Here is a 61,017-nt window from a genome sequence, read left to right on the forward strand (position 1 = left end):
ATGCTAGAGCCCTGTGAAAGTAAGAGGGGTGGGGACAGGCGTCCCAGCCAGGAGGTGTGGACTCTGCCTAGGGGTCCCCAGACTGGTTTAGCCTGTTCCTCCCATCGTTCAATCAAGAGCTAAATAGGTTTCATTAGGAGCCTTTTGTTATGTTAAAGTGCTCAGATGAGAGCTGAAATCGCTTGTGGTGGGTGTCACGGGGTCCCTGGGCGATGCTCTGGAACTGCTCCCCACGAAGCCAGTCAGGACTCTGGGGAAGTCTCCTCTCTGGGAGCAGCCTGTCTGCAGGGCACACAGCTCACCCGGCTCCCACCTTCCTGCGTCTGACCTCGGAGCATTCAGCCTCCTCTGCCCCTCCCTGCGCTTCCCACAGCGAGTCCACCCAGGCGGGGTCCTGGGGAAGCCAGAGGGTCCTGCCCCCCAACTCTGCAGTCAGACGGGACTCTCAGCCAGCCGGGGAAACAGGAGGTTTATTAGACAACAGGAACATGGTCTAACACAGAGCTTGTAGGTGCAGAGAACCGGACCCCTCAGCTGGGTCCATTTTCGGGGGCAGTGAGCCAGACAACCGTGGCTGGCTGGGTGACCAGGAGAGAGGAGCCGTGGCTGGCTGGGGACTAGCAGAGAGGCAACGTGGCTGGCCGGGGGCTAGCAGAGAGGAGCCGTGGCTGGCTGGGGACTAGCAGAGAGGAGCCGTGGCTGGCCGGGGACTAGCAGAGAGGCACCGTGGCTGGCCGGGGGCTAGTAGAGAGGAGCCGTGGCTGGCTGGGGACTAGCAGAGAGGCACCGTGGCTGGCCGGGGGCTAGCAGAGAGGAGCCGTGGCTGGCTGGGGGCTAGCAGAGAGGAGCCGTGGCTGGCCGGGGACTAGCAGAGAGGCACCGTGGCTGGCCGGGGACTAGCAGAGAGGAGCCGTGGCTGGCCGGGGGCTAGCAGAGAGGAGCCGTGGCTGGCTGGGGACTAGCAGAGAGGAGCCGTGGCTGGCTGGGGACTAGCAGAGAGGCACCGTGACTGGCGGGGTGACTAGCAGAGAGGCACCGTGGCTGGCCGGGGGCTAGCAGAGAAGAGCCGTGGCTGGCGGGGTGACTAGCAGAGAGGCACCGTGGCTGGCCGGGGGCTAGCAGAGAGGCACCGTGGCTGGCGGGGTGACTAGCAGAGAGGAGCCGTGGCTGGCTGGGGACTAGCAGAGAGGCACCGTAGCTGGCCAGGGGCCACCAGAGCGGAATGAGCAGCTGGGGGTGGGGGGCAGCCAAAGCAAGTTCTCAGAGGGGGGAACAAGCCAGGTGCCTTCTCCCCCGGGCGGGAGGGGAGCTCACACAGACGCGTCTCTGAGCCCTGGGTCCTCACTGACCAGGGACCCCCCCTGTGAGTGGGGTGGGGTGGAGGGAGACTGGGGGGCACAGACAGGGAACTGGTGGCTGTAGGTCTCAGGAACAGGAGGCGGATGTTCTGCCCCCCACATCCTGGTGTGGGCGTCCCACTCACCGTGTTACGCGTATGAATCCGGCTTGTGGCATTTTCCCTAATTAACGCCGGGCGACGTCCCTCCTCTCGTTAAGAGTCTCTTTTCTACACTCAGACTCTGTGCGTGTGAGGGGGGGAAGTTTTACCTCTCAGCGGCGCCCGGGGTGGGCGGTAATTGTCCCAGGTCACTGGGTGGGGGCTGGAGCCGGTTCTGGGTTGTGTCGGTGCAGAGGAACCCCTAGATATTGAACCCGGCCCGGGTGGCTGCCAGCTCCACCTGGCAGGAGGGTTACAAGTTCAGCCCCTCGTTGCGTGGCCAGCTGGACTGAAGGTAAAGGTTATTTACTGATCTTTGTGCAGGGAGAAATCTCAGCTGCAAAGGACACGGCCAGCAGCTCCGACAGGATCAGGCAGGACCCAGCCTGCGCCTTCAGCCAGGAAGCCCTGAGGCAGCACCCCCCCGAATCCCACCTGCTCCCCCCGGCTAGGTCCCCCAGAAACCAGCCTGCTCCCCCCGGCTAGGAATCCCCCAAGGGGTCCCTATCCCTGAGCAGGGCTCCCCACCCCGCCCCTTGAAGCAGGTGCCATGGCAGCGCCAAAGACCTACTCTAGGGTCTTGCAAGAATCCCAGGACGTCTTCCACCGCTTCCCCCTCCAGCTGGTCCACGGGATCCCGCTCATGGAGCCCATCGCCCAGCAGTGGGGCCCCATCGAGGACTTCCAGGCCTGGCCTGACGACCTCCTCATCTCCACCTACCCCAAGGCAGGTAAGAGACCAGACCCGGCCTCCCCCAGCAAGGGGTGCCATAGGGAGTGGGGCAGAAGCACTTACAGCGTGGGGAGCTGCCATCTACTCCAGCCCGGCCTCTCCCATCAGGGGGCGCCGTGGGGAGGGGGTGGGGCGCTGGCTGTGGGGGGAGCTCCTGGCTACTCCAGCCCCGGCCTCTCCCATCAGGGGGCGCTGTGGGGAGGGGGAGGGGCTCTGGCTGTGGGGGGAGCTTCTGGCTACTCCCGCCATGGCCTGTAGGAAGGGGGAGAGGCGCTGGTTGGGGGGCGGCTCCTGGCTACTCTAGACCTGGCCTGTCCCAGCAGAGGGCGCTGTGGGGAGGGAGAGGGGTGCTGTGGGGGTGCTATAGAGAGGGGGAGGGGCGCTGCTCTGCCAGGAGGGGGCGCTGTGGGGAGGGAGCGGGGTGCTGTGGGGAGGGGAGGGGTGCTGCAGGGGGCGCTGTGGGGTGGCGGAGGGGCGCCACTCTCCCAGCAGGGGGCGCTGTGGGGAGGGAGCGGGGTGCTGTGGGGAGGGGAGGGGTGCTGCGGGGGGCGCTGTGGGGTGGCGGAGGGGCGCCGCTCTCCCAGCAGGGGGCGCTGTGGGGAGGGAGCGGGGTGCTGTGGGGAGGGGAGGGGTGCTGCGGGGGGCGCTGTGGGGTGGCGGCGGGGCACTGCTCTCCCAGCAGGGGGCGCTGTAGCATCCTGTCCTACGACTGCCCCTTGCCAGGGGTTCTGGATCAAGCTGCCTGGGCGTGAGCAGGGATGGTGGGGTCTCTGTCTGTGACTGTCTCGCTGCAGGGACCACGTGGATGCAGGAGATCGTGGACCTGATCCTGGTCCGAGGGGACGTGGAAAAAGCCTGCCGAGCCCCGACCCACGTCCGGATCCCCTTCCTGGAGATCTGCTCCCCTCCCTCAGTGCTCTCAGGTGGGTGCTTCCACTCTGCCTGCCCAGGGGCAGGGCAAGGCTGCAACCCCACCACCGCCTTGCTGGGCTCCCCCCGCAGGGCTGACACCCCCTCTGGTCCCATCTCTCGCAGGTGTGCAGCAGCTGGCGAATGTTCCTCCCCCCCGAGTCATCAAGACCCACCTGCCCTTCCAGCTGGTTCCCAAGTCCTTCTGGGAGAACAGATGCAAGGCAAGAGACACTCTCCCCCCCGTCCCCCAACAGCCCTGCCAGTACCCCTAAATCCCAACCCACAGTCACGTTGTTCTCTCTTCCCCAGGTGATCTACGTGGCCCGAAATGCCAAGGATAACTTGGTCTCGTATTACTTCTTTGACCAGATGAACAAGACACAGCCCGAGCCGGGGCCCTGGGAGCTCTATCTGCAGAAGTTCATGGATGGGAAACGTTAGTACTGGGCGAGAGGGTTCAGAGGCCCCATGGCAGCCCCACCTCCCTCCCCACCCCTTCCTAGGCTGTGGGGGCCCTAAGGGATTGTGGGCGTGAGGAAGCTCCCTTGGTTCCAGACCTGAGGTTTCCCCCGTCGGGGTATACGGACCGGTCCTCACCTGCTGGGGGAGGCTAGCAAGGAATTCTGGCAGGAGTCCGTATGGTGATCACATCCTATGACCTCTGCCGAAGGGATTAGGGTCATGTCAGCTTGGCCTCTCTCCCCACAGTGGCCTGGGGCTCGTGGTATGACCACGTCTGTGGATACTGGGCTGAACGGGCCAATCACCGCATCCTCTACGTCTTCTATGAGGACATGAAAGAGGTGAGTGTGGAAGGAGGGGACGGGGGGCAAGGGGCAAGTCACGCTGCCCAGGGGTCTTAGCATGACAGAGTCGTGTCTGGCCCCGCCATGGGTCAGTTCTCTGAAACCACCAGCCTCTGGCACTACAACCTCTGCCGCCCCAGCCTCCGTGGGGCTCACTCTGTCCAGGTTAGCGAGCGGCCGGCGCACACCCTGGCCCCTTGGAGCCCCTCTCTGGAGTTACCAGCCCCGATCCCCTGCACACTCCCAGCACTTCCAGACCCCAGAGTCAGAACCCACCGGCTGGTAAAATCCCCCTCCGGATCCCCGCTCCCCTTTGCGCCGCGCTTCGACGCAGTGACAGCGAGAACCACGAGAAGTTTAGCGTCAAAGAAGAGGGCGTCAAGCCATAGAATGAGTATACTGGAAATAGTTACATAACCTGCTTTCGAGTGCCTCAGTTGGCTCACAAGGCGTTCCCCTGGCTGTCTCCTGCAAGATCCTTAATTCCAAGTCCTTCTCCCAGCATTTTCAATCAGTTTGGCTGAAATCACATCTCAAAAGATCAAGCTCGCTGGTAGCTTCTCCTCACAGACCGAGGGAATAACTTAGGGGTGGCCAGACGTACCCAGCCGCACACAACGATCGTCACATGTTGAAGAGCTCGGGCGTGTGTGCCAGGGCTTCAGCCCTGTGGGGCTCACCTGCCGAGACTTGGGGCTTCAGCCCTGTGGGGCTCACCTGCCGAGACTTGGGGCTTCAGCTCTGCGGGGACAGGGAGTCTCAGGGCTTCAACCCTGCTCCTGTGGAAGCCCCGAGCCCCGACAGGCATGCCCTGTGGGGGGTGAAGCCCCGAGACCCTTCTCCCCAGTGGGCAGAAGCCAGAGGAGATGCGTGGAGGGGCATGTGGGCTCACCTCCCCCGCCCAGTGAGAAGCCATCAGGCCCAGACGGCATCACCCAAGAGTTCTGAGGAAACTCAAATATGAAATTGGAGAACTGCTAAATGTGGCATGTTACTTATCACTCACATCAGCCTCTGGACGAGAGGACGGGAGGGCAGCTAATGTGACTCCGATTTTTAAGAGAGGCTCCAGCGGCGATTCTGGCAATCACTGGCTGGGAAGCCTGACTTCAGTTTCGGGCAAGCTGGTTGAAACTCTAGTGAAGAACAGAATTTATCAGACATTGAGATGCACATGATCTACTTGGGAAGAGTCAACTCTGTGTTTGTAAAAGGAAATCGTGCCTCACCAATCTACTAGAGTTCTTTGTGGGGGTCAGGAAACACGTGGACAAGGGGAATCCAGTGGATCTAGTGTACCTGGACTTTCCGGGTAGTTCTACACTGCCATAAAACGCCCCTGGGTGGCTCGTGTCACTGACTGAGGCTGATCATGGGGCTTGGGTTCCTTAGAATCTAAAATCTAAAGGTTTATTCATAAAAGGAAAAAGATAGAGACGAGAGCTAGAATGGGTTCAATGGAATCAATTCCATCCAGTCATGGCCAAGTTCTCGGCTCAGGCTTGCAGCAGTGACGGAATAAACGGCAGGTTCAAATCCCGTCTCTGGAGAACATCCCCAGCTGGGATGGGTCCTTCAGTCCTTGGTTCAAAGCTTCAGGGTAGCAAAGTCCCTCCAGAGGCCAGACGCAGGATTGAAGACAAGATGGAGGAGCAGCAGCTGCCTTTTATAGTCTCTTGCCATGTGGTCTCTGCTTTCTGTGTCCCAAGGACAAGCTGCCCATCCCATGGCCTGGGAACACCTCAGAGCTCTGTCCCTAGGCAGGGCCCTGCACACCTGGCTGAGTCCCAAGGTGTGTCTGCCGTCTCTCAGTGGGTCAGTTGTGTCGCTGATGGTCCTTAATGGGCCACCCAGCAGGCTAGGCAGAGCTGACCCCAACTTGCCTGGGGTGTCAGCCGGAAGCATAGCATAAGTTTGGACTACAGACAGTATAGAGCCAATACTTAAAACTTTAAATACAAAAATGATACATGCAAACAGATCGCATAATCCTAACCAGCCAACCATAACCTTGTCTTAGACACCTTATTTGACCCCCTTTATACAAGATTTGGTGCTAATACAGGACCTTGGTTGCAACAATGTTCTATACGGTCCCAGTTCAAGTCAATATCGTCACAGAGCCCGAGTCAGCTGACGCAGGCCAGCTGCAGGTATTTTACCGCAGGGGAGACGCTCACTCAGAAAGCCTTTCACAAGCCCCTCACCAAAGGCTCTTAAGCCAAGTGAGCTGTCCTGGGATAAGAGGGAAGCGCCTCTCATGGATCAGTAACTGATTAAAAGGCAGGGAACAAAGGGCAGGAATAAATGGTCAGTTTTCACAGTGGAGAGGGATAAATAATGGGGTCCCCCAGGGGAATGTCCTGGGCCCAGCCCTGCTCAACATATTAATACATTATCTGGAAAAAGGGGTAACCAGTGAGGTGGCAGAGTTCAGTGTCTATACATAACTCGTTACCTAGTGCCATATGGCCATGTCCAGTGCAACACAGGCTTTCATTAAAGACCTCACACCACGTCCCTTGGCGAACTTCTGTGTAGCTACCAGACCCAAGGGATCCTTGTAACCCTTATGCACCCCTGGGCCCTCAGCCAGTTGCCATCAAGAGGCCGTTGGATCAGCATCCTTCTCCCTCACCAGGACCCGGCCCGGGAGATCCGCAGGGTCATGGACTTCTTGGAGGTGGAGCTGCCTCCAGAGGTGCTGGAGAAAATCGTCCAGCAAACGTCCTTCCAGATCATGAAGGAGAACCCCATGGCCAACTATAGCAGTATCCCCAGAGTCATCCTCGACCAGACCATCAGCCCCTTCATGCGCAAGGGTGAGCGGAGGGGGAGGGGGACCTGGGGATTGTGGGGACCCCTTACCCCACTGGCTTTGTCTGGAAAGTTCCCTATACACTGCTCCGTAGCCCTCCGGAACGGGGCCTCGGGGACTTGCGCAAGGTACTCTGGGTAATGCCTGCTTGGTCTGAAGCCTCGCCTTATTACCCATAGTCCCTTGTGGGGGGCCGTGCTCCCTTGGCATTAGCGCCCCATAAGGTCACAGGTGGGGGGGCGGGGTCGTGTCCTTTCGGCTCTTCCCAGGGATTCTGGGTAACTCCTGTTGGGCTGGGTCCCCACGGCATTCTTCCCGGCGGTCCTGTCCTGTGACCCAGCCGGCTGCGGGGCACGGTATGGAGGGGGGCGCTCCCTGGAGCCGGGGTCCCCTGGCTGGGGGTGGAAGGCACTTCCTGGGGAAGGGGCGGCTGCTGCTGGTGAGGGGTCTCCCCGCTGATACCCCCTCTCCTCCCCAGGCGAGGTTGGCGACTGGAAGAACCATTTCACCGTGGCGCAGAGCGAGGCATTCGACGCCCATTACCAGCGCCGCATGGAGGGGACCGGCCTGCACTTCCGGACCCAGATCTAGGGCCCGCCCCGCAGGTGCTGACAGCCCCCCCGCCCCCGGGAACAGCGCTGCAATAAAAGTTTATCTCCTGACCCTGGACATTGTGATACCTGGGAGGGCGTGTCCCAGAGGTGGGAGTGGGGCCTGGTGCCTCAGGAAACTTCCCCTTCAGCCCGAGACAGGATGTGCCCAGGATGGCCCCCCCGCCCCCCCTCCCCGAGTGTCCTCCCGTCGCCTGGGGCACAGGTGCTGCTTGGAGGGTGAGTCGCACCACAGAGAGCTCACCTGTCAGGAAGTCGCAGATCGATGTCAAGCGGGAGGGGTGGGGGGCGGGCGGCTGCATTTCCTCCATGGGGCTGTGTAAATAGCAATGAACTCAGGGTTGTTCTCTGTGAGCCAGGGAAAGGGAAAAGGGACTTGGCTGGGAGGCCCTGCCAGCACCACAGGAAAAGCTGGCAACTCGGGGGGGACAGATTCCATGGGGCTGGGGGGTCTCTGCATTCCCCTGGTCCTCAGAGCCGCTAGCAAGGGCAGGAGTGTAACCCTTTGACCTGAGCAGCTAGCCAAAAATCCAGCAGCTTGTTCCTGTGAGGAGGAGAAATCGGTGGCCGTCGGGGATTTCTTTGATGCAGTTTTGTTTATTTACAAACTGTACAAAGTCCTGCGTCGCGGAACGCAGAGAGACGCAGATACCAGGAAACTGGGGGGTTATTTGCTCAGAGCACCAAGACCGCTCCTCTAAGCCTGCACCCCCAACCAAAAACCTCTCCGCCTGTTTCTTCCAGGGGCAGACACCGCACTGCCGGCTGCTCCCTCAGGCTGGCTCTGACTCTCGCAGGCCTGGTCTCCACTAGGAATGTTCTCCGGCATAGCGACAGCCCTCAGAGGTGTGAAAATCTACACACTTGAGAGATGCCGGTATACCAACCTCAGCCCCAGCGTAGGCAGCGCTAGGTGGACGGACGAATTCTCCAAGCGGCCTGGCTACTGCCTCTCGGGGAGGTGGATGCCTACGCGGATGGGCGAAGCCCTGGCGCACACAGCGTCTTCACTGACGCGCTGGTTAGATAAGCCGGTGACGGCGCTCCTGGGCTCCGACGTGCTCCTGACGTGCAGCTTCCCCGCGGCCCCGTGCGGGGCGGGCACGGGGCGGGCAGCTGCGGGTGACCTGGTACTTCCAGGGCCAGGCGCTGATGGAGCTGGACGGCATCGCGGTCACCACGAGGAAGGGGGCAGAGTCTTTGCCCCGGAGCTGCCCAGGGGCAACGCTTCGCTCCTCCTGCCCCGCGTCACGCTGGCCGAGCAGGGCCCCTACCGCTGCTCCGTGCACTACGGGGGGCAGCGCGGAGAGGGCAGCGTCCGCTTACGGGTGGCAGGTAGAGTCACGCCCTGGCCTCGCCCCGTGCTCCCGGCCAGGTGGGGCTGCGGCACTGGGCCCCTGACGAGCTCGGCCCCGGCCCCGGGATGGCTGCCAGGGTAACCAAAAGCCAACGAGTAACAGCCCAATGTCCTGACAACAGGGCTCGGGCTGACTCGGGGGCCCTGGACCTCACACCCTGCTCTGCGAGCGCTCGCTCACCCTCATCCTCTGCTCCATGCACCCTTCAGGGGCTGGCCGGGCAACCCAGGCCTGCTCAGGGCCCCACAGTGCCCAGTAACCCCCCAAACACAAACCAACCTCTGCCCTCCTGGGGCTGGACCTTCCCCCACAGCCTGTTCCTCCATTGGACCCTCCCTCCCTGGAGGGCCAGATCCTGCCTTTACCTCCCCACTGGGGCTTTTTCCCCCGGCGGCTGCTCCATGGGCCTCCTGGCCTCTTATCGACTTCGCTACTCGGGAGAGGAGCCCAGAGCCGCCCCCAAACTCTCGAATCCCAGACAAGGGCAGGGTTCCTCCCACAGCCCCTTCTGCTCCACACTTCCTGCCTCCATAGGACCCGGCCCCTCTCCCCTCGAACTCAGCTTCAGCTGGGCCAGCCCTCCGCCAGGTGCAGCCAGGTGGGTAACGGGTCTCTCCGGCCACACTAACCCTTTCGGGGCCAGGATGGGGCATGTACCCCATCACGACCCCCTCCGGTCCCCGTTCTGGTGCCGGGGGTAACACCCACTGGGCTCCTGTTAGCAGGCACGTCCCCGGGGAATCTCCCGTAGTGTCCACGGGCTAGGCGGGGGAACCCCCAGGCATTTCGGTTGTGAGTTCAATCCTTGAGGGGGCCATTTAGGAATCTGGGGCAAAAATTGGGGATTGGTCCTGCTTTGAGCAGGGGGTTGGCCTAGATGAGCTCCCGAGGTCCCTTCCAGCCCTGATATTCTCTGATTCTATGATTTCCCCAGGGGCTGGGCTCAGCTCCCTGGCTAGGCAGCAGGTCACAGGGACCATGGCAGGAGCAGGGAGGGGCAGAGGTGAAGGCGTCTCTCTCTCACCTGCTCCCTTTGCCAGGGCCGGAGGAGCAGCGCGGCCTCCTGGAGCCGGGGCTGAGGATCCTGCTGTGGACGCTGCGAGGGGCTCTCCTGCTGGCCATGGCGCTGGGGGGCTGGAGCTGTTACTGCTCTGGGAGGAGGCGTGGGCAGGTAAGGGCTAAGGGCAGAGGCCCCGACCAGCGAGCACAGCATCGGTACTGGCACGGCCCTGCTGCCCTCAGTCCGGTGACACGAGCTCACGGCAGGAAGCCAGGTGCTTGGGGAGGGAGACGCCTCCCCGCGGCTGCATCTCCCCTGTGGGGTAACTGGTCCGAGGGACCTGCCAGAGCTCTGCCCACCCAGCGCTGCCGGTGACCGTGTCCCCCTCTGCCCCGGGCTCTAAGTCTCTCCTTGTTGCCGGCACAGGTGCGGGAGTGGATCTGGACCCCCCGACGCTGGAGATCAGCGTGGGGCGCAGCCAGAGGACGCGGCAGAGGGACTGGCGGGGCCGTCCCTGCTGCGCGGCTAGAGAAGGGGATCCCAGTGAGCACGGCCCATGGAGCTGCCTGTGCATCGCGCCTCGCTCTCACCGGGGGCCCCCGGCCGAACTGCTGATGGGTCCATCCCTGCGTCTGTCAGTCCTGCCTCCCCAGCGAGGTCTCAGCAGCATCCCCGCTCCCCAAGATCTGGGTGTCAATAAAAGCTGCCCATCCCCCTTCCTGTGCGGCAGACACAAGACGCCCCTGTATCTCCCTCTGGCGCTTTCATGCAAACCCTCAGATTCAGCCCCACAGGGCCTTGCTCCGGCCCCTCACTCCTGAGTGTGGCTGGAATGTGGTTCCCCCCTCACTCTGGCCCCACACAAATGGCTGGCCAGTGCCCAGACCAGAGCAATAAACTGTCTCTCTGGACTCCGTGGAGGTGTCTTACTGGGTCGTGCTGTGGTAGTTAAATTCCCAGCAGGTTGGGAGGGGTCCTTACCCTGCACCCCATGAAGAGGGTCAGCGATCCCGACACCTCGAATGGGGGGGTGCTGGGTTACAAGGCAGGAAATGCTGCCTGTGGGAGGAGTCCCTTTAATACGCAGAAGGAAGGTTCCATGGCCATATGGGGTGATGGAACGTTGGGGACCTGAGGGTTCCATGGCCATATGGGGTGATGGAACGTTGGGGACCTGAGGGTTCCATGGCCCTTGGGGTGATGGAACGTTGGGGACCTGAGGGTTCCATGGCCATATGGGGTGATGGAACGTTGGGGACCTGAGGGTTCCATGGCCCTTGGGGAGATGGTACATTGGGGGTGGGAAGGTTCCATGGCTGCTGGAAGTGACAGCTGTCAGACAGACGCAATGGGGGCAGCGGGGCAGCTGGAGAGAGGGGGGCACCTCCTGTTGGTATGTGGGGTCACAAACCTGTGAACAGGGCCAATGCCCAGGAGAACCCAAGGGGTCTGCTACCATGGGAGTACCCGAGTGCCCAGCCACAGGGACGTGTGACTGGGGCAGCACCAGGACATGCCAGCGAGGGACAGGACCATGGCACAGCTAACTAGCCAAACTTCCTCCTTGGCGTCCCGTCCCCCGTGCATATCTACTGGTGTCATGCACTCCGAGGCCCTGTGGTCTCTCTCAGCTCCGTCCGGTCCCTGGGAGGACCCCCCCTTCAGTGTGACAACCCTTCTCGGGGGTCCACTCTCTCTCCGGGGTTAAGCCCTGGGCTCCAGCGCCTCCTGGAACCACACCTCTCTGAGCCTCCAGCACACCCGTCTCTGCCGTGGGCCCCCTCAGGGAGTCCCCTCGCTCTGGCCCCCCGGGGCCTCCACCCCCAGAGGGAGCAATGCCCCCCAATCTCCAGCCTGCAATGACTCTCAGCCAAGGGAACACAGGCAGGTTATTAGTCATCGGGAACACAGCATAGAACAGAGCTTGTTAGCACAGACATTAGGAATCTTCAGCAAGGTCCATGGCCCTTGGGGTGATCATAGAATCACAGGACTGGAAGGGACCCCGAGAGGCCAGCAAGTCCAGCTACCTGCACTGCGGCAGGACCAGGTAAACCTAGACCAGCCCGGACATGTGTTTGTCCAATCTGTTCTTAGTAGCCTCCAACGATGGGGACTCCACCACCACCCTTGGACGCCTATTAAACAGCCTTAGAGTTAGAAAGCGTTTCCTAATATCTAACCTTAGTCTCCCTGGCTGCAGATTGATTCAGCCCGTTTCTTCTTGTCCTACCTTCAGTGGATGGAGAGAACAATTGATCACCGTCCTCTTTCTAACAGCCCTTAACCTAGCTGAAGAGTGTCCGTTTCCCCCCCTCGCCCCCCTCCGGTCTTCTCTTCCCTGGACTAAACACACCCAGTTCTTTTTGTCAGGTCAGGGTTTCGGACCCTTGGACCAGTTTTGTTGCTCTCCTCTGGACTCTCCCACTACCGCCCACTGCGAGCACACCCCAGCCGGAGAGCCGCCTGTCCCGCAACGGCATCACGTTGTCATCTAACCCGCAGATCCTCTTCAGCAGTAGCACCACCGGCCAGGGATTCCTGCGTTTGATTTTTCTTTCCTGAGAGAAGCACTTTGCAGTTGTCTTTATTGAATATCATCTTGTTGATTTCAGACCAGTTCTCTCATTTGGCAAAGGTCAGTTTGAATTCTAAACCTGTCCGCCAGAGTGTTTGCAACTCCTCCCACCTTGATTTCACCTGCAAATTTTATAAGCATAATTACCCTTGAAATCTGGGCCAGTCCCCTCAGTTGGAGTCTTCAGAGTGTCCTTGTTGCTTGAGCATAGGTGGGTTAAGGAGAAAGGCCCAGCCTGTGGCTCCTGTGTCTGTTTTATACCCTCAGTCCATGTGCTTGGGGAGCACAAGTCCAGGCATGTCTGGGGGCATTGCTGAGTCTCCAGGCCAGGTTGAGCAATTCCCCTGGTGTGGCCTCATGCAGGTGAGTCATTGCATTGTAGCTCCCTGGCTGTTTCACACCCCACCCGGGCATTGGTTACTTTCCTTGCTGTTGCCTCTGGGGAGCTCATATCTGGTTAGTTCCCCAATTTACAGCATGGTTGAGTGACAACCGTACAACACAATTCTCATCACTTCACATGCATTAATGATACACACATATGGATAGAGAAATGACTTTCAGCAGGTCATAACCTTTCCCCTGATACCTTATAAGGCCTGCTTTCTGTGTAAGATCATGATTATATAAAAATGAGGAATATGGGGTTCCAGGATGCTCCCCCAAGGTATCGAATGTCACACCCACCTTATAATAATTTCATCTAGACCACATTTCTCTGGTTTGCTTATGAGAATGTCCTGTGGGACTGTGTCAAAAGCCTTACCAAATATCAAGATATATCTTGGCTAGTGCTTCCCACCTAATTACTAGACCAACAACTCTGTCAAAAAAAACAACTTATGGGCTGTTATAGAGGATAAGAACATAAAAGTGGCCATACTGGGTCAGACCAAAGATCCATCTAGCCCAGTAACCTGTCTTCTGACAGTGGCCAATGCCAGATGCCCCAGAGGGAATGAACAGAATAGGTAATCGTCAGGTGATCCATCCCCTGTGCCCATTGCCAGCTTCTGGCAAACAGAGGCTACAGACACCATCCCTGCCCATCCTGGCTAATAGCCACTGATGGACCTTTCCTCCGTTAACTTATCTAGTTCTTTTTTGAACCCTTGGCCTTCACAACATCCCCTGGCAAGGAGTTCCACAGGTTGACTGTGCGTTGTGTGAAGAAGTACTTCCTTTTGTTTGTTTTAAACCTGCTGCCTATTAATTTCATTGGGTGACCCCTAGTTCTTGTGTTATGAGAAGGAGTAAATAACACTTCTTTATTTACTTTCTCATACCAGTCATGATTTTATAGACCTCTATCAGATCACCCTTAGTCGTCTCTTTTCCAAGCTGAAAAGTCCCAGTCTTATTAATCTCTTCTCATATGGCAGACACCCCATACCCCTAATCGTTATGGTTGCCCTTTTCTGTATCTTTTTCAATTCCAATAGATCTGTTTTGAGATGGGGCAACCACATCTGCACACAGTATTCAAGATGTGGGCGGACCATGAATTTATATAGAGGCAGCATGATATTTTCTGTCTTATTACCTCTCCCTTTCCTAATTGTGATGAAGTTGGGGATTTTTGTAGTGTTTTACGTGAATAGTGTGTGCCTCAGTTTCCCTGTGTGCTGCATGTTTAACAAGGTGATGGGAGAGAGTTTGTTGTTGCAGAGGACGAGGTGTGACCTCGCCTGGCAGCCGGGACCCCCAGACAACGGCCTGGAGATGGGGAACCCTAACAGCTGGTGACCTGGTGACTAAGAGGTCTCTAATGACACCTCAATCTGGGACAGTTCCTCAGATTTTTCACCTAAACAGAATGGCTCAGCTTGGGGAATCTCCCTCACATTCTCTGCAGTGAAGACGGATGCAAAGAATTCATTTAGTTTCTCTGCAATGGCCTTATCGTCCTTGAGTGCTCCTTTAGCACCTCGACCGTCCAGTGGCCCCACGGGTTGTTTAGCAGGCTTCCTGCTTCCGATGTACTTGAAAAATTTTATGCTATTATTTTTTGAGTCTTTGGCCAGCTGTTCTTCAAATTCTCTTTTGGCCTTCCTACTTGTATTTTTACACTGCATTTGCCAGAGTTCGTGCTCCTTTCTATTTTCCTCACTAGGATTTAACTTCCACTTTTTAGAGGATGCCTTTTTGCCTCTCACTGCTTCTTTTACTTTGTTGTTTAGCCACGGTGGCACTTTTTTGGTTCTCTTACTATGTTTTTTAATTTGGGGTATAGATTTCAGTTGAGCCTCTTGTGAGGATGTGACACAGCAGGGAGAGGGGAGTGTTGACTTGGGAATGTGCCCTGGGGATGGGAGACCTGAGAGCCTGTCACCTGAGCCAGGAGGGGGAGGGGAAGGTAACACCTCTGCCCAGGAATGTGAAGACAGGCTGCAGGAGGGGGCCTGCTGGGGGGGTTTAGTTTCAGTTTGGGGCTGGGTGGAGGAACGCAGGGAACCCCAGGGCTGGGGTCTAAGCTCCCTGCCCCCCAGAAGGACTTGACTGAGGGGTCCTAGTTGTACCCACAACCTCTGTTTTGGATTGTGTTCCTGTTGTCCAATAAACCTTCTGTTTTACTGGCTGGCTGAGAGTCATGGTGAATCCCAGGAAGAGGGGTGCATGGCCTGGACTCCCCCACACTCCGTGACAACTGGTGGCAGCGGTGGGATGTACTGCACCCCGTGAACGGCGCTTCCTGCAGTAAGTGACTGGGGAGCAGTAAAACGAAGGGGGATTGACGGGGACCAGGTGTGCTGAAGATTCAGAGACAGACGGTTTCAGGGGGCGGTTAACCCCTGGGAGTGTGTGACCAGAGAGAAGGACTTTTGCAGTAACAGGGTCCCCCGGGGGATCGCAGCGAGCGTTCCCAGGGGCGGAGGAGTCTGCAGCTCGACCCTGGCAAAGAGGTGGTGACCTCAAGAAGGACTGGCACACGAGGGGCTTTTCCTGGAAACTGTGGAAAGCTGCCCGGCCTGCGAGTGGCCAGCAGGGAGATGTACGCTAAACGCCTGAAGAGCGACCTGGTGGAGCTGTGCAGGCAGAGGGTCTGCGCATCGGGAGGTCCACCAAGGAACAGCTGATTGCCCAGCTGGAGGAGAGGGATCGCTTGGATGACCCGATCCCTGTCCCGGAGGGAAGCCACCCGGCGGACGCAGCGTGGGCCCTGGGGCCTGACCGGGCTGGGAGGGGTAAGACTGCTGCCGAGGACATCCCGAGACCCTTCCTACCTATGCCTGGGGGAGGGATTGGGGGAAGCCCGGTGAATACCGAGGGTCCCCTGACCCCGGCAGCCAGCAGGGGATCCTCCCGGCGGCGCTCCCCGTCCCTGGAGCGGATGCGGCTGGAATGGGAGAGGGAGAGGAAAATGAGGGAGCTGGAGGATCATGAAAAACAACGTCAACATGAGGAGAAACAACGTCAACATGAGCAAGGGGAGAAGGAGAAACAAAGACAGCATGAACTGGAGCTGGCCAGGCTGAGGAGCAGTGGGGCCCCGGCTGCGGTGAGTGCGGGGGGACCCCAGACTGCAAGGAGCTTTGATAAGTGCGTCCTGGCCCAGCGGAAGGAGGGGGAGGACATAGATAGCTTCCTGACGGCCTTTGAGAATGCCTGCGAGATGCACAGGGTTGACCCTGCAGACAGGCTCCAGTTCCTCACCCCCTTACTGGACCCCAAAGCCGTGGAGGTCTACAGCCGAACGACAGGGGCGGAGGCAGGGGACTACGAACTGTTCAAACAGGCCCTGCTCCGTGAGTTTGGGCTGACCCCCGAGATGTACCGGAGAAGGTTCCGGAGTCAGCGTAAAACGCCTGAGGTCACCTACCTACAACTGGTCAACAGGATGCAGGGATATGCCCGCAAGTGGACAGCGGGGGCCCAAACTAAAGAGGACCTGCTTGACCTGTTCGTACTGGAGCACCTGTATGAACAGTGCCCTTCCGACCTGAGGCTGTGGCTGGTGGACACAAAGCTCGCGAACCCCCAGCACGCAGGGCGGCTGGCCGACGAGTTTGTGAACAGTCGGTCAGGGGGTAGCCGGGAGGAGTCCCAAAAGAACAGGCCCACCCCAATGCAGAGAGAGAGTCACCATGGGACCTCCCATCCCTACCGACAGCTGTTTTCCAACCAGCCTGGACGCACTAATCTGACTGTCCACCGGGTGCAGACAGGGTCGCACCCGCTGATAAGATGCTCCCCATTCTGAGTCACGGGGAAAACTGCTCAGGACCTGGAAAGAGAGGTCAGGGACATGCTGGCTTTGGGGGTGATCCAGCCATCTGCCAGCCCTTGGGCCTCGCGGTGGTGCTGGTCCCCAAAATGGACGGGTCGGTCCGGTTCTGTGTGGACTATCGGAAGCTCAATGCCATCACTGTATCTGATGCCTACCCCATGCCCAGGCCGGACGAGCTCCTAGACAAGCTGGGAGGAGCTCGGTACCTTACCACCATGGACCTTACAAAGGGCTACTGGCAAGTGCCGCTGGATGCAGATGCCCGGCTGAAATCGGCCTTTATCACCCCTCTGGGGCTCTATGAGTTCCTGACCCTGCCTTTCGGCCTCAAGGGAGCGCCGGCCACCTTCCAGCGCCTGGTGGACCAGCTCCTGAGGGGGATGGAGAGTTTTGCCGTGGCGTATATTGACGACATCTGTGTCTTTAGCCAGACCTGGGAGGACCACGTGTCCCAGGTTAGACAAGTGCTGGACCGACTCCAGGGGGCTGGGCTGACTGTAAAAGCGGAGAAGTGCAAGGTGGGGATGGCTGAAGTATCTTACCTGGGCCATCGGGTGGGGAGCGGCCGCCTAAAGCCGGAACCAGCCAAGGTGGAGGTGATCAGAGACTGGCCCGCTCCCCACACCAAAAAGCAGGTCCAAGCCTTTATTGGGATGGCCGGATACTACCGAAGATTTGTGCCCCACTTTAGCGCCATAGCCACCCCCATCACTGAGCTATGCAAGAAGGGGAAGCCAGACAAGGTGGTCTGGACCGAGCAGTGCCAGGAGGCTTTCCGCGCGCTGAAGGAGGCTCTGGTCAGTGGCCCAGTTCTGGCAAACCCAGACTTTGAGAAGCCCTTTGTGGTATTCACCGACGCCTCAGACATGGGACTGGGGGCTGTGTTAATGCAGGAGGATGAAAAGGGGGAGAGACACCCCATCGTGGACCTGAGCAAGAAGTTGCTACCCCGGGAGCAACACTACGCGGCCATCGAGAAGGAGTGCCTGGCCATGGTGTGGGCCCTCAAGAAACTAGAGCCCTATCTCTTCGGGCGACACTTCACCGTCTACACCAACCACTCTCCCCTGACCTGGCTGCACCAGATGAAAGGAGCCAACGCCAAACTCCTGAGATGGAGCCTGCTCCTGCAGGATTACGACATGGACGTGGTCCACGTGAAGGGAAGGGCCAACCTGATAGCGGATGCGCTGTCCCGGAGAGGGGGCCCCGAACTTCCCCAGGTCACTGGTCACAGTGACCCCGCTCAGTTCAGTCTCGAAGGGGGGAGAGATGGGACGATGTGATGCAGCAGGGAGGGGGGAGGGTTGACCTGGGAATGTGCCCTGGGGACGGGAGACCTGAGAACCTGTCACCTGAGCCAGGAGGGGGAGGGGGAGGTAACACCTCTGCCCAGGAATGTGGACGGAGGCTGCAGGAGGGGGCCTGCTAGGGGGGTGTAGTTTTCAGTTTGGGGCTGGGTGGAGGAACACAGGGAACCCCAGGGCTGGGGTCTGAGCTCCCTGCTCCCCCAGAAGGACTTGACTGAGGGGTCCTGGTTGTACCCACAGCTCTGTTTGTTCCTGTTGTCCAATAAACCTTCTGTTTTACTGGCTGGCTGAGAGTCTCAGTGAATCCCAGGAAGAGGGGTGCAGGGCCTGGACTCCCCCACACTCTGTGACACCTCTATCATGGTGTCTTTAAAAAGTTTCCATGCAGCTTGCAGAGGTTTCACTTTTTGCGCTGTACCTTTTAATTTCTGTTTAACTAACTTCCTCATTTTTGTGTAGTCCCCCTGTCATGGACTCACAGATCATGCCCATTTTTGGCCCTGTGCGGTCTGTGGGGGGTGCCCCTTTCAGTGAGACAGCCCTTCTCAGGGGTCCACTCTCTCTCGGGGTTCAGCCCCTCCACCTCCTGGAGCTGCACCTCTCTGAGCCTTAGCACGCCTGTTTCTCGCTGTGGGCCCCCTCAGGGAGTCCCCTTGCTCTGGATCCCCAGGGCCTCCACCCCCCGCCCTCCCAAAGGGATGATGCCACCCTGTTCTCTAGACCGGAGCGACTCTCCGCCAGCGTAAAACAGGAGGGTTATTGAGCGTCTGAACCCAGCACAGGAAACTCTCCGGGCCTCAGGCCTGGCCCCCCTCAGCCCAGCACATCCCAGTCTCCCCTGCATCCGGGGGGGCTCTGCCTGATCCCTCTCTCCAGCCCTGAGCCCCCCTGCTTCCCCGCTGGGCATCCAATATCACCGGCCCCAAGCCCCGCCTCTGTCCATTGTCTCCTCTCCAGGTAAACAGGGTCATAAACAGCGTCACCTGGGCCCCCTCCCCTTTCTCCACAGCCCATTGTCCCCCCACTGGCCAGACCCGGCTGGGACTCCCGAGCTGGGCCTCCGGCTCCCCAGGTCACCCATCGCTGGGGTCTCCATTCTCCAGGCCACTGGCCAGGGTCCCAAGTTCCCTTGCTGGTCCTGGGTAACCACAAACTCCCTCTCCCATCACCTCGTTAAACCCGTAGCACCCAGGGAAACTGAGTCCCACCCCTTCTGCATGCAAATCAGAGGAAAACCAAGAAAATCCCCCATAGGAAACAAGGAAAAACAAGTTTCAGAGTAGCAGCCGTGTTAGTCTGGATCCGCAAAAAGAACAGGAGGACTTGTGGCACCTTAGAGACTAACCCATTTATTTGAGCATAAGCTTTCGTGAGCTACAGCATCCGATGAAGTCAGCTATAGCTCACGACAGCTTATGTTCAAACACATTTGTTAGTCTCTAAGGTGCCACAAGTCCTCCTGTTCATTTTAAGGAAAAACAAGAAACTCCCCCACTTCATCACACCCCCTTAGTGAAATGAAATGCTACTGTGATCTGCTCTAGGAATTGTTTCGGGAGAAGCTCTATGGCCTGAGTTACAGCCATGCTAGAGCCCTGTGAAAGTAAGAGGGGTGGGGACAGGCGTCCCAGCCAGGAGGTGTGGACTCTGCCTAGGGGTCCCCAGACTGGTTTAGCCTGTTCCTCCCATCGTTCAATCACAGAGCTAAATAGGTTTCATTAGGAGCCTTTTGTTACGTTAAAGTGCTCAGATGAGAGCTGAAATCGCTTGTGGTGGGTGTCACGGGGTCCCCGGGCGATGCTCTGGAACTGCTCCCCACGAAGCCAGGCAGGACTCTGGGGAAGTCTCCTCTCTGGGAGCAGCCTGTCTGCAGGGCACACAGCTCACCCGGCTCCACCTTCCTGCGTCTGACCTCGGAGCATTCAGCATCCTCTGCCCCTCCGGGCGCTTCCCACAGCGAGTCCACCCGGGCGGGATCCTGGGGAAGCCAGAGGGTCCTGCCCCCCAGCTCTGCAGTCAGACGGGACTCTCAGCCAGCCGGGGAAACAGGAGGTTTATTAGACAACAGGAACATGGTCTAACACAGAGCTTGTAGGTGCAGAGAACAGGACCCCTCAGCTGGGTCCATTTTCGGGGGCAGTGAGCCAGACAACCGTGGCTGGCTGGGTGACCAGGAGAGAGGAGCCGTGGCTGGCTGGGGACTAGCAGAGAGGCAACGTGGCTGGCCAGGGGCTAGCAGAGAGGAGCCGTGGCTGGCTGGGGACTAGCAGAGAGGAGCCGTGGCTGGCCGGGGACTAGCAGAGAGGCACCGTGGCTGGCCGGGGGCTAGCAGAGAGGAGCTGTGGCTGGCTGGGGGCTAGCAGAGAGGCACTGTGGCTGGCCGGGGACTAGCAGAGAGGCACCGTGGCTGGCCGGGGACTAGCAGAGAGGAGCCGTGGCTGGCCGGGGGCTAGCAGAGAGGAGCCGTGGCTGGCTGGGGACTAGCAGAGAGGAGCCGTGGCTGGCCGGGGGCTAGCAGAGAGGAGCTGTGGCTGGCTGGGGACTAGCAGAGAGGCACTGTGGCTGGCCGGGGGCTAGCAGAGAGGAGCCGTGGCTGGCCGGGGACTAGCAGAGAGGCACCGTGGCTGGCCGGGGACTAGCAGAGAGGAGCCGTGGCTGGCCGGGGACTAGCAGAGAGACACCGTGGCTGGCGGGGTGACTAGCAGAGAGGTACCGTGGCTGGCCAGGGGCTAGCAGAGAAGAGCCGTGGCTGGCTGGGGACTAGCAGAGAGGCACCGTGGCTGGCGGGGTGACTAGCAGAGAGGCACCGTGGCTGGCCGGGGGCTAGCAGAGAGGCACCGTGGCTGGCGGGGTGACTAGCAGAGAGGAGCCGTGGCTGGCTGGGGACTAGCAGAGAGGCACCGTAGCTGGCCAGGGGCCAGCAGAGCGGAATGAGCAGCTGGGGGTGGGGGGCAGCCAAAGCAAGTTCTCAGAGGGGGGAACAAGCCAGGTGCCTTCTCCCCCGGGCGGGAGGGGAGCTCACACAGACGCGTCTCTGAGCCCTGGGTCCTCACTGACCAGGGACCCCCCCGTGAGTCGGGTGGGGTGGAGGGAGACTGGGGGGCACAGACAAGGAACTGGTGGCTGTAGGTCTCAGGAACAGGAGGCGGATGTTCTGCCCCCCACATCCTGGTGTGGGTGTCCCGCTCACAGTGTTACGTGTATGAATCCGGCTTGTGGCATTTTCCCTAATTAACGCCGGGCGACGTCCCTCCTCTCGTTAAGAGTCTCTTTTCTACACTCAGACTCTGTGCGTGTGAGGGGGGGAAGTTTTACCTCTCAGCGGCGCCCGGGGTGGGCGGTAATTGTCCCAGGTCACTGGGTGGGGGCTGGAGCCGGTTCTGGGTTGTGTCGGTGCAGAGGAACCCCTAGATATTGAACCCGGCCCGGGTGGCTGCCAGCTCCACCTGGCAGGAGGGTTACAAGTTCAGCCCCTCGTTGCGTGGCCAGCTGGACTGAAGGTAAAGGTTATTTACTGATCTTTGTGCAGGGAGAAATCTCAGCTGGAAAGGACACGGCCAGCAGCTCCGACAGGATCAGGCGGGACCCAGCCTGCGCCTTCAGCCAGGAAGCCCTGAGGCAGCACCCCCCCGAATCCCACCTGCTCCCCCCGGCTAGGTCCCCCAGAAACCAGCCTCCTCCCCCCGGCTAGGTCCCCCAGAAACCAGCCTCCTCCCCCCGGCTAGGACCCCCAGAAACCAGCCTGCTCCCCCAGGCTAGGAATCCCCCAGGGGGTCCCTATCCCTGAGCAGGGCTCCCCACCCCGCCCCTTGAAGCAGGTGCCATGGCAGCGCCAAAGACCTACTCTAGGGTCTTGCAAGAATCCCAGGACGTCTTCCACCGCTTCCCCCTCCAGCTGGTCCACGGGATCCCGCTCATGGAGCCCATCGCCCAGCAGTGGGGCCCCATCGAGGACTTCCAGGCCTGGCCTGACGACCTCCTCATCTCCACCTACCCCAAGGCAGGTAAGAGACCAGACCTGGCCTCCCCCAGCAGGGGGCGCCATAGGGAGTGGGGCAGAAGCACTTACAGCGTGGGGAGCTGCCATCTACTCCAGCCCGGCCTCTCCCATCAGGGGGCGCCGTGGGGAGGGGGCGGGGCGCTGGCTGTGGGGGGAGCTCCTGGCTACTCCAGCCCCGGCCTGTCCCAGCAGGGGGCGCTGTGGGGAGGGGGCGGGGCGCTGGCTGTGGGGGAAGCTTCTGGCCACTCCCGCCATGGCCTGTAGGAAGGGGGAGAGGCGCTGGTTGGGGGGCGGCTCCTGGCTACTCTAGACCTGGCCTGTCCCAGCAGAGGGCGCTGTGGGGAGGGAGAGGGGTGCTGTGGGGGTGCTATAGGGAGGGGGAGGGGCGCTGCTCTCCCAGCAGGGGTGCTATAGGGAGGGGGAGGGGTGCTGTGGGGAGGGGAGGGGCGCTGCAGGCGGCGCTGTGGGGTGGGGCGCTGCTCTCCCAGCAGGGGTGCTATAGGGAGGGGGAGGGGCGCCGCTCTCCCAGCAGGGGGTGCTGTGGGGAGGGGGAGGGGCTCTGGCTGTGGGAGGAGCTTCTGGCTACTCCCGCCATGGCCTGTAGGAAGGGGGAGAGGCGCTGGTTGGGGGGCGGCTCCTGGCTACTCTAGACCTGGCCTGTCCCAGCAGAGAGCGCTGTGGGGAGGGAGAGGGGTGCTGTAGGGGTGCTATAGGGAGGGGGAGGGGCGCTGCTCTCCCAGCAGGGGGCGCTGTGGGGAGGGAGTGGGGTGCTGTGGGGAGGGGCGCTGCTCTCCCAGCAGGGGGCGCTGTGGGGAGGGAGTGGGGTGCTGTGGGGAGGGGAGGGGTGCTGCGGGGGGCGCTGTGGGGTGGCGGAGGGGCGCTGCTCTCCCAGCAGGGGGCGCTGTGGGGAGGGAGCGGGGTGCTGTGGGGAGGGAGGGGTGCTGCGGGGGGCGCTGTGGGGTGGCGGCGGGGCGCTGCTCTCCCAGCAGGGGGCGCTGTAGCATCCTGTCCTACCACTGCCCCTTGCCAGGGGTTCTGGATCAAGCTGCCTGGGCGTGAGCAGGGATGGTGGGGTCTCTGTCTGTGACTGTCTCGCTGCAGGGACCACGTGGATGCAGGAGATCGTGGACCTGATCCTGGTCCGAGGGGACGTGGAAAAAGCCTGCCGAGCCCCGACCCACGTCCGGATCCCCTTCCTGGAGATCTGCTCCCCTCCCTCAGTGCTCTCAGGTGGGTGCTTCCACTCTGCCTGCCCGGGGGCAGGGCAAGGCTGCAACCCCACCACCGCCTTGCTGGGCTCCCTCCGCAGGGCTGACGCCCCCTCTGGTCCCGTCTCTCGCAGGCGTGCAGCAGCTGGCGAATGTTCCTCCCCCCCGAGTCATCAAGACCCACCTGCCCTTCCAGCTGGTTCCCAAGTCCTTCTGGGAGAATAGATGCAAGGCAAGAGACATGCCCCCCCCATCCCCCAACAGCCCTGCCGGTACCCCTAAATCCCAACCCACAGTCACGTTGTTCTCTCTTCCCCAGGTGATCTACGTGGCCCGAAATGCCAAGGATAACTTGGTCTCGTATTACTTCTTTGACCAGATGAACAAGACACAGCCCGAGCCGGGGCCCTGGGAGCTCTATCTGCAGAAGTTCATGGATGGGAAACGTTAGTACTGGGCGAGAGGGTTCAGAGGCCCCATGGCAGCCCCACCTCCCTCCCCACCCCTTCCTAGGCTGTGTGGGCCCTAAGGGATTGTGGGTGTGAGGAAGCTCCCTTGGTTCCAGACCTGAGGTTTCCCCCGTCGGGGTATACGGACCGGTCCTCACCTGCTGGGGGAGGCTAGCAAGGAATTCTGGCAGGAGTCCGTATGGTGACCACACCAAAGGTCACATCCTATGACCTCTGCCCAAGGGATTAGGGTCATGTCAGCTTGGCCTCTCTCCCCACAGTGGCCTGGGGCTCGTGGTATGACCACGTCTGTGGATACTGGGCTGAACGGGCCAATCACCGCATCCTCTACGTCTTCTATGAGGACATGAAAGAGGTGAGTGTGGAAGGAGGGGACGGGGGGCAAGGGGCAAGTCACGCTGCCCAGGGGTCTTAGCATGACAGAGTCGTGTCTGGCCCCGCCATGGGTCAGTTCCCTGAAACCACCAGCCTCTGGCACTACGACCTCTGCCGCCCCAGCCTCCGTGGGGCTCACTCTGTCCAGGTTAGCGAGCGGCCGGCGCACACCCTGGCCCCTTGGAGCCCCTCTCTGGAGTTACCAGCCCCGATCCCCTGCACACTCCCAGCACTTCCAGACCCCAGAGTCACAACCCACCGGCTGGTAAAATCCCCCTCCGGATCCCCGCTCCCCTTTGCGCCGCGCTTCGACGCAGTGACAGCGAGAACCACGAGAAGTTTAGCGTCAAAGAAGAGGGCGTCAAGCCATAGAATGAGTATACTGGAAATAGTTACATAACCTGCTTTCGAGTGCCTCAGTTGACTCACAAGGCGTTCCCCTGGCTGTCTCCTGCAAGATCCTTAATTCCAAGTCCTTCTCCCAGCATTTTCAATCAGTTTGGCTGAAAGCACATCTCAAAAGATCAAGCTCGCTGGTAGCTTCTCCTCACAGACCGAGGGAATAACTTAGGGGTGGCCAGACGTACCCAGCCGCACACAACGATCGTCACATGTTGAAGAGCTCGGGCGTGTGTGCCAGGGCTTCAGCCCTGTGGGGCTCACCTGCCGAGACTTGGGGCTTCAGCCCTGTGGGGCTCACCTGCCGAGACTTGGGGCTTCAGCTCTGCGGGGACAGGGAGTCTCAGGGCTTCAACCCTGCTCCTGTGGAAGCCCCAAGCCCCGACAGGCATGCCCTGTGGGGGATGAAGCCCCGAGACCCTTCTCCCCAGTGGGCAGAAGCCAGAGGAGATGCGTGGAGGGGCATGTGGGCTCACCTCCCCCGCCCAGTGAGAAGCCATCAGGCCCAGACGGCATCACCCAAGAGTTCTGAGGAAACTCAAATATGAAATTGGAGAACTGCTAAATGTGGCATGTTACTTATCACTCACATCAGCCTCTGGACCAGCGGACGGGAGGGCAGCTAATGTGACTCCGATTTTTAAGAGAGGCTCCAGCGGCGATTCTGGCAATCACAGGCCGGGAAGCCTGACTTCAGTACCGGGCAAGCTGGTTGAAACTCTAGTATAGAACAGAATTTATCAGACATTGAGATGCACATGATCTACTTGGGAAGAGTCAACTCTGTGTTTGTAAAAGGAAATCGTGCCTCACCAATCTACTAGAGTTCTTTGTGGGGGTCAGGAAACACGTGGACAAGGGGAATCCAGTGGATCTAGTGTACCTGGACTTTCCGGGTAGTTCTACACTGCCATAAAACGCCCCTGGGTGGCTCGTGTCACTGACTGAGGCTGATCATGGGGCTTGGGTTCCTTAGAATCTAAAATCTAAAGGTTTATTCATAAAAGGAAAAAGATAGAGACGAGAGCTAGAACAGGTTCAATGGAATCAATTCCATCCAGTGACGGCCAAGTTCTCGGCTCAGGCTTGCAGCAGTGACGGAATAAGCGGCAGGTTCAAATCCCGTCTCTGGAGAACATCCCCAGCTGGGATGGGTCCTTCAGTCCTTGGTTCAAAGCTTCAGGGTAGCAAAGTCCCTCCAGAGGCCAGACGCAGGACTGAAGACAAGATGGAGGAGCAGCAGCTGCCTTTTATAGTCTCTTGCCATGTGGTCTCTGCTTTCTTTGTCCCAAGGACAAGCTGCCCATCCCGTGGCCTGGGAACACCTCAGAGCTCTGTCCCTAGGCAGGGCCCTGCACACCTGGCTGAGTCCCCAGGTGTGTCTGCCTTCTCTCAGTGGGTCAGTTGTGTCACTGATGGTCCTTAATGGGCCACCCAGCAGGCTAGGCAGAGCTGACCCCAACTTGCCTGGGGTGTCACCCGGAAGCATAGCATAAGTTTGGAATACAGACAGTATAGAGCCAATACTTATAACTTTAAATACAAAAATGATACATGCAAACAGATCGCATAATCCTAACCAGCCAACCATAACCTTGTCTTAGACACCTTATTTGACCCCCTTTATACAAGATTTGGTGCTAATACAGGACCTTGGTTGCAACAATGTTCTATACGGTCCCAGTTCAAGTCAATAACGTCACAGAGCCCGAGTCAGCTGACGCAGGCCAGCTGCAGGTATTTTACCGCAGCGGAGACGCTCACTCAGAAAGTCTTTCACAAGCCCCTCACCAAAGGCTCTTAAGCCAAGTGAGCTGTCCTGGGATAAGAGGGAAGCGCCTCTCATGGATCAGTAACTGATTAAAAGGCAGGGAACAAAGGGCAGGAATAAATGGTCAGTTTTCACAGTGGAGAGGGATAAATAGTGGGGTCCCTCAGGGGAATGTCCTGGGCCCAGCCCTGCTCAACATATTAATACCTTATCTGGAAAAAGGGGTAACCAGTGAGGTGGCAGAGTTCAGTGTCTATACATAACTCGTTACCTAGTGCCATACGGCCATGTCCAGTGCAACACAGGCTTTCATTAAAGACCTCACACCACGTCCCTTGGCGAACTTCTGTGTAGCTACCAGACCCAAGGGATCCTTGTAACCCTTATGCACCCCTGGGCCATCAGCCAGTTGCCATCAGTTGGATCAGCATCCTTCTCCCTCACCAGGACCCGGCCCGGGAGATCCGCAGGATCATGGACTTCTTGGAGGTGGAGCTGCCTCCAGAGGTGCTGGAGAGAATCGTCCAGCAAACGTCCTTCCAGATCATGAAGGAGAACCCCATGGCCAACTATAGCAGTATCCCCAGAGTCATCTTCGACCAGACCGTCAGCCCCTTCATGCGCAAGGGTGAGCGGAGGGGGAGGGGGACCTGGGGATTGTGGGGACCCCTTACCCCACTGGCTTTGTCTGGAAAGTTCCCTATACACTGCTCCGTAGCCCTCCGGAACGGGGCCTCGGGGACTTGCGCAAGGTACTCTGGGTAATGCCTGCTTGGTCTGAAGCCTTGCCTTATTACCCATAGTCCCTTGTGGGGGGCCGTGCTCCCTTGGCATTAGCGCCCCATAAGGTCACAGGTGGGGGGGCGGGGTCGTGTCCTTTCGGCTCTTCCCAGGGATTCTGGGTAACTCCTGTTGGGCTGGGTCCCCATGGCATTCTTCCCGGCGGTCCTGTCCTGTGACCCAGCCGGCTGCGGGGCACGGTATGGAGGGGGGCGCTCCCTGGAGCCGGGGTCCCCTGGCTGGGGGTGGAAGGCACTTCCTGGGGAAGGGGCGGCTGCTGCTGGTGAGGGTCTCCCCGCTGATACCCCCTCTCCTCCCCAGGCGAGGTTGGCGACTGGAAGAACCATTTCACCGTGGCGCAGAGCGAGGCATTCGACGCCCATTACCAGCGCCGCATGGAGGGGACCGGCCTGCACTTCCGGACCCAGATCTAGGGCCCGCCCCGCAGGTGCTGACAGCCCCCCCGCCCCTGGGAACAGCGCTGCAATAAAAGTTTATCTCCTGACCCTGGACATTGTGATACCTGGGAGGGCGTGTCCCAGAGGTGGGAGTGGGGCCTGGTGCCTCAGGAAACTTCCCCTTCAGCCCGAGACAGGATGTGCCCACGATGGCCCCCCCGCCCCCCCTCCCCGAGTGTCCTCCCGTCGCCTGGGGCACAGGTGCTGCTTGGAGGGTGAGTCGCACCACAGAGAGCTCACCTGTCAGGAAGTCGCAGATCGATGTCAAGCGGGAGGGGTGGGGGGCGGGCGGCTGCATTTCCTCCATGGGGCTGTGTAAATAGCAATGAACTCAGGGTTGTTCTCTGTGAGCCAGGGAAAGGGAAAAGGGACTTGGCTGGGAGGCCCTGCCAGCACCACAGGAAAAGCTGGCAACTCTGGGGGGACAGATTCCATGGGGCTGGGGGGTCTCTGCATTCCCCTGGTCCTCAGAGCCGCTAGCAAGGGCAGGAGTGTAACCCTTTGACCTGAGCAGCTAGCCAAAAATCCAGCAGCTTGTTCCTGTGAGGAGGAGAAATCGGTGGCAGTCGGGGATTTCTTTGATGCAGTTTTGTTTATTTACAAACTGTACAAAGGCCTGCGTCGCGGAACGCAGAGAGACGCAGATACCAGGAAACTGGGGGGTTATTTGCTCAGAGCACCAAGACCGCTCTCCTAAGCCTGCACCCCCAACCAAAAACCTCTCCGCCTGTTTCTTCCAGGGGCAGACACCGCACTGCCGGCTGCTCCCTCAGGCTGGCTCTGACTCTCGCAGGCCTGGTCTCCACTAGGAATGTTCTCCGGCACAGCGACAGCCCTCAGAGGTGTGAAAATCTACACACTTGAGAGATGCCGGTATACCAACCTCAGCCCCAGCGTAGGCAGCGCTAGGTGGACGGACGAATTCTCCAAGCGGCCTGGCTACTGCCTCTCGGGGAGGTGGATGCCTATGCGGATGGGCGAAGCCCTGGCGCACACAGCGTCTTCACTGACGCGCTGGTTAGATAAGCCCCCAGCCTTTCAGTTTTGTGTCTGTTCTGGCTTCTCACAGCCACCAGTGCCCCCTACCCAAAACCATCCTCAGCACCACTCTTGGGCAGGCTGCCTTCTCCTTTGGTCCTGTCCTTGCAGCCACTAACCGAAGGGGGAGTTCACAGCTGTCAAGCTCAATAAGAATTGAAATCAACCCCGAAGGAGGTTTCACCCTTCTGTACTACACCCCAGTGAAATGGACTAGCCACCCCCTGGGAAAGGCCCCCCACCCTGACACACTTACGCAGCTCTGTAACTTCCCCCCTTGACTTCAGAGTGACAAACGCGTCAAAGGGGATATTCAGGTGCTCAGAGTGACACATGGCCTTAAGCAGGTGCACGATCAAGGGCTAAAACTGTTTTATTACTAAAACCTGCTCTTGCTGGCATAAAATAGAGCAGGGCCTTATGCTGGGGTGGTGCTGAGCTCATCGTAGAGATGCTCATTGCTAGTTAAAAACGGAATTGTTCTGGGCCGTTCTCTGGCCTGCGCTATACAGACTGGATGGCAGGGGTCTCTTCTGGTCTTGGCAATCTATGGGTGAAGCCCTGGCACTTGCCTTTTGCAGCGGAGTTGAGCCTTGTAAGCGTGAAACTTCTTAGCAGAAAACATCTCCATGTAAAATCTACAAACCCACTCTCCTTCAGAAACCTGATTAAAGACACTAGGACCAGACACTACAGCCACTTCGGCAATTTCACACCATCAGTGGGAAGAAACAAATGAAAATTGGTTGAAATTTTAAGACAATTTTGTACAAGGACAATTGTTACCCACCCCGGACTCAGCTGATGAGCTCTAGAAACGGCACCAGCTGGCGGGGCCCTGGCGCCGCTTTGGCCCCACACCCAGAACTGGGCCAGGCCCGGGGGCTGAGTGCCAGCAGGGATACAGCGAATAATCGTGTGTGCGTCAGCTGGGTCAATACAAATAGCACAAATCAGTCAAGACTCTAGTGCACACAAGGCCTTAGGGCAGCCTGCCTGGGGCCGTGTGTTGTCATTCACAGTATCGGTTCCCAGCCAATGGGAGCTGCAGAGCCGGCACTCGGGGCGGGGGCATCGCGTGGAGCCTCCCTGGCCGCCCCTGCACCTAGGAGCCGGAGGGACGTGTCACCGCTTCCCGAGAGCTGCATGGAGCCGGGAAGGGAGCCTGCCAGTCCCGCGTCGACCCAACTTTTAATGGCCCGGTCAGCAGTGCAGGGGGTAAAGCCAGCATGGGGCAGGAGGCAGGGCAGTGTGGGGCCGGGGGTTGGGGCAGAGGTGGGGCCAGCACAAGGAAGGGAGTGGGGCAGTGCAGGGCAGGGGTGAGGCCAGCACGGGCCGGGAGGTGGGCAGGGGGTGAGTCAGGGGCGGGGCCGGCACAGGGCAGGGATGGGGCTGGCGGTGGGCAGGGGGCCATGGGGGGGCAGAACTGTGGGGCAGTGGGGAGTTACGGGGGGGGGCCCACAGAGGGTTACAAGATGAAGCCCATGATGGGGGGAGGGGAGCAGGGGGTCGCGGGGAGGGGTCGTGGGGAAGGCTGATGGGGCAGGAGAGCAGGGCAGGGCCATACAAGGGAGCAGAGAGCAGGCTCATGGGGAGACATTCAGTGGGGGTCCAGAGCAGCCGGCAGTTTCGGGGGCAGTAACACCGTCGCTGAGAACACAGACACCACCGGGGGCAGGCAGAGGTTGAGGGGCAAATCCCCGGTTTATTGGGACGGTTCTGTGCTCACACCGTGATCCCAGGTGTAGACAGAGACAGGGGCCCCGGCACGGGGGTGGATTTGGGGCGAATCCCCGGGTTCACCAGGAAGGTTCACACACACACATATTCACAAGCCCGCAAACAATGGGGGAGGCTGCGGGCGAGTTAGGCCCGGGGGAGGCGTGGGGAAGACGACAGGTCTGTGCCTGCCCCCCTCCTGCACAGGGCTGGGCAAATCCCCTCTGCAGCTCCCCTTCCGGACCGGGCCGCACGGGCCAAGCCAGACCTGGTGCTCAAATTAGAGAGCCCTTTCCCCAAGAGCCCAGCCCCTGTGCTGTGGGGCAGCCGGCTCGGCCCCGCTGGGGAGCCCAGCCCCTGTGCTGTGGGGCGGCGAGGACCACGGCTCCTTAGCTGGGGCTCTCCGAGGTACTGAACATGGGTCGTGCTGCCCCCTCCCGAGAGCCCCCGCCCACAGCCCCAGGGAGGGACCTGCCGGGGGGCAGAGCTGCAGGCGGCTGGTCCCCGGCCCCACACAGCTACGGCACGTTGACATAGTCGGAGTCGGCCGTCTGCTCATCCAGCGAGGCTGCGAGGGAGAGAGAGAGAGAGACCGGTGGGCTCAGCCCCAGGGAGAGGGCTGCAGGCGTCGGGACATGGGGCTGGGGGTCCCCGCCGGCCCGGGGGGCTATGGCTGCCTGCTGCGCCCAGCCTGGGGCTTCTTTCCACGGGCACAGCAGAAAGTGCGTGTCCGGGGCCTGCGGGGTCAGGGGGAGTCCCACAGGGCCTGGGGGCGGCTGGGTCAGGCTCGGGGGGGCGGGGGGGGCTCAGGGGGCAGAGCTCTAACAGGGTTTCGGCTCCTTGTCGTCCACGTTCGCGTAGGAGACATTTTCACCTGCCCGGGAGAAAGGAAGGGGACTGTGGGTGAGGGACGCGTGCGCGGGGGCAGGACCGGGGTGACGCCGGCCGGGCTCCCCTGCGGGCCTCAGGCCCCCTCGCGGCGCCCTCGGGTAGGGCAGGAAATGTTCCCCGCGGGACCCCGGCGGGGGCAACGTGCCGAGTCCCCCTCGTGCGTGCGAAAGGGAGACGTGGGCCCACGCTCGCCAGGGCAAGTCACACGGCGGCTCCTCACAGGCGGGGCGTGAAGGCAGGACCCCCAGCTGCCAGCGCCGGCCGAAGGGACTGGCCCCCCCACCCCCAGCTGGGAGCAGCCGCAGCCCCGTGAGCCGGTCGCATGGAGCAGCCGCTCGGGGGGCAGGTTCCCACCCAGGGGACAATGCACAAGCCAGGCAATGCACACGCAGGAGTCACACACTCACACGCCAGGGCGTGCAAACACGCACACACTCACACAGGCTGCACACACACTCATTCACACACACGCCAGGGCGTGCACACACACACACACTCCCACGCACACAGGGCCTGCACACACACTCACACGCACATGCACACAGGGCCTGCACACACACATTCACACACACTCCAGGGCATACACACACACACTCACACGCACACAGGGCCTGCACACACACACACTCACACGCACACAGGGGCTGCACACACACACACACGCACACAGGGCCTGCACACACACACACTCACACGCACACAGGGGCTGTGCACACACACTCACGCCCCAGGGGGTGCACACACACACACGCACACAGGGGCTGCGCACACTCATTCGCACACACGCCAGGGCATGCACACACACACTCACATGCCAGGCGTGCAAACACACACACGGGCGTGCACGCACACACACGCGCACTTACCCTTGCCGCGACTGGGGCCTTTCTGCTTGTGGGGCCTGGTTCTCTCGGCCTCCATTGGAAGCACCTCGCTGCAGATGGGGAGGAGCAGAGGGGTGACCGTGCGGGATGGGGCAGGGGCCCAGCCCCCCCTCCCCCCGCCCCGCCCCAGGGGAATGTGCTCAGGAAGGGGTCAGGCCCTACACTCCCATCTGGCAGTTCACCCTGTGTGTCCCCCCCCGCACGCAGCCCCCCAGGACTCACAGATACTCCTTGTCCTTCTCCTCGGAGCCTGCAAAGCACAAGGCACAGGAGCGGGGTGAGAGGCCGCGGCTGGGAACGCGGATCGGGGGGACAAGGGACCGTCAGCACCCACACACAGCACCCCGCCCCAGGGCGAGCCCTCCCCAAGCTGCCCCCCAGCAATGTAACGTGGGGCACTGGCCCAGCCTGTGGCCATCTGGGTTCAGGTGTGGGGCGTTCCCCATGGCTCAGCGTGGGCCAAACTCACCCCCCCCCCGGCTTCCCCCAGGCCCAAGGGGCCTTTGCTGCTGTGCCCTTAGTGGGGAACATGCCCACTTGGGGCTGTTGGTAACCCAGGAGACCCCAAAATGCTGCTTTAGCAGGGATCTAAGGTGGGGAGTGTGGGGTGCACCCATGGATGGATGGAGTGGGGGGGTGTCTGGGGCTGGACGGATGGGTAAACAGAGGGATGGGGGCAGTGGGTCAGGGTCTCTCTCAGAAGGGCCGGAGAGGGGTTTCTAACAGGAGGGGGCCAGGTCAGTGGGGCAGGGGGGTGGGGCAGGGTCTCCATGGGGGGCAAGGTCTCTTTTCTGGCAGGGGGTAGGGCAGGGTCTCTATGGGGCAGAGCGGTGGGGCAGGATCTCTTTGGGGGCAGGGCAGTGGGGTAGGGTCTCTATGGGGCAGGGCAGTGGGGCAGGGTCTCTGTTGGGGGCAGGGGGGTGCAGCAGGGTCTCTATGGGGGCAAGGGGTGTGGCAGGGTCTCTATGGGGCAGAGCAATGGGGCAGGGTCTCTATGGGGCAGGGCAGTGGGCAGGGTTTCACAGGGGGTCTGGCTGCAGTTCATGTCTCACTTACTTCCCCCCTCGGCTCCCTCCAGATTCACATAGTTCTCCTCTGAGTCTGAGAGAGAGAGACGCAACCTGAGTCGCCCGGCCCCACGACCTGGGGGGCAGATCAAAGTGCCCCCGCCCCACCCCGCTCTCCCATTCCCTCCCCCCTGCACCCCTCCCGCTGGGACTCCTGCCAACCTCAGCCTCCCCCCGCAGCGCTGGGCTGGAGACGGGACTTGGGGTGCAGAGCCAGGAGGGCCCCGCCCGTCGCGTCCCGCCCCCCACCCCTGCGCCCCCCGGCCCCAGCACTCACTGATGTTCACGTAGCTCCCATGGCTGTCCACGTCTGCCGAGAAACACAGGGGGTTAGAGACAGACACCGGACTGCCGCCAGCCCAGCGGGGGAACGGCGGGGAGGGGGCGGGCGCAGACTGCTGGCTGGCACTGCCTGGTGCTCCCCTGTGACGAAGCAGGACTGTTCTTAATGGTTCCTCTGAATAGTGTGGGGGTGCCTCAGTTTCCCCTAGGCATTTCCTAAGTCTCTAGGGGGTGGGGTAAGGGTGTATGATCATTGCAGAGCCCTAGAGGGCAGGTGTGTGCAGGAGTCTGGACACAGAGAATGGCCGACACCCTGTTTCCTGGCCACTGATGGCCTGGGCCCTTCCCCCTGCAAGGTGAGAGCTAAAGGGTTGGAGAACAAAGGAATCAGGTGCCCTCCTGGCCCGGGACAGGGACAAAGCCCAGAGGAGGAGGGGCTGGGGGGAGTTTCAGTTTGGGGCTGGTTGTGACATGGAGTGAAGGGCAGACGTGGTTGTCTGGCTCACTGCCCCCCAAAATGGACCCGGCTGAGGGGTCCGGTTCTCTGCCCTGCAAGCTCTGTGTTAGACCATGTTCCTGTCGTCTAATAAACCTTCTGTTTTACTGGGTGGCTGAGAGTCCCGTCTGACTGCGGAGTTGGGGGGCAGGACCCTCTGGCTTCCCCAGGACCCCGCCTGAGCGGACTCGCTGTGGGAAGCGCACGGAGGGGCAGAGGAGGCTGAAGGCTCCGCGGTCAGACCCAGGGAGGTGGAGCCGGGGGAGCTGTGTGTCCTGCAGACAGGCTGCTCCCCGAGAGGAGACTCCCCAGAGTCCTGCCTGGCTTCCTGGGGAGCAGTTCCAGAGCATCGCCCGGGGACTCCAGGACAACCCCCCACCCAGCATGGGCCGGGTCTCCATTCCCCCAGACCCCACTCACCAGTGCCAGATTCCCGGGCCTGCTTCAGGGACTCAAAGACCCTGTGGGGAGGAAGAAGTGGGGTCAGAGCGAGGTGCTTCCCATCCTCCCCTCCGCAGTTGGGACCCCCTCCTCTTCCTGCCCCAGCCAGGACCCTCACTCCTCCCTAGCCGGGACACCCTCCTCTTCCCGCCCAAGCTGGGACCCCCTCTCCACAGCTGGGAACCCCTCCCTTCCCCAGCACAGTTGGGACCCCCTCCCCACCCCAGCCAGGACCCCCTCCCCTCCCTAGCTGGGATCCCCTCCTCTTCCTGCCCCAGCCAGGACCCCCACTCCTCCCTAGCTGGGACACCCTCCTCTTCCCACCCAAGCTGGGACCCCCTCCCCTTCCTAGCTGGGACCCCCTCTCCCCAGCCAGAACCCTCCCAGCTAACTGGGACTCCACTCCAATTACCCAGCTCCTGCTTAGGGATGTGACCCCTAGACAGAGCATCTCTCCCAGGGCTGGGGAAGGTCTCAGGGGAGCCGGGGCAAGGCCCATGGGGGAGCAGTGTGGGCGGAGGGGGAGCCCAGGTGCGGCCAGGGATTTGACACCTACGGGGTCTGCTGCGACTCTGTCCGCGGGGCAGGAGCTGTGAGGAGAGAGGGGGAGAGACGGTGACTCCCCGGCACAGACACCCCACCCCCACCCCCGCACATGGGGGCTCAGCAGCAGGCCGGGCAGGCTCTATGCCAGACACTGGCTGCCACGTCTGGGTCCCGGCCGCCAGGGCAGTTCTGTCCCATTCTGCCACCCTGCAGGGTGGTGGCAGCAGTGGGGAGCTGTAGTGCGGGGGGGCAGGGTGTGTCTCCACAGGGCCTTTCAGGCCTGTCATCTTGGGTGGGTGTGTCTCAGGGGCGTGTATTGTGGGGGGTGCGATGCGGGGTGCATGTCTGGGGGTGCGATGCGGGGTGCGTAGTGCGGGGTGCGTAGTGCGGGGTGCGTAGTGCAGGGGTGCGATGCAGGCTGCGTGGCTCGGGGTACGTGGTGCAGGGGTGCGATGTGGGGTGCGTGTCTCGGGGTGCGTGGTGCAGGGGTGCGATGCGGGGTGCGTGTCTCGGGGTGCGTCGTGCAGGGGCGCGTGTCTCGGGGCTGCGTGTCTCTGAGGCGTGTCACGTGGGGGTGCGCCGTGTGTCCCAGGGTAGCCCGGGATGTTTGGTCTCCGTCTGTCGCCGAGGTACTTACGAAACTGGAAATCGTCCTCGTCCTCGTCTAGAGAGAGGGGAAACGGCGCCTGTGACATCAGCCACGCAGCCCTCCACCCCCCCCGGCCCCCGTCACCCGCGGGGCGCCCCGGGCCCCAGGTCACACGTCTGGGCCAGGGGCCAGGGCTGCGCTTTAGGAGAGCTGGAGACGAGCGGGAGAGGCCGGAGGAGAGCCCCAGACCCGGGCGAAGGGGCAGAGAACAGGCCTGTGAGGGGCGGTTAAACCTGGGTGCTCAGTGCAGAGACAAGACGACTGGGGGGCCGTTCAGGTAGGTTGGGGGGGCTGGAGCCAGGACGGGGTCCGTTGTTCTGCCCCTGAGGCAGGACAAGCAGCGATGGGCGTCGAGTGCAGTCAGGGCGCGTGAGGTCGGACGTTAGCGAACCCGGGACGGGCTGGGGGTCCCCGAGACTGGGGGGTTCTCGGAGCCGCTGTAGGGTTCCTGACCCTGCCTCGGCGTTGGGGCTGGACGCGGTGGTGGCCTCTCAAGGTCCTCTCCAGCCCCACGTCTCTATGATTATTCTCCATCCAGCCTGCCCCCCATCTCACCCCCCTGCCCTGGGGGTACTCACTGTCCATGCTCCTGGGGCCCACAGGAGGCCGTGGGCTTGCGGCGACACTGGTGCCAGCAGTAGGATTTGGGGGGAACAGGAGGGTGAGTTGTGCTGGGGGGCTCTGGCCCCCAGGGTAAGGGGTGGGGCAGCTGCCCTGCACCGGGGACTCACCTGACATGTAGCGTGGGCCCAGCTCCGGAGGCAAGTCCCTGCAATACACAATGGGCAGAGGGGCAGCGTGTGGGGGGCGGGGGCAGCACCGCGGGGGGGGGGGGGGGAGACGGGGAGGGGCAGCTCCGGGTGGGGGGGGCATAGCACTTACCTGGGGGAAACCAGCAGCTCTGCGGGGGGGAGATGAGTCAGTGATGTCACCTCATTCACAAACAGCCCAACCTCCCTCCCTCGCCACCCTTCCCTGCTCCTTGTACCCCCCTGCTCCCCGTCTCCCCTCCCCCGCCCCCAGCCCCCAGCCCCGTCCCTAGCCCCTAGCCCCCCAGTCCCTGTCCCTCCACCCCAGCCCCCACCCCGTCCCCCGTCCCTAGCCCCTAGCCCCCCAGTCCCTGTCCCTCCACCTCTAGCCCCCAGCCCCGTCCCCCCGTCCCCAGTCCCTTGTACCCCCCGTCCCTGTCCCCCCGTCCCTAGCCCCCAGCCCCGTCCCCCCGTCCCTAGCCCCTAGCCCCCCAGTCCCTGCCCCTCCACCCCAGCCCCCACCCCGTCCCCCCGTCCCTAGCCCCCAGCCCCGTCCCCCCGTCCCTAGCCCCTAGCCCCCCAGTCCCTGTCCCTCCACCCCAGCCCCCACCCCGTCCCCCCGTCCCTAGCCCCTAGCCCCCCAGTCCCTGTCCCTCCACCCCAGCCCCCACCCCGTCCCCCCGTCCCTAGCCCCTAGCCCCCCAGTCCCTGTCCCTCCACCCCAGCCCCCACCCCATCCCCCCGCCCCTAGCCCCCAGCCCCGTCCCCCCGTCCCTAGCCCCTAGCCCCCCAGTCCCTGTCCCTCCACCCCAGCCCCCACCCCGTCCCCCCGTCCCTAGCCCCTAGCCCCCCAGTCCCTGCCCCTCCACCCCAGCCCCCACCCCGTCCCCCCGTCCCTAGCCCCTAGCCCCCCAGTCCCTGCCCCTCCACCCCTAGCCCCCAGCCCCGTCTCCCCTCCCCAGTCCCTTGTACCCCCCATCCCTGTCCCCCCGTCCCTAGCCCCCAGCCCCGTCCCCCCGTCCCCCCGTCCCTAGCCCCTAGCCCCCCGTCCCTGTCCCTCCACCCCAGCCCCCACCCCGTCCCCCCGTCCCTAGCCCCTAGCCCCCCAGTCCCTGCCCCTCCACCCCAGCCCCCACCCCGTCCCCCCGTCCCTAGCCCCTAGCCCCCCAGTCCCTGCCCCTCCACCCCTAGCCCCCAGCCCCGTCTCCCCTCCCCAGTCCCTTGTACCCCCCATCCCTGTCCCCCCATCCCTAGCCCCCAGCCCCGTCCCCCCGTCCCTAGCCCCTAGCCCCCCAGTCCCTGCCCCTCCACCCCAGCCCCCACCCCGTCCCCCCGTCCCTAGCCCCTAGCCCCCCAGTCCCTGCCCCTCCACCCCAGCCCCCACCCCGTCCCCCCGTCCCTAGCCCCTAGCCCCCCAGTCCCCGCCCCTCCACCCCTAGCCCCCAGCCCCGTCTCCCCTCCCCAGTCCCTTGTACCCCCCATCCCTGTCCCCCCATCCCTAGCCCCCAGCCCCGTCCCCCCGTCCCTAGCCCCTAGCCCCCCAGTCCCTGTCCCTCCACCCCAGCCCCCACCCCGTCCCCCCGTCCCTAGCCCCTAGCCCCCCAGTCCCTGTCCCTCCACCCCAGCCCCCACCCCGTCCCCCCGTCCCTAGCCCCTAGCCCCCCAGTCCCTGTCCCTCCACCCCAGCCCCCACCCCGTCCCCCGTCCCTAGCCCCTAGCCCCCCAGTCCCTGTCCCTCCACCCCTAGCCCCCAGCCCCGTCTCCCCTCCCCAGTCCCTTGTACCCCCCGTCCCTGTCCCCCCGTCCCTAGCCCCCAGCCCCGTCTCCCCTCCCCAGTCCCTTGTACCCCCCATCCCTGTCCCCCCGTCCCTAGCCCCCAGCCCCGTCCCCCCGTCCCCCCGTCCCTAGCCCCTAGCCCCCCGTCCCTGTCCCTCCACCCCAGCCCCCACCCCGTCCCCCCGTCCCTAGCCCCTAGCCCCCCAGTCCCTGTCCCTCCACCCCAGCCCCCACCCCGTCCCCCCGTCCCTAGCCCCTAGCCCCCCAGTCCCTGCCCCTCCACCCCAGCCCCCACCCCGTCCCCCCGTCCCTAGCCCCTAGCCCCCCAGTCCCTGTCCCTCCACCCCAGCCCCCACCCCGTCCCCCCGTCCCTAGCCCCTAGCCCCCCAGTCCCTGCCCCTCCACCCCAGCCCCCACCCCGTCCCCCCCGTCCCTAGCCCCTAGCCCCCCAGTCCCTGCCCCTCCACCCCTAGCCCCCAGCCCCGTCTCCCCTCCCCAGTCCCTTGTACCCCCCATCCCTGTCCCCCCGTCCCTAGCCCCTAGCCCCCCAGTCCCTGCCCCTCCACCCCTAGCCCCCAGCCCCGTCTCCCCTCCCCAGTCCCTTGTACCCCCCGTCCCTGTCCCCCCGCCCCTAGCCCCCAGCCCCGTCCCCCCTCCCTCGTCCCCCGTCACTCACTTCTCCGGCAGAGCCCGCAGAGCAGCAGGCAGCCCCCCAGGGGGATGAGCGCCCAGCCGCCCACCCAGCCGCCCGCTGTGCCCTCGGCCCAGGCCATGGGCAGCTCTGTGGGGAGAGAAATGGGAGAGAGACGGGTTAGAACAGCAGAGACCCCCCCTCCGCCCCGTGGGTGCTGCACCCGGGCTAGCCTGCAGTGCCCTGCCTGGACAGAGGGACGGGCCAGACACAGCCCCCCCCAGCTGGCACAGCCCCCAGTTCCTGGCCCTGCAGCAGGCACCAGCGCCCAGCCCCCAGTGAGGAAGTGGGGATTTTGTCTTGTTCTGTTGTATGTGAGTCTTTGTGAGTCTTACGGTTCTGCATGATGCTGTGTGTGCCTCAGTTTCCCTGTGTATTGACCAATGTCTAGTTGGTGAGAATAAGCCTGTGTGACTTTTGCCGGGGTTGCTCCAGGTGCCTGCAGGGAGGCTATGGCCGCCCCTTTGTCACCTGAGACCCAGGAGAGGGATGCGACCAGGGGACTCTTGGCCCAGGACTGAGGAGGAGCAACGGGCCAGGCAGCTGGAAGGAGTCGGTCTCGGCTGGCTTGGGGTTCACAGGGAGGGCCAGAGATGGACTGGGCTGAAAGTCACTGATTTCTGTGCTAACAAGCTCTGCCCTACGCTGTGTTCCTGTCGACTAATAAACTTTCTGTTTTCCCGGCGGGCTGAGAGTCACATCTGACTGGGGAGTTGGGGGGCAGGACCCTCTGGCTTCCCCAGGACCCCGCCTGGGCGGACTCGCTGTGGGAAGCGCACGGAGGGGTAGAGGATGCTGAATGCTCCGGGGTCAGACCCAGGAAGGTGGAAGCTGGGTGAGCTGTGTGTCCTGCAGACAGGCTGCTCACAGAAAGGAGACTTCCCCAGAGTCCTGCCCGGCTCCGTAGGGAGCAGTTCCAGAGCATCGCCCGGGGACCCGTGACAGGTGGTGGCAGCGGTGGGATGTACAGCACCCCGTGGACAGAGCATCCTGCACTAAGTGACAGGGGAGCAGTAAGACGAAGGGGGATTAGCAAGAGACGGGAGTGCTGGAGGCTCCGAGAGGTGCGGATCCAGGAGGCGGAGGAGCCTACGGCTTAACCCCAAAAGAAAGTGGACCCCTGAGAAGGGCTGTCGCCCAGAAGGGGGTTCCTCCCAGGGACCGTGGGGAGCTGAGAGAGCACAGGCCTGTGAGTCCGTGACCACTTGGGAACGGCGTGGAGATGGCCTATAACCATCCCCTTAAGAAGGACATTGTAGAGCTGTGCAGAGAGAGGGCCGGACATTGGAAAGCTCCCTAAGGCACAGCTGATTGCTCAGTTGGGAGAGGAGGATCGTTCTAAGGAGCCGGTTCCTGACCCAGGTGGGGACGCGAGAGAGGCTGGGAGCAGCCGAGCGTCCGGGAGACCCGTGTCCCCGACCAGCTGGGAGTCGTCGGTGGATCTGAGACGGATGGAATTGGAGCTGGGATCGAAGGGGTCGGAGGACCATGAGAGACAGGGAAGGCATGAGGCAGAACAGCAGGAGAGACAGCGACAGCAGGAACTGGCGATGGCTGAGCTGAGAGGCAGAAGGATCCGCCCAGGGTTGCATGGGGATGGACCCCGGGGTGCCAATTCTTCAGGGAACCTCGACACTAAATCACTGCCCCAGGTTAAGGAGGGAGGAGATATAGCGCAGCCTGTGGGAAGGGTGGCAATTGGAACCAGGCTGGCCCTACGGAAAGGATCCGTGTCTAGTTCCCTTCTTGGGTCCCAAGGTCATAGACGCCGTCAGCCAGATGGGTGGGGAGGTGGACAGGCTCCCACTCCTGACACCAACCAATATGTCTGTGTGGAGTTTCCTGGGGTCAGGCCCCTCGGACCCCCAGTGGGAGCGGAAGGTGATGGTCAATGGGGAGACATTCCTGGGGTGGTGAGACCCTGGGACAGAGTGAATTCTTGTCAGGCCCCGGGTGGTGCAGCCCCACCAGATGCTGCAGGGGTTTGTAAGCTGGGTGAGGGTCCCAGGGAGGAAGCCCCTCGCCCTGCCTATGGCCCAGATCCCTGTGCAGACCCAGGAGGAGTCGGGCTGGCTGGCCGTTGGGGTTCTCCAGGACACCAGTTGCGAGACCCTGTTGTGGGGTGACTGGGTCTCTTTGGGGCAGGATCCAGGCCCTGCTCCTGTAACGGCCGAGGGTTTGAATTTGAATCCCGGGAAACAATTGGCTAAGATGGAAATCGACAGTGAAAATGCAGATGACCTGGCTGGCAGGGGGGAGGAGCGGCTAGGCTCAGGCTACCTGCCTGCCTGTAACCAGACCCCTGGGGTCGAGTGGGTCGGAGAGATGCTCCCCGTCCCCCTGCACATGGGGGAGGGGGCTCACGCTGGCTTCGATGCTGTGAGCAAAGCAGCGAGCTCGCTGCCTACCCCCACTGGGACAGCAGGGGCGAAGCTGAGCCCAGGGGGATCGGAGACCCAGCTCAGTGTGGGGAACCAGAGCCAGGGCAGGACAGCTGCCAACCAGGGCTGCCTTGTCCGGAGCCTTGGGACAGCTGCCTGTCACAGAGGAGTCTTTTCAGTAGGTGGCCCTGGACTTGGTGGGGGACGGATGGGAGGGGAAGGCCTCCCCGATGGAGAATCAGTGGTGGAGCATGGACTGACTTTCCGGGAACAGCTCGCTGAGCTCCTGGGTCCGGCCAGGGAGAACCTTAGCCAGGGCCCAAGGGAGGCAGAAGGTCCGGTACGACCGCTCAGCCTACGGCACCGGGGACCAGGTGAGGGGTCTCGTCCCGGTGAGAAAGAATAAGCCGCAACCTGCCTGGGACGGGCCCTTCAAGGTCATCCAGCAGCTGAATGAGGAGAACGATGTGGTGGAACTGCCCAGCCGGGCTCACGGCCACCGCGGGGACCAGGTCAATGTGATGGAGCCGTACTGTCCATCCCCTGATGGGTCTCTTCCCTGAGACAGGAGCCGGCCCCTTGCTGGAATCAGTTCCCCTCTCTGACCAGCTCACCCTGCCCAGCAGGCAGGGGTCAGAGAGACGCTGCATTCGCACCCACAGCTGTTCTCCAGCCGGCCTGGGCTCACTAACGGAGCCGTCCACCGCGTGGAGACGGGAGCCGGCCCTCCCATCATGTGTTCCCCATTCAGAGTAACGGGGAACACTGCCCAGGCCCTGGAGGGAGAGGTCAGAGACATGCTGGCTTTAGGGGTGGTCCAGCCACCCACCAGCCCCGGAGCCCCGGGAAAGACGGGTCGATCCCAGTCTGTGTGGCCTCTCAGAAGCTCAATGCCATCACCATGTCTGGTGCCTGCCCCGTGCCTAGGCCTGACGAGATCCTAGACAAGCTGGGGCGGGGCGGAGACTCGGTACCCCATGATCAGGGATCTCACCCAAGGCTACTGGCAGGTGCCTTTGGATCCAGATGCCAGGTTGAAACCTGCTTTTGCCACCCCTTTGGGGCTGTACAAGTCCCTGGTCCTACCTTTCAGCCTCAAGGAGGCTCCGGTCACCTGCCAGCGCCAGGGGGATCAGCTACTGAGGGGGATGGAGAATTGTACCCTAGCCGACATTGATGATATTTGTGCCATTCACCAGACCTGGGAGGACCACGTGTCCCAGGTGAAGAGGGGGCCGGGTCGCCTCCAGGATGCAGGGCTGACTGTAAAAGCTGGGACATGCAAGGTGGGGATGGCAGAGGGGTCGTACCTGGGCCGCAAGATGGGGAGCGGCTGCCTAAAGCCAGAGCCGGCCAAGGTGGGGGCGATCAGAGACTGGCCTCTGTCCCAGACTGAGAAACAGGCCCAGGCCTTTATTGGGATGGCGGGGCACTGCCGGAGGTTTGTGCCCCACTTTAGCTCTGTGTCGGCCCCCATCACTGAGCTATGCAAGAAGGGGAAGCCAGACAAGCTAGTCTGGACCGGGCAGTGCCAGAGGGCTCGCTGCACGCTGAAGGAGGATCTGGTCAAGGGCCCTGTGCTGGGAAACCCAGACTTTGACAAGCCCTATATGGCGTTCTCCGATGCCGCACACACAGGGCTGGGCACGGTGCCGAGGCAGGCCAATGCAAAGGGCGAGAAACCCCATCATGTCCCTGAGCAGGAAGCTGCTGCCCCGGGAGCAGGGCTATGCGGCCATGGAGAAGGAGTGCCTGACCCTGGGGTGGGCTCTTAAAAGGCTGCAGCCGGATCTATTTGGGCGGCGCTTCACTGTGTGCCCGGACCACTCGCCCTGCCGTGGCTGCACCAGATGAGAGGGGCCAATGCCAAGGTCCTGAGGTGGAGTCTGTCCTTCCAGGATTATGAGCTGGAGATGGTCCCCGTTAAGGGGAGTGCAAATGTTATAGCCAATGCACTGTCCCGGAGAGGGGGGCCTGAACTTCCCCAGGTCACTGGTTAAAGTGACCCCGCTCAGTTCGGTCTCAAAAGGGGGAGAGATGTGAGGAAGTGGGGATTTGCTCTTGTTATGTTGTATGTGAGCCTATGTGAGTTTTACTGCTTTGCACGAAGGCTGTGTGTGCCTCAGTTTGCCTCTTGTATTGCACCAATGTCTGGGTGGTGGGAATAAGGGGGTGTGACTTTTGCGGGGATTGCTCCAGCTGCCTGCAGGGATGCTATGGCCGCCCCTTCATAACCAGGAGGGGGATGTGACCAGGAAGCGAGACAAAGGCCGGAGGAGGAGCAAGGGGCAGGGCAGGGGCCAGGCAGCTGGAAGGAGTCGGTCTCCGCTGGCTTGGGGCTCAGGGGGGGACCAGAGCCCTGGCTCTGGGCTCCCCTCCCCCCAAGATGGACGTGGCTGAAAGTCACTGATTTCTGTGCTAACAAGCTCTGCCCTACGCTGTGTTCCTGTCGTCTAATAAACCTCCTGTTTCCCCGGCAAAGAGATCAGGTGGCCTCCTGGCCCGGGAGAGAGACACAGGCCAGAGGAGGGGCTGGAGAGTTTCAGTTTGGAGCTGGCTGGGGAAAGCGAGGGAGGCCCGGACCCGGGGTCTGGCCTCCCTGGCTCCAAAATGGACCCAGCTGAGGGGTCCTGTTCTCTGCACCTGCAAGCTCTGTGTTAGACCGTGTTCCTGTCGTCTAATAAACCTTCTGTTTTCTTGGTTGGCGGAGAGTCCCGTCTGACTGCGGAGTTGGGGGGCAGGACCCTCTGGCCCCCCCAGGAGCCCCGCCTGGGTGGACTCGCTGAGGGAAGCACCCAGAGGGGCAAAGGAGGCTGAAGGCTCCGAGGTCAGACCCAGGAAGGTGGAGCCGGAGCCGTGTGAGCTGTGTGTCCTGCAGACAGGCTGCTCCCCGAGAGGAGACTCCCCCAGAGTCCTGCCTGGCTTCGTGGGGAGCAGGTCCAGGGGGCAGGTGTTGCTACCCCACGGGGTGCCCCAGGGCAGGCAGCTCCGCGGCAGCCCCGTGGGCACAGCAGCCAGCCCACAGGCCGGGTATCGTTAACCCCACGGGTGCCGAGTGCCCACAAGGAAATAGGGCTCAGGGCTGGGGCTGGGCGAGGGGAAAGGGGCCGGGCGGTAAGCACTAGCCACACCCGGAGGGGGCTGCCCCCTATTACAGGGGTGAAGGGCAGCACCCCGGCCTGGCCCTGAGCCCCTCGATTCCAGTCCTCCCTCCCCCAGACGTTTCCAGGATGTGGTGAGGCGGGGAGGGGGGGGACAAGGACAGGAAGCAAGCGGGGCCATTGGCCCCGCTCTATTAGCATCAATGGGGACAGACCCCAGGCTGGCATCCTTTGGCCATAGCTCCATCGGAGTCAATGGGGCCTGTCCTGGTCTGTGCCCCGTATGCCCCCACCCCGCCCGTGTGGGGCCTGGCTCCCTGCCCCGCTCCAGCACTGAGCTGCCCCCGCCCACACCCTTCCTGCATGGTGTCACCTGAGCTCCGGGACACAGCCCCCCAACCCCACCCCTCGTGCCGTGGGGCAGGACGGCAGGGACAGGGCAGCCCCCCCCGGTGCTGTGGGGCAGGACGGCAGGGACAGGGCAGCCCCCCCCCCGGTGCTGTGGGGCACGATGGCAGGGACAGGGCAGCTCCCGCACCGTGCTGTGGGGCAGGACGGCAGGGACAGGGCAGCCCCCCCCCGTGCTGTAGGGCAGGCCGGCAGGGACAGGGCAGCTCCCCCCCTTGCTGTGGGGCAGGACAGCAGGGACAGGGCAGCCCCCCCCCGGTGCTGTGGGGCACGATGGCAGGGACAGGACAGCTCCCCCCCTTACTGTGGGGCAGGACGGCAGGGACAGGGCAGCCCCCCCGCATGCTGTGGGGCACGACAGCAGGGACAGGGCAGCCCCCCCCCGGTGCTGTGGGGCAGGATGGCAGGGACAGAGCAGCCCCCCCCCCCCGTGCTGTGGGGCATGATGGCAGGGACAGGGCAGCTCCCCCCCTGTGCTGTGGGGCAGGACCGGAGGGACAGGGCACCCTCCCCCCCGCTGCTGTGGGGCAGGACAGCAGGGACAGGGCAGCCCCCCTCGTGCTGTAGGGCAGGCCGGCAGGGACAGGGCAGCTCCCCCCCTTGCTGTGGGGCAGGACGGCAGGGACAGGGCAGCCCCCCCCCATGCTGTGGGGCACGACAGCAGGGACAGGGCAGCCCCCCCCCGTGCTGTGGGGCAGGACGGCAGGGACAGGGCAGCCCCCCCCGTGCTGTAGGGCAGGCCGGCAGGGACAGGGCAGCTCCCCCCCTTGCTGTGGGGCAGGACAGCAGGGACAGGGCAGCCCCCCCCATGCTGTGGGGCAGGACAGCAGGGACAGGGCAGCCCCCCCCCCCGGTGCTGTGGGGCAGGACGGCAGGGACAGGGCAGCTCCCCCCCTGTGCTGTGGGGCAGGACGGGAGGGACAGGGCAGCCCCCCCGCCCCCCGTGCTGTAGGGCAGGACGGCAGGGACAGGGCAGCCCCCCCCCCCCCCATGCTGTGGGGAAGGACGGCAGGGACAGGGCAGCCCCCCACCCTCCGTGCTGTGGGGCAGGACGGCAGGGACAGGGCAGCCCCCCCCCATGCTGTGGGGCACGACAGCAGGGACAGGGCAGACCCCCGTGCTGTGGGGCACGATGGCAGGGACAGGGCAGCTCCCCCCCCGGTGCTGTGGGGCAGGACGACAGGGACAGGGCAGCCCCCACGCCCCCCGTGCTGTAGGGCAGGATGGCAGGGACAGGGCACCCCCAGCCCCCCACTCTGGCCGGGCGCGTCGCTCACCAGCGCTCAGGGATCCGTCTGTGGGTCTGCGGCAGGCGGGTGTGACTGCACATCGCCTGTTCTGGGGCTTCCTGTCAGAGCGTCGCCTCCCCCTGCCCCACAGCCGCCTGCCGCTTCCGACAGGGCCCCCAGCTCGGGGGCGGGGGGGGGCGGGGACACAGGGCCCCCCCCCGGCCGGCACCCAGCGGGGTTGCATTGCCTCCCCTTGCCCTATCCTACCTCCTCCCTGCCACACCACAGCCCCCCGGCCTAGGGCCGCCTGCGACCTCCCCCATCACCACAGCCCCCCAGCTGCTATGGGGCAGGGCAGCCCCTCTGGCTGTGGGGCTGTGTTTCTTTGTGTGCCATGCCTGGTCCAACGGGGCCCCGATTTGGGGTCTGCACGCCTCCCCCCACCCCCGCGTACGCCCTATGGTCTGGGTGCTGCCCTCTCAGTGTGCCATGCCCTGAGCCCCACGGGCCGTGGGGCAGGGCCAGGAGCCCAGGTTTCGGCTGCACCGCCCGGCCCAGTGCCCCTGACAAACCCTCCTGGCACAGTGCCCTGGGGATATCAGCACTGTCCCCCCGCCCCCATTGCCCTCTGGGGTGCTGATGTGACCAAGTGGGACTGTTCTCAGTGTTCTCCCTGAATACTGGGTGGGCGCCTCAGTTTCCCCTAGGCCTTTCTTAAGGATCCAGGTGGTGGGATCGGGGGTGTGATTGTTGTAGAGCCCTAGAGGGCCAGTGTAATGATGTCGGCACAGAGACTGACCGACACCCTGTCTCCTGGCTACTGATGGCCTGGGCCCCTCCTCTGCAAAGGTGCCAACCCAAGGTGTTGGAGAACAAAGAGATCAGGTGGCTTCCTGGCGAGAGAGAGGGAGGGAGGGAGGGAGGCAGGCCAGGGGCCAGGCTGGAGAGTTTCAGTTTGGAGCTGGCTGGGGAAAGCAAGGGAGGCCCGGACCTGGGGTCTGGCCTCCCTGGCTCCAAAATGGACCCAGCTGAGGGGTCCTGTTCTCTGCACCTACAAGCTCTGTGTTAGACCATGTTCCTGTCGTCTAATAAACCTTCTGTTTTACTGGCTGGCTGAGAGTCCCGTCTGACTGCGGAGTTGGGGGGCAGGACCCTGGGCGGACTCGCTGAGGGAAGCACCCGGAGGGGCAGAGGAGGCTGAATGCTCCGAGGTCAGACCCAGGAAGGTGGGAGCCGGGTGAGCTGTGTGTCCTGCAGACAGGCTGCTCCCAGAGAGGAGACTGCCCCAGAGTCCTGCCTGGCTTCATGGGGACAGTGGTGTGGGGACCCGTTCACAGTGCCTTGTGGGGGACGGTGTGGCTCCCCCAGGCAGGGCAGAGCACACTGCGGGGACGGCTCCCCCGGGCAGGGCACGGTGCAGAGACGATGCGGCTCCCCCGGGCAGGGCAGAGCACACTGCGGGGACGGCTCCCCCGGGCAGGGCACGGTGCAGAGACGATGCGGCTCCCCCGGGCAGGGCACGGTGCAGAGACGGTGCGGCTCCCCCGGGCAGGGCAGAGCACACTGCGGGGACGGCTCCCCCGGGCAGGGCCACGGTGCAGAGACGATGCGGCTCCCCCGGGCAGGGCACGGTGCAGAGACGGTGCGGCTCCCCCGGGCAGGGCAGAGCACACTGCGGGGACGGCTCCCCCGGGCGGGGCACGGTGCAGAGATGATGCGGCTCCCCCGGGCAGGGCAGAGCACACTGCGGGGACGGCTCCCCCGGGCGGGGCACGGTGCAGAGACGATGCGGCTCCCCCGGGCAGGGCAGAGCACACTGCGGGGACGGCTCCCCCGGGCAGGGCACGGTGCAGAGACGATGCGGCTCCCCCGGGCAGGGCAGAGCACACTGCGGGGACGGCCCCCCCGGGCAGGGCACGGTGCAGAGACGGTGCGGCTCCCCCGGGCAGGGCAGAGCACACTGCGGGGACGGCTCCCCCGGGCAGGGCACGGTGCAGAGACGGTGCGGCTCCCCCGGGCAGGGCAGAGCACACTGCGGGGACGGCCCCCCCGGGCAGGGCACGGTGCAGAGACGGTGCGGCTCCCCCGGGCAGGGCAGAGCACACTGCGGGGACGGCTCCCCCGGGCGGGGCACGGTGCAGAGATGATGCGGCTCCCCCGGGCAGGGCAGAGCACACTGCGGGGACGGCTCCCCCGGGCGGGGCACGGTGCAGAGATGATGCGGCTCCCCCGGGCAGGGCACGGTGCAGAGACGGTGCGGCTCCCCCGGGCAGGGCAGAGCACACTGCGGGGACGGCTCCCCCGGGAAGGGCACGGTGCAGAGACGATGCGGCTCCCCCGGGAAGGGCACGGTGCAGAGACGGTGCGGCTCCCCCCGGGCAGGGCAGAGCACACTGCGGGGACGGCTCCCCCAGGCGGGGCACAGTGCAGCTGCTCCGGGCAGGGCACGGTGCGGAGACGATGCGGCTCCCCCCGGGCAGGGCAGCTCCAGGGGGGATGGGGCAGCCCAGCGAGGATCCCGGTCACTCCCGCTAGGCCAGGCACACAGAGAAAACAGCTCCTGGCGGGGATGGGGGGCGCTTGCAGGGGTGCACAGAAGTGCCTCTGTCCCGCTGCCCACCCTGGTGAGAGCCAGTGGGGGTCCCGACCCCAGGCTCTTGCCTGGGCCCAGGAGTGCCCCCTGCAGTAACATCCCTGCCCCCCTGCGGATCCCCGCCCCCAGCTCGCGGCCCGTTTCCGCCCTGTGGGGCCAGGGCCCGACCCCCTCCCCGCTCAGGGCACAGACCCCAGGGTGGCCGGTGCCCCCCATGGCCGGCAGCTCCGAGCTGGGGCAGAGGGACGGCCGGGGCCAGCCCAGCCCCTCGGCGGGAGAACAAAGCCAGGCCCTGGGACAGAGATGCGGGTGGAACCTACGGCTTTATTCAGCGACCCGAGGCGCTGGGGTCGCTCAGCGCAGCGGGGGGGGGGGGGGGGCTCCCCGTGCGGCCCATGTGACCGCGCGCCCATGGTATCTGGGGGGCCCAGGCTGCCCCCTAGGAATGGGGGACATGGAGGGGGGGAGACCTCAAAGGATGCTGGGAAATTCTCAGGCTATGTCAGAAAAGGTGCAGAACCAGCATTGAGTCGGGGAAGGGCAATAAATTAACGATGGTGGCTGGCGCGGAGGGAAGTCTGGGGGGAGGGGGTCTCAGTTGGCAGAGGGAGCCCCCAAGTGGGGCTTTCACAGGTGGTTTCTCAGGATGTGGGGTGCAGAGGTGTGGCCAGCCGGGGGGTTTCTCGGGCCCCCCTGTGGCGAGGTTCCTGGAGGCTCATCCAGCTGTTCGTTTGCTCCTCGAAGGCAGGTTCCCTGCAGGGGGGCAGGGGTGTCGCTCTCCAGAGCTGGGGGTCTGCCTGCAATAGAGAGCCATGGGGTCATGCGGGGCGGGGACGGGCCTGATCTGGGCCCCGACGCTGGGGGGACCCAGGCAGGGCCAGGGTAATGGGGACCCAGGGTGCAGAGACAGGTGGGGACCCAGCCCCTCCAGCGGGGGACGGCTGCAGCCCCAGCCATGGGGGGTGAAAGGTGCAGGGGGGAGCGCTCCCAGAGTCCTTAGTGGAGGCTCCCACGTGATGCAGTCAGAGCAGGTGGCCCTGGGAGTGCTGGGGAGGGGTCAGGGTTTGGGGTGCAGGGCACAGGGCGGAGATGGGGCAGGGCAGGCGTGGGGGAGAGGGGGGCGTCAGTACCTCGCGCTCAGCGGTGCAGGTTCTCGTAGTCGGGGCCATCGTCCTCGCTCTCCCGGTTGCTGGCGCCTGTGACGGGAGCCAGAGGGGATGAGACGGGGCTTCCCCAGAACTGCCCCCCGCCAGGCCCCACCCTCGGGGTTCACCAAAACCCCTCCAGCCCCCACAGAGCTCCCCAGAACCCCCCTGGCCCCACACACGGGGCTTCCCCACAGCCCAGCCCCCTTGGGTGCTACTCATACATCTTGCTTGTAAGGAGGTCCCTGGGGCCCCAGCGAGGAGGGTTCCTGGGAGGAAGGGTCCCCCAGGCTTGGGGACGCCCCCACTCATCATAGCGGAGGAGGGGCAGGTACCCCCCACACACACACTCACCATAGTGGGCGTCAGGGATGCTGGATCCAGGCTCTGGCATGTTGACGTACTCCAGGCTGTCAGCTGTGGGGAGCGATCGGGGGCAGTGAGCCATGGGGTGTGCAGGGGGACCCCCTGACCAGGGATGGAGGAACTGCCCCAGGGGACCCCAGTGCACTGGGGTTTGGGGGGTTCAGTCCCCACTACCATCCCACCCATGCACTGGGATGCCAACCCGGCCCCCGGTGGACCCTGGGGTGGGGGGGGTCAGTCTCATCTCCTTCCCCCAACCCCTCCCCTGTTGCTCCTCCCCACAGGCCCTACCCGGGAATTGCCCTCTTCCTCCAGTCAGCCCCAGTTCCAGGATCCCCCCCCACCCCCCTGTGCTGGGTCAGACACAGACAGACAGATGGGGTTGGGGGTCCCGCACTCACCCAGCGACTCCCTCTGGGCCTCCGGCACGTTCTCGTACTCATCCCCCATTGCCACTGCCAGAGAAGGGGTCAGTGAGGGGGGAGGACCTGCTCTCCAACTTCTCCCTACAGCAGGGACCCTGGGAACCCCCCAGCTCCTGCCCCAACTGCTCCCCATACCCCCAACCCCCAGGCCCCAAGCTGGAACCCACCCAGAGATGTTCGGGTCACTCCTCTCCCCATAAATTACACCTGGATCCCAATACAGCTGGGCTACTGGGGGCCGGGGATACACCCAAATGGGGTGCGAGGGATGAGATAGTGACCAGGGCAAGAAGGGGTCAGGTGGCTGTTTCCTCCCCTTGCCCCCACAGCGCAATGCCAGGGGGCAGAGGGAGGTTAATGCTGATCACAGGGGACGGTGGAACTGCCCGACACTAGATCCACTCATAAACAGTCCCGGGGACTGTATGGGCCCAAGCCAAGGTTGAGAGACAGGTACCCAGAGTGGCCCTCTGAGGTGTCTCTGCTCAGGCCCTGTGGGAGATGGTGGGCTTGGCAGGGGCCCTGACTCACCTGAGGACACGCTGTCCCTGAGCTCTGGCCTCGAGGTGACCACCTCTTTGGGGGATGTCTCCGTGATGCTGTCGGGAAGCACCTCCCTGTGGGGGAGGGGGAGGAATGGGAAGGGTGAGACTGACCAGCGAGAGCATGCACCGCACTCCTGCCCTGCCCCCCACCCACCCACAGCAATGACCGCTGTGACACCCTGACACCCCAACATTCACCACGGTCATGTAATTAGGATATGTTCTGTACAAAGTCTGCTTTGTGAGGTATCATTCTAAAAGTCCTGATCTGCTAGACAGTCGTATCCCGTTGGATTGTATGTGCCAGCATCGTACGTGAAGTTACGAAGCTGGGCTACGTAGGTGTTACTGAAACACGTGTGAGGTTGAGAACACCCACAAGCAGCCTTTCAGGTACAACAATGTTAGTGGCTTATTGAGGAAATACACACAAGCACCAGGATTACCCCAGGAACTGTGTACAACAGACACCTCTCCGAGACAGCACTACGCAATGGGAACTGTCTGACCCAGCTCACAGCAAAAGAGCTTTCCAGCAAGTGGGGAGAAGGTAGAAAAGGGGGAAATGACATCATGTGGGGACCTCACGCTCGCTGCAACACCACACCTGGAAACCCCTGAGGGGCAAGGACTGTTGGTCCCAGGCTAGAGGAAGTTTTAGCCTGTGTATGAAAACCTGGAAAACCAAGGCCTTAAGAATCTGCCAGCCTGTTTATCACTCAGGGTGAGAATTTGCTAATTTATATCCTGCCTCTCTAGTGTGTTAAGCTCAGTTTGCAGTTTTACTAAAATAATCTGCCTTGATCTGTTTGCTATTCCATATAATCACTTAAAATCTATCTTTTGTGGTTAATAAACTTGGTTTTCTTTTCTCTAAAAGCAGTTTGTGGAATTCATAACCGGGGGGCAGAAAGCTGTGCATATCTTCCTCCACATTGAGGGGGGGAGCAGATTTCATGAGCTTACGCTGTACAGTTCTCTGTGCAGCTCAAGAGGATACAATTTAGGGTTTACACTCCAGAGGGGGTTTGCACTTGAGTGCTGGGCAATTCCCGAGCTGAGTCTTCCCACACAGAGCTGATTTCAGCGTCTGTGTCTTCCTGCCGCTGGGTGCGTCCCTACCCGTGTGTGGGTTGGAGGGGGCTTGAGGGCCTGGCTCAGCAGGGCAGGGAAAGGGAGCCAGATGGCTGGAACCGGGGGACTCAGTGGGACCCCAGAAGGGGGGAGCAACCTGTCACCGTGGTGCAGCAAGCAGGGCCATGTGCATAGCCGATTGCGCCCAGACACTGGTGGTGAGTTTCGGTGAGTTTTAAGTGGAGAACAGACAAAGTGGTTCCTGGTTTGTTATTTTCGGTTTGCTTATTTCGGGAAGGGAAGTAGGGACAGGAAAGCGAGTGACAGTGAAGTTACCAGCTGGAGCTCTGCAGCTTCCAGGCAGATGAAAGCGCGGAGCTGCACAAGAGACAGCGGCAGAGAGACCAGGGAGCGGAAGAAGCCAGACAAAGAGCAGCCCATGAGCTGGCCGTGGAAGAAGCCAGTCATGGAACTGAAAGACAGGGCGAGGGAGCCCAGGCGGGTGGAACCGGGGGGCTCAGTGGGACCCCAGTACATCAGGGGGCACCCCGGAAGGGGGGGCAACCTGTCACAGCTCCCACCCATGACCCCCAGGCTTGGACCCAGTGCCACCCCCAGCCCTGCCACACCGTGGCCTGTCCCCCGCAGGCCTCCCCGCCCCATCTCCCCCTGCCCCCCATCTCCCCGCCCATCTGCCCCCCACCCCCAGCCCCCACTGCCCCCCCATGGCCCATACACGTAGCCGGTGATGTAGAGCTCGTTGTTATAGTCATTGTCGTCGTCCTCATCCCCACGGGGTCGCTCTGCAACCGAGACACGGGGAGGGGGGTTAGCATGGGGGGGGCACCGGCTGCTCTGACCCCTTCTCCCCCGGCCCCCTTTCCCCTCCCGCCTGCCCCCAGCCTCTGCCCACCCCACCCCTTCCCCCCTCCTGCCCCCACCCTCTGCCCACTCCACCCGTTCCCCCCTCCTGCCCCCACCCTCTGCCCACTCCACCCCCTCCCACCACCTCTCCCGCCCCCATTCTCTGCCCACCCCACCCCACCCCACCACCCCTCGCACCCTCCTGCCCCACAACCTGGCAGTGGTTGTGACACTGACCCCTAACCCCCCCCACGCTAACTGGTGGGTGTCCAGACTCACCCTCGTTCTCGTAGCTGGGGACGCTGTCTGGAGGGGGAGGGGAGAGAAATGTGTACGTCACCCCCAAAGACCAGTGACCCCTCCTCCCCCTCCCCATATCTCTGCCCGTCACTCCCCACTCCTCCATCCTCCCCGTCCATCTGTCTGTCCATCACTGCTATCCCGTCCGTCCATTCCCCCAACCGTCTGTCCGTCCCCTGTCCACCTGTCCCCCCATCCATCTGTCTGTCCATCGCTGCTATCCCGTCTGTCCATCCCCCCAGCCGTCCGTCCATCCCCCGTCTGCCTGTCCCCCCGTCCATCTGTCTGTCCATCACTGTTATCCCGTCTGTCTATCCCCCATCTGCCCATCCCCCTGTTGGTCCATCTGTCCATCACTGCTATCCCGTCCGTCCATCCCCCCAGCTGTCCTTCCGTCTGTCCATCATGACTATCCCATCTGTCCATCCCCCCAGCAGTCCATCCTCCCCCAGCTGTCTGCCCATCACCCCCAGCTGTCCACCCATCCATCCCCCATCTGCCTTGCCCCCCAGCCATCCGCCTGTCCCCCGAACTGTCCATCCATTCCCCCATCTACCCATCCTCCTGTCCGTCTGTCTGTCCATCATGACTATCCCGTCCCTGCCCCAGCCCTCCGCCTGTCCACCCATCCATCCATCCCCCGTCTGTCTCCCTGTACGTCCCCATTTCTCTCTCCCCGCCAGCCCCCCACACTCACCGTTGTCGGTCTCTGTCCTGGTGAAGGAGACTTGGCGGCTCTGGGGTGCCTGTGGGGATCGCCTGGAAATGGGGGGGCTGGATCAGGAGGGACAGGCCAGCCCTGAGCCCCGCCATCCAGCACAAGGACACCCCTGCCATCCCCAACATGCCCTGCCCCATGCAGAGCACATGCCTACCACGCCCCCCCAGACAGAGAGGAATTTTCTGCGAGATTTTGGGTGAATACTGTGTGTGCCTCAGTTTCCCCGGATGCATTGTTCACGAGCGGGGGGGAAGGGCCCCGTGCTCTCTGCAGAGGCCCAGCGATGCAGATGAGGGGCATCCAGCTGTCTCAGGTTTGGGCCAGGTCCATGGAGCACAATGGCAAATCCAATCACCGGGATATTTGCTAACGACTGTGTCTTGCCCCCCCGCCCCCTGAAAGCCAGCCAGGCGTGCCCCGCTGGGGAGTTCAGAGGGCAGAGGGGGCCAGGCGGGGTTGGTACGTGTTGGCTGGGGGGTGGCGGATTGGAGTCGCTGCTCCCCCAGGATGGAGCCAGGGGGTCTCTGCAGCTTTAACCTGCTTCTCTCTGGGCTACCCGAGGGCTGGGCCGCGGCCAGTCCCACAGGAACCCGGGCTCCGGCTCAGGGGGACTCGCGGGGCTCACCCTGGAGGAAGAGTGGGACCCTGGGGGTCTGTTCCAAAGCTGGGGGCCATAGCCCTGATCCTGTGGCTCTGTGACACCCACACACGCCCTGACATGCTCTGACACGCTTGCACCAACACACGCCCTGACGTATCCATGCTGACGCACCACAGCAAGGTGACCGCAGCAGCCCCCCAACCCCCTGAGCAGTGTCTGTGGGGCCCGGCCGGCGCCCACCAGCCCCAGAGACTGGGGTACTCCCGGGATGGACGGGAACGGCTCAGGGTGGGGGTGTCCCGGGGGGGGGCAGGGCAGGAAGGGGGGTCGCTGGGGTACTCCCGGGATGGACGGGAACGACTCAGGGTGGGGGTGTCCCGGGGGTGGGGGCAGGGCAGGAAGGGGGCCTCGCTGGGGTACTCCCGGGATGGACAGGAACGGCTCAGGGTGGGGGTGTCCCGGGGGGGGCAGGGCAGGAAGGGGGGCCTCGCTGGGGTACTCCCGGGATGGACAGGAACGGCTCAGGGTGGGGGTGTCCCGGGGGTGGGGGCAGGGCAGGAAGGGGGCCTCGCTGGGGTACTCCTGGGATGGACGGGAACGGCTCAGGGTGGGGGGTGTCCCGGGGGGGGCAGGGCAGGAAGGGGGGTCGCTGGGGTACTCCCAGGATGGACGGGAACGGCTCAGGGTGGGGGTGTCCCGGGGGGGGCAGGGCAGGAAGGGGGGTCGCTGGGGTACTCACGGGATGGAGAGGAACGGCTCAGGGTGGGGGTGTCCCGGGGGGGGCAGGGCAGGAAGGGGGGGTCGCTGGGGTACTCCCGGGATGGACGGGAACGGCTCAGGGTGGGGGTGTCCCGGGGGGGGCCGGGCAGGAAGGGGGCCTCGCTGGGGTACTCACGGGATGGACAGAAACGGCTCAGGGTGGGGGTGTCCCGGGGGGGGCAGGGCAGGAACGGGGGTCACTGGGGTACTCCCGGAATGGACGGGAACGGCTCAGGGTGGGGGTGTCCCGGGGGGGGCAGGGCAGGAAGGGGGGTCGCTGGGGTACTCACGGGATGGACAGGAACGGCTCAGGGTGGGGGTGTCCCGGGGGGGGCAGGGCAGGAAGGGGGCCTCGCTGGGGTACTCACGGGATGGACAGAAACAGCTCAGGGTGGGGGTGTCCCGGGGGGGGGGCAGGGCAGGAAGGGGGGTCACTGGGGTACTCCCGGAATGGACGGGAACGGCTCAGGGTGGGGGTGTCCCGGGGGGGGCAGGGCAGGAAGGGGGGTCGCTGGGGTACTCCCGGGATGGACGGGAACAGCTCAGGGTGGGGGTGTCCCGGGGGGGGCAGGGCAGGAAGGGGGCCTCGCTGGGGTACTCACGGGATGGACAGGAACGGCTCAGGGTGGGGGTGTCCCGGGGGGGGGCAGGGCAGGAAGGGGGGTCACTGGGGTACTCCCGGGATGGACGGGAACGGCTCAGGGTGGGGGTGTCCCGGGGGGGGCAGGGCAGGAAGGGGGGTCGCTGGGGTACTCACGGGATGGACGGGAACGGCTCAGGGTGGGGGTGTCCCGGGGGGGGCAGGGCAGGAAGGGGGGTCACTGGGGTACTCCCGGGATGGACGGGAACGGCTCAGGGTGGGGGTGTCCCGGGGGGGGGCAGGGCAGGAAGGGGGGTCGCTGGGGTACTCCCGGGATGGACGGGAACGGCTCAGGGTGGGGGTGTCCCGGGGGGGGGGGGCCGGGCAGGAAGGGGGTCGCTGGGGTACTCCCGGGATGGACGGGAACGGCTCAGGGGGGGTGGGGGTGTCCCGGGGGGGGCAGGGCAGGAAGGGGGGTCGCTGGGGTACTCCCGGGATGGACGGGAACGGCTCAGGGTGGGGGTGTCCCGGGGGTGGGGGCAGGGCAGGAAGGGGGCCTCGCTGGGGTACTCCCGGGATGGACAGGAACGGCTCAGGGTGGGGGTGTCCCGGGGGGGGCCGGGCAGGAAGGGGGCCTCGCTGGGGTACTCCCGGGATGGACGGGAACGGCTCAGGGTGGGGGTGTCCCGGGGGGGGCCGGGCAGGAAGGGGGCCTCGCTGGGGTACTCCCGGGATGGACGGGAACGGCTCAGGGTGGGGGTGTCCCGGGGGTGGGGGCAGGGCAGGAAGGGGGCCTCGCTGGGGTACTCCCGGGATGGACGGGAACGGCTCAGGGTGGGGGTGTCCCGGGGGTGGGGGCAGGGCAGGAAGGGGGCCTCGCTGGGGTACTCCCGGGATGGACGGGAACGGCTCAGGGTGGGGGTGTCCCGTGGGGGGCAGGGCAGGAAGGGGGCCTCGCTGGGGTACTCCCGGGATGGACGGGAACGGCTCAGGGTGGGGGTGTCCCGGGGGGGGCCGGGCAGGAAGGGGGCCTCGCTGGGGTACTCCCGGGATGGACAGGAACGGCTCAGGGTGGGGGTGTCCCGGGGGGGGCCGGGCAGGAAGGGGGCCTCGCTGGGGTACTCCCGGGATGGACGGGAACGGCTCAGGGTGGGGGTGTCCCGTGGGGGGCAGGGCAGGAAGGGGGCCTCGCTGGGGTACTCCCGGGATGGACGGGAACGGCTCAGGGGGGGGGTGTCCCGGGGGGGGCCGGGCAGGAAGGGGGCCTCGCTGGGGTACTCACGGGATGGACAGGAACGGCTCAGGGTGGGGGTGTCCCGGGGGGGGGCAGGGCAGGAAGGGGAGTCACTGGGGTACTCCCGGGATGGACGGGAACGGCTCAGGGTGGGGGTGTCCCGGGGGGGCAGGGCAGGAAGGGGGGTCGCTGGGGTACTCCCGGGATGGACGGGAACGGCTCAGGGTGGGGGTGTCCCGGGGGGGGGGCAGGGCAGGAAGGGGGGTCGCTGGGGTACTCCCGGGATGGACGGGAACGGCTCAGGGTGGGGGTGTCCCGGGGGGGGCAGGGCAGGAAGGGGGGTCGCTGGGGTACTCCCGGGATGGACGGGAACGGCTCAGGGTGGGGGTGTCCCGGGGGGGCAGGGCAGGAAGGGGGGTCGCTGGGGTACTCACGGGATGGACAGGAACGGCTCAGGGTGGGGGTGTCCCGGGGGGGCAGGGCAGGAAGGGGGGGCGCTGGGGTACTCCCGGGATGGACGGGAACGGCTCAGGGTGGGGGTGTCCCGGGGGGGCAGGGCAGGAAGGGGGGTCCGCTGGGGTACTCCCGGGATGGACGGGAACGGCTCAGGGTGGGGGTGTCCCGTGGGGGGCAGGGCAGGAAGGGGGCCTCGCTGGGGTACTCCCGGGATGGACGGGAACGGCTCAGGGTGGGGGTGTCCCGGGGGGGGCCGGGCAGGAAGGGGGGTCGCTGGGGTACTCACGGGATGGACAGGAACGGCTCAGGGTGGGGGTGTCCCGGGGGGGCAGGGCAGGAAGGGGGGTCGCTGGGGTACTCCCGGGATGGACGGGAACGGCTCAGGGTGGGGGTGTCCCGGGGGGGCAGGGCAGGAAGGGGGGTCGCTGGGGTACTCCCGGGATGGACGGGAACGGCTCAGGGTGGGGGTGTCCCGTGGGGGGCAGGGCAGGAAGGGGGCCTCGCTGGGGTACTCCCGGGATGGACGGGAACGGCTCAGGGTGGGGGTGTCCCGGGGGGGGCCGGGCAGGAAGGGGGGTCGCTGGGGTACTCACGGGATGGACGGGAACGGCTCAGGGTGGGGGTGTCCCGGGGGGGGCAGGGCAGGAAGGGGGGTCGCTGGGGTACTCCCGGGATGGACGGGAACGGCTCAGGGTGGGGGTGTCCCGGGTGGGGACGGGCAGGAACGGGGGTCACTGGGGTACTCCCGGAATGGACGGGAACGGCTCAGGGTGGGGGTGTCCCGGGGGGGGCAGGGCAGGAAGGGGGGTCACTGGGGTACTCCCGGGATGGACGGGAACGGCTCAGGGTGGGGGTGTCCCGGGGGGGGCAGGGCAGGAAGGGGAGTCGCTGGGGTACTCCCGGGATGGACGGGAACGGCTCAGGGTGGGGGTGTCCCGGGGGGGGGCCGGGCAGGAAGGGGGGTCGCTGGGGTACTCCCGGGATGGACGGGAACGGCTCAGGGGGGGTGGGGGTGTCCCGGGGGGGGCCGGGCAGGAAGGGGGGTCGCTGGGGTACTCCCGGGATGGACGGGAACGGCTCAGGGTGGGGGGTGTCCCCGGGGGGGGGGGCAGGGCAGGAAGGGGGCCTCGCTGGGGTACTCCCGGGATGGACAGGAACGGCTCAGGGTGGGGGTGTCCCGGGGGGGGGCCGGGCAGGAAGGGGGCCTCGCTGGGGTACTCCCGGGATGGACGGGAACGGCTCAGGGTGGGGGTGTCCCGGGGGTGGGGGCAGGGCAGGAAGGGGGCCTCGCTGGGGTACTCCCGGGATGGACGGGAACGGCTCAGGGTGGGGGTGTCCCGGGGGGGGCCGGGCAGGAAGGGGGCCTCGCTGGGGTACTCCCGGGATGGACGGGAACGGCTCAGGGTGGGGGTGTCCCGGGGGTGGGGGCAGGGCAGGAAGGGGTCCTCGCTGGGGTACTCCCGGGATGGACGGGAACGGCTCAGGGTGGGGGTGTCCCGGGGGGGGCAGGGCAGGAAGGGGGCCTCGCTGGGGTACTCCCGGGATGGACGGGAACGGCTCAGGGTGGGGGTGTCCCGGGGGGGGCCGGGCAGGAAGGGGGCCTCGCTGGGGTACTCCCGGGATGGACGGGAACCGCTCAGGGTGGGGGTGTCCCGTGGGGGGCAGGGCAGGAAGGGGGCCTCGCTGGGGTACTCCCGGGATGGACGGGAACGGCTCAGGGTGGGGGTGTCCCGGGGGGGGCCGGGCAGGAAGGGGGCCTCGCTGGGGTACTCACGGGATGGACAGGAACGGCTCAGGGTGGGGGTGTCCCGGGGGGGGGGCAGGGCAGGAAGGGGGCCTCGCTGGGGTACTCACGGGATGGACAGGAACGGCTCAGGGTGGGGGTGTCCCGGGGGGGGCAGGGCAGGAAGGGGGGTCGCTGGGGTACTCACGGGATGGACAGGAACGGCTCAGGGTGGGGGTGTCCCGGGGGGGGCAGGGCAGGAAGGGGGGTCGCTGGGGTACTCCCGGGATGGACGGGAACGGCTCAGGGTGGGGGTGTCCCGTGGGGGGCAGGGCAGGAAGGGGGCCTCGCTGGGGTACTCCCGGGATGGACGGGAACGGCTCAGGGTGGGGGTGTCCCGGGGGGGGCCGGGCAGGAAGGGGGGTCGCTGGGGTACTCACGGGATGGACGGGAACGGCTCAGGGTGGGGGTGTCCCGGGGGGGGCAGGGCAGGAAGGGGGGTCGCTGGGGTACTCCCGGGATGGACGGGAACGGCTCAGGGTGGGGGTGTCCCGGGGGGGGCCGGGCAGGAAGGGGGCCTCGCTGGGGTACTCACGGGATGGACAGGAACGGCTCAGGGTGGGGGTGTCCCGTGGGGGGCAGGGCAGGAAGGGGGCCTCGCTGGGGTACTCCCGGGATGGACGGGAACGGCTCAGGGTGGGGGTGTCCCGGGGGGGGGCCGGGCAGGAAGGGGGGTCGCTGGGGTACTCACGGGATGGACAGGAACGGCTCAGGGTGGGGGTGTCCCGGGGGGGCCGGGCAGGAAGGGGGCCTCGCTGGGGTACTCACGGGATGGACAGGAACGGCTCAGGGTGGGGGTGTCCCGGGGGGGGGCAGGGCAGGAAGGGGGCCTCGCTGGGGTACTCACGGGATGGACGGGAACGGCTCAGGGTGGGGGTGTCCCGGGGGGGGCAGGGCAGGAAGGGGGGGTCGCTGGGGTACTCACGGGATGGACAGGAACGGCTCAGGGTGGGGGTGTCCCGGGGGGGGCAGGGCAGGAAGGGGGGTCACTGGGGTACTCACGGGATGGACGGGAACGGCTCAGGGTGGGGGTGTCCCGGGGGGGCAGGGCAGGAAGGGGGGGGTCGCTGGGGTACTCCCGGGATGGACGGGAACGGCTCAGGGTGGGGGTGTCCCGGGGGGGGCAGGGCAGGAAGGGGGCCTCGCTGGGGTACTCCCGGGATGGACGGGAACGGCTCAGGGTGGGGGTGTCCCGGGGGGGGCCGGGCAGGAAGGGGGGTCGCTGGGGTACTCCCGGGATGGACGGGAACGGCTCAGGGTGGGGGTGTCCCGGGGGGGGGCAGGGCAGGAAGGGGGCCTCGCTGGGGTACTCACGGGATGGACAGGAACGGCTCAGGGTGGGGGTGTCCCGGGGGGGCCGGGCAGGAAGGGGGCCTCGCTGGGGTACTCACGGGATGGACAGGAACGGCTCAGGGTGGGGGTGTCCCGGGGGGGGCAGGACAGGAAGGGGGGTCGCTGGGGTACTCCCGGGATGGACGGGAACGGCTCAGGGTGGGGGTGTCCCGTGGGGGGCAGGGCAGGAAGGGGGCCTCGCTGGGGTACTCACGGGATGGACGGGAACGGCTCAGGGTGGGGGTGTCCCGGGGGGGGCAGGGCAGGAAGGGGGGGTCGCTGGGGTACTCACGGGATGGACGGGAACGACTCAGGGTGGGGGTGTCCCGGGGGGGCAGGGCAGGAAGGGGGGTCGCTGGGGTACTCACGGGATGGACGGGAACGGCTCAGGGTGGGGGTGTCCCGGGGGGGGGGCAGGGCAGGAAGGGGGGGTCGCGGGGGTACTCCCGGGATGGACGGGAACGGCTCAGGGGGGGGGTGTCCCGGGGGGGGCTGGGCAGGAAGGGGGCCTCGCTGGGGTACTCCCGGGATGGACGGGAAACGGCTCAGGGTGGGGGTGTCCCGGGGGGGGGCCGGGC

General features: G+C 64.0%; 3 protein-coding genes and 1 long non-coding RNA gene across 15 annotated transcripts; 2 read left to right on the plus strand and 2 right to left on the minus strand.

The window, feature by feature from the left end:
- The first annotated feature begins 1,869 nt into the window (after positions 1-1,869).
- On the plus strand, positions 1,870-21,500 carry LOC119566301 (sulfotransferase 1 family member D1). 12 transcript variants are annotated; one of them, XM_043548264.1, is made up of 10 exons: positions 1,870-2,229; positions 3,026-3,154; positions 3,267-3,364; positions 3,453-3,579; positions 3,852-3,946; positions 6,591-6,771; positions 7,246-7,597; positions 8,123-8,713; positions 9,777-9,907; positions 10,163-10,654. In XM_043548264.1, exons 1-7 carry the CDS (start codon positions 2,049-2,051, stop codon positions 7,356-7,358), a joined length of 924 nt encoding a protein of 307 aa, XP_043404199.1. In that variant the 5' UTR covers positions 1,870-2,048; the 3' UTR covers positions 7,359-7,597; positions 8,123-8,713; positions 9,777-9,907; positions 10,163-10,654. The 12 variants fall into 12 exon arrangements, with proteins under 12 accessions (XP_043404199.1, XP_043404201.1, XP_043404200.1 ...); XM_043548266.1 differs by having other exon boundaries at positions 8,123-8,224; XM_043548265.1 differs by having other exon boundaries at positions 7,246-7,372.
- LOC122466145 lies at positions 14,311-18,256 on the minus strand. The gene is made up of 2 exons (XR_006291453.1): positions 18,206-18,256; positions 14,311-14,560 (listed from the first exon to the last, which is right to left on the minus strand). It is a non-coding gene; the product is annotated as an uncharacterized LOC122466145 (long non-coding RNA).
- A 77-nt stretch (positions 21,501-21,577) lies between the features above and the next one.
- Positions 21,578-29,314, plus strand: LOC119566302 (sulfotransferase 1 family member D1). The gene is made up of 8 exons (XM_037898870.2): positions 21,578-21,856; positions 22,954-23,082; positions 23,195-23,292; positions 23,380-23,506; positions 23,791-23,885; positions 26,523-26,703; positions 27,177-27,303; positions 28,054-29,314. The coding sequence occupies exons 1-7, from the start codon at positions 21,676-21,678 to the stop codon at positions 27,287-27,289; spliced, it is 924 nt and encodes a 307-aa protein (XP_037754798.1). The 5' UTR covers positions 21,578-21,675; the 3' UTR covers positions 27,290-27,303; positions 28,054-29,314.
- A 19,594-nt stretch (positions 29,315-48,908) lies between these two features.
- On the minus strand, positions 48,909-55,673 carry LAT (linker for activation of T cells; the record flags this gene model as incomplete). Its single annotated transcript, XM_037898858.2, is given in 9 exon segments — positions 48,909-49,051; positions 49,385-49,450; positions 49,754-49,816; positions 50,167-50,220; positions 50,722-50,807; positions 52,546-52,612; positions 52,953-52,979; positions 53,671-53,732; positions 55,657-55,673. Coding segments are annotated over 8 exon segments (435 nt in total), but the record flags the coding sequence as incomplete, so codon positions are not given.
- Positions 55,674-61,017: the final 5,344 nt, after the last annotated feature.

This window comes from Chelonia mydas, chromosome 6 (genome assembly GCF_015237465.2).
Source record: "Chelonia mydas isolate rCheMyd1 chromosome 6, rCheMyd1.pri.v2, whole genome shotgun sequence".
NCBI lineage: Eukaryota > Metazoa > Chordata > Testudines > Cheloniidae > Chelonia > Chelonia mydas.

Coding starts and splice junctions, on each gene's coding strand:
- LOC119566301 (XM_043548260.1), top strand. CDS start 8,194: ATGTTCTCCGGCATAGCGACAGCCCTCAGAGGTGTGAAAATCTACACA. Junction 8,714..9,670: donor CGTCCGCTTACGGGTGGCAG/GTAGAGTCACGC, acceptor TGATTTCCCCAG/GGGCTGGGCTCAGCTCCCTG. Junction 9,908..10,162: donor CTGGGAGGAGGCGTGGGCAG/GTAAGGGCTAAG, acceptor TTGCCGGCACAG/GTGCGGGAGTGGATCTGGAC.
- LOC119566302 (XM_037898870.2), top strand. CDS start 21,676: ATGGCAGCGCCAAAGACCTACTCTAGGGTCTTGCAAGAATCCCAGGAC. Junction 23,293..23,379: donor TCTGGGAGAATAGATGCAAG/GCAAGAGACATG, acceptor TCTCTTCCCCAG/GTGATCTACGTGGCCCGAAA. Junction 23,886..26,522: donor TCTATGAGGACATGAAAGAG/GTGAGTGTGGAA, acceptor CTCCCTCACCAG/GACCCGGCCCGGGAGATCCG.